Genomic DNA, 72,089 nt, shown 5'->3' on the forward strand with positions numbered 1-72,089 from the left:
AACTATGTAAATATATATATATATATATATATATATATATATATATATTATCTACTCTGTTTCTTTGTATTACAGGTAGTGGCGCCAGAGGATAAGTTCGATGACTTGTCAAGTTATTTTTGGATTATAGACATGTTGTTGTAAATAACTGTTGTAAGGTCTGTATTGAAATGTTTATGCTTTTGGTCTGTTTATCAGAACATGACATCCCGAGTATTGTAATATAATGAAAAATACATTTCTTTAAAGATATGCTTTGGTAAATCTTATTTTATCATATTTTGTTTTGGGAACAAATTCCGCAACTCTTTTAATCAAAGGATTACTCTGAAGTCATTTTAAAAGCATAAAATAAACCGGTATTTTATGGCCGTGATTTTGGGGATGTCACATAAACCCTAATAGCCTACATGTATATAAAGGCCCTCTATGCACCAAAAACGTGGCTAACACTTGGATTAGGGTTTCCAGCCGTTTTTGGTGCCTCCCCTCACTTCTCTTCTTCATCTAGTTGCTTAGTGGTGTTTGTGACACCATTGGAGGTGCAACACTTGAGGCACTAAGCTTTCTGAAGCTAAGTATTGATTTTTATTGCTATATAGCAATCAAAGGTCATATCTAAACCCTACTTTATGTTAATATGATTAATTTTATGCTAGATCTAGGGGTTATAGCTTTGGATATTTAATTGCGTGTTCATTAGACAAACTAGATCCAAAAGCTATTAGGGTTTGCATGTACACCATAGGATTGATGTATTGCTCAAAACCCTTCAAAAACTTCATATGCTTGGAAGAATTGACTTCTTAAAAGCACTAACAATAGAAATCAGAGGTTAAGAACCCATTTCATTAAACATTTGAAGAACTTGTTCATTTATAGGAACTTCAAACAATCCTTCTAATGGTAATTGAAAGAATTTGGGTAAACTTCTTCTTATTCAATCTCTTGTTGCCTTTCGATTCCACCTGAAAATTATGATATCCATTGTATTGTTGTATATGACCGTAGAACCAATGAGTGATAACCACTTCATTGGAATGGAAAAAGAAGTCGCCAAAGCATGGGCTAGAATAGAAGCATTTATACAGTGAAGCAACATCTTTAACTCTTTGGGATAATCTTCAATCGACGAATTAAACCAAATATTGTTGGATTGAATCTTCATATTAGGCACATAAACTTTGTCTTCAATGGTGTTGAAGTGATCAACAACAATGTTTGCAGTAAACATGTTTATCGAGAGAGAGAAAGAGAGAGTGTGTGTTTTGATTATGATCGGAGAGTATGGTTAAGGTTCTTGCATAATTGCTTGGAATCAGAAAGATTGAATTGTATCACCAATTCCTCTTTTATAACAGTGTCAAATTCAAATTCAAACCACGATCCAATGAATAATTGTCAAGTGTAAAGTGAGTAACTGAAGCGTCATTAACCCCATCCTCCACGTGTACATGTAATGAGCACTTTTCTTGATCCACAATAAAGCAAATGGAACGTCACATCCCAATGGTTACTATGTTATCACCAATAGAATCGAACACTCAGCATGCTTCGATATTTTCCACGGACCAGAATTCGACTATGAAGGTTGGGCCTCACTTATTTATGGGAATAATAATCATAAGCCAAATTTTGTGAAATCTTGGAATGGGTTGGTAATACCCAAAAGCTTGAGGATTTCAGTGTCAGTGTGTTCCAAAAGAAAAGAAAGAATCAAAATAAGAAAATTTTGGATAGTGTGATATCAAAGAAACTTTTATATAAAGGCAGTAAGATCTCAGGCAAAGATATGCTTCTTTCGATATCAAGAAAGAAATTGAAGTGCTTGTGTGGTTTCCCTTGAATTACAATCGAATACTTATAGAGAAGTATCGAAGGGGATCTTTTAACAAGCTTCGTAGGTAAGCTTACTTTCAAACAAGTTCGCAACTTAACATAAATGTCATACATTGTAAGAAAATACTTGTGTGATTAGTGTAATCAACAACAAGTAAGCTCTGGAAAAATTTAAGTGACTAAAGTTCGATGTAAATGTTCATACAAAAATCTCATTTCATAAAGAAAATTAAAGAACTGGATCTATTGGGAAGAAATGACTTGGGATAAGTTCATTTCATTAAGATCACGCATAAGAAATGAAAGTGAGATTTTGAACATTTGAAAAAGGGTACATTGAAACATGAGGTTTCATTCGTCAATGTTTTGTAAAAATCTTGAATAATGAATTGTTCACTGTCACTTCCTTAAGGTATATAGTTTGTTGGGATATGTAAAAATCTTGAATAATGGAAAAGTGATTTAGGATCATAAACATGGATTTTTGGCACACTTACATCCTAGTTGTTTTTTTTACTAGATATGTCTTGGGATATGTGTCATTGTGTGTACAAGTGTAAGAACTTTAGGGTGAAAAGGATTGGTTAAGAAAGTTCATTGTAACTTTGCGAAAACGTGTGACCAAGCAGTCATCTCTTAACTCAGATTGAGAAGAAAAATGTAGCTCGAGGACTATTATTAATACAACCTATTAGTAAGAAATTTTTAGAATAAACATTTCATTAAGGATTCAAAAACAATGAGTCAATGAAGCTTTGGACAACATGTTGCAGCATGATTATAGGGACACTTAACTAGTGAATGAGTTGCAAATGTTACTTGATCCCTATTGAGCTTTGCTTGTACATGTTTAGAAATAAGAGACAAAAACAAAGATTTTTTTTTGGATTTTTGAATTTTAGAAATACAAGACAAACATATAGAAAATCTTTTTGATATTTTTGAATTTTCTTTAACAACAAGGAGAATATTACCTTTGCTAGTCCTTCGATAATGATAGCGAATAATTCTGCAAGGAATCCGTGATTAGACCTTCTCTACTCAGTTACTAAAAACCCAAGTAGACCTTTCCTACTCCTTCGATGATGATAGCGAATAGTTCTCAATGAGACCTTCGTTATCACCTCACTGAAGCCTTCTCTACACCTTCGCTTGTTGGGAAGCCTTCTCTACACCTTCGCTTTTTGGCAACTATCATTGCACGAGTCAGAGAAAATGTCGAAAATGAAGTGTATCGAAGCTCTGAATGTGAACAATAACTTTTGAATGAAGTTGTATCAATAGCGAAGTTTATTCCAAACCTTCATTATTTAAAGACAAGAAAAATTTAATAGAGGTTGGAACATAACAAGCTTCCATCATTCCTAATCCATTGAATATTCTTAGAAAATATTGTTTATCAAGTGGTGTTGTGAAAATATCCGCCAATTGTTATGTGGTTTTAACAAAATGAACTTCGATATTGCCATCCTCAACATGATTTTTGATGAAATGGTATTGAAGTGCAATATGTTTCGTTTTAGAATGTTGAACTAGATTATGACAAATTCGAATTGCACTTTGAGAATCTCAATACAAAGGAATTTTCTTCATGCTAATCGCATAGTCAAACAATTGACTTTGAATCCAGATCACCTGTGAAGTACAAGCAGCAACAACAATATACTTAGCCTCCGGTATAGATATAGATACACTCGTATGCTTCTTCGACTGCCAACTCACAAGATTCCCATCAAGAAATTAACATCCTCCAGTAGTACTCTTTTTATCCAATTGACAACCCCTTAGATCCTCGTCAAAAAAATGCTTGAATGAAGAATCCTATATTTTTTGGGTATCAGAATCCCAGTGTCGGAGTTCGTTGTAAATATCGAAAGATATTCTTAATAGCTGTAAGATGTGGTTCTCTAGGATTCGCTTGGTACCTGGAACGATTAAAAACCGAAAACCAAATATTAGGTCGACTTGCAGTTGAATACAATAACAAACCAATCTTGCTTCGATATGTCTTCAAATCAACAACTGGCTTATCCAATGCAGGACTTAAGCAAGTACCGACTGCCATGGGAACTTCCGTGTCTGAACAATTGGTTATTCCAAAGCGCTCAAGAAAGTTTCATGTATAAGTTTCTTGATTAATAAATATTCCTTCTTTGCTTTGGCGAATGTTCAGTCCCAAGAAGTGATTAATTTTTACCCATCACACTCATCTCGAATTGACTCTTCATTAATTCTTCAACTTCATTTAACAACGGAGGTGTAGAACCAAAAATTATACCATCGACATAAATTTGAACAAGCATTAGATGACCCCCAACTTTCTTAAGAAATAATGTGGGATCAACTAATCCTTTCTTAAATTTAGAGATTTTCAAAAAATTGGTTAAAGTGGCATACCAAGCACGTGGTGACTGTTTTAACCCATAAACAACTTTGTCAAGGATATAACATTGATTAGGAAACTTATCATTAACAAATCTAGGTGGTTGCTCAACATAAACAGTTTCTTCGAGTACACCATTGAGGAATACATACTTCACATCCATTTGGTAAACATCGAAGTTCTTGTGAGTTGCGTAAGCAAGAAAAATTCGTATAGCTTTGCGTCTTACGACATGAGCGAAAGTTTCATCGTAAGCAATTCCTTCTTGTTGAGAATAAACTTTTAAAATTAATATTTCCTTATTGTGAACCACATTACCTTCTTTATCAATTTTATTTTTGAAAACCCATTTTAAATCAACCACAGAAACATTTTCTGGTTTAGGATTTAACCTCCAAACTTCGTTTCTTTCAAATTCAGCCAATTCAGATTACATTGCAACAACCAAATCAGGATGTTCTAATGCAATCTTGACTTTTTTTGGTTTAAATTTTGAAATAAAAACATTTAACATGCAAAATTCTTGGTGAACATTAAGAACTTCATTCCTAGCTCTAACCTATGCATGTGTTAACACATCATAATCAAGATTACCAAGAATTTGTTCTTTGGGATGATCATGAGTCCATTTGTCCACATGAGGAAATGATGGATCAAAATCCAAATAAGCATCTTCAAATATTTCTTCAGCTTCTGAAACTTTTTCTGCAACATAAAGATTATCATTAATCTCATCATTTTCATTACCTGGGGCTTCTCTATCACCTTCGATATGTGTTCAATATTGCTCCCCTTGAACACATGGATCTGCTATGTGTGGCTCTATAACACCTGATTTTGGGATCATTCATTTTTAGCCCCTTCGTAACTAAGTGTTGCATTTTGGTCCTTAGATTAGTACATGTGGCGTACCACATGGTACGCTTAGCGTACTAGCTAAGAAGCTAGTATGCGAGGTGTACCACATGGTACTCTTAGCGTACTAAGGTGATGTTGGTCGTGGATACGAGGCATCATACGTTGGGTGTACGAGGGTTACGCTTAGCGTACTCAGAGATTAAGAAACCCTAATGTTAGGGTGTTTCACCCTCTATAAAGTCCTTAAGTCCCTAGCGTTGGTCTCTTTATCTGCCTCAGTTGCCCCAAAAACCTAAATCTCGACCCTTAACCTCCATTGTTGTGTCTTTGAGCTCTTGAGAAGAATTTGGTGGTTATTTTGCTCTTTTTGAATAAAATAAAGAATATTGAAGGTGCTTTGCTTGGTGTGAAGTTTATAGATCCAGAATCATCACCCTTTCTACAAGTCTTTTAAGGTATTAAGATCATACCTTGTCTTCTCCTTGCTTAAATCTCTTCATATTATGATTTGATATGCTTTTGGTTCCTTTTGGGTTGGTTTGAGGGGTTAAGTTCTTTGAGGGGCTTATTCTTTTAGATCTGGGTATATTATGAGATTCTTAAGCCTAAAGGTGAAAACTTTATGATGTTTATGGTTTCATGCATGCATTAAGTCATCTATTAAGTCCTTTTTGAGCTTAAGAGCTCCATTAAGCCATGCATCCACGTAAAGTTAGCAACTTTATGAGATAATCCATCCCAAGGAAGTCAGATCTAAGTTTTGGCACAAAGTCTTATTATATTAGGAGCAGAAAATTGGAAGTTGGCTGAATGGAGGAGTACGTTGGGCATACAAGCCTGTACGCGCAATGTACAAGCCCTAATGCGTGTACGCTTAGCGTATAGATGAGTACGCCCCACGTACTCAGCAAGTTGAGCTTCAGAAATTAGGCTTTGGTTTGGGTCATTCTTTTGGGCTTAGATGTTTAGGGCTTTGTTGGCTCATCTGATTTCAAGTGTTTTAGGTCTAGGAATATTATTGGGCCTTGGGTTAAGACCATGGAAGGGATTTGGGCACAATTTGGAAAATTGGTCCATGTTTGGGCCTTATATGATTATTTGGTAATTGGCCCTTTATGGATTATAGGTTTAGGACTAAGTCTTGGTCCAAACTAAGTAAGGGGGTAAAATGGTCGTTTACCCTAATTATGGTATGATAGTTATGGATTGGAATCTAATTATTAATTGGATTTTATTTGATATTGATAGCTCGTGGATTTTTCGGACCAACAGCCAGGGATTTATCAATGTGATTCAGCAGCTCGAGGTGAGTTTCCTCACTGTGTATATCGGATCGAAGACATCAATGCCGACCCATGATTATGCTATGTTAGTATGCTAGTTGTCTGCGTGACTCTTGCATGTGTTATGTACTTGTATGCTTTCTGATAGGGGCCTGATGACCATTTTGTATGCTATGTATCTTTGTGATTATTTCATGTGTATGTGTTTATTTGATATATTTCATATGTATGATGGACGGGGCCTGATCTGTATACCGAGCGGGGCTCGATGCCAGGCGGGGCTTGATGACAGGGTGGGGACCACTATGTGTTTATTTATGTATGTATGGTATGTGGTATTTTGGGGAACTCACTAAGCTTTGTTCTTATAGTTTTCATTTTATGTTTCAGGTACTTCTGTTTTCAAAGGGAAGAGCTCGGGATGATTGCAGAGCACACACCACATGTTTCCACATTTTGTGAATTACTCTAATAATGATGATGTATTGATAAATTTTGATTACCTTGGCTTTATGAAAATGATATGAATTAAAGGTTTATTAATTTAAAAATGAAAATTTTAAGGTCTTTGTTTTGGGACATTACAAGTTTGTATCAGAGTCCTTGTTTGAGGGACTCGAACATACCCTTGGGTGTGTCTGAACTCAAATTGAGGATTTTGTAAAATTTCCAAAAAGAAAAGTATTTTTAAGAAATATTTTTCTAAGATAAGAAAGGGTGTGGTGCGTGCAATCAACCTAGCTCAAGTAAGTTTTTTTTCCAAAATACCCATACATGTTATCTGATATGATTTGATTTATGAATTAGTGAACCGCATGCTAGTTAGGTTTAAGGATCTGATCACTGTTTGTATGATAGAATGCTAGGAGATATGCCTTATATGCCTATTATTTGAGCTTGTAGATTTGCATGTTAGTTCTGATTAGTCAGTGATAGCTTGGCCTGATATGTGATGCCTTGTAGCCTAGGAAGCATGGGATGATAGTTTGGGTATAAATTGTATGCGTAAGGCAATTGGCAGTGAGAGTGGAAGTTCCTAGCATGTGTTATGGTATGTGAGATTGGATGTTCTTGGTTATTCTATGGATTGGAATGTTACTGCACGAATGCTGCTTTCTTTGTGATTTGTGGAAATCTTAAGTGATGTGAGTTAGCTACTAATTGAATATGTTAAGTCACATGTGACAAAGGTTGAATAATCTCGGAGTGATGGATGTGACCCTATTACGCAACTCTCGTCTGAGTCTAACCGTTGTGGGGATGATTTTGTTAATAGAAGGATTATCTAAGCTTTGTTGCATGTGATTGTAATCATGAAATAGTTAACTAACATTATTGGGAGTTCTTCAGCAGCTGATGGCAGGGTGAGGTCGGGAACCTAGGAAAGCCTAGGAAATGCTTCAGTGGGTTTTGTTACACTATTTAGCGAGTGCTTTGAGTATTAGTTTGAGAAAGTGACTTGGAGGATTCGGGACGATTTTTGAGGAAAGTATGGATAGGTGTAGCAGGTAGTAATGGGCCCATACTACTAAAAGCACAAGATCCATACTTGAATCGGGAGAGTCTTGGAAAATTTAGGAAGCCTGTGGGATGAGGATTCTTGGGTATGTTCTGATCTTTTTCATATTTTTTATTTTTATATGGCGATGAGCACTTCGGAAGGAGGTACGGATTTGGATTTAGGCTCAGGTGCAGGTGTTGATCCAATCGATGAGTGCATGCGGGATTTCATCTCATCGGAGATTACCCGCAGTATTTTGGAGTGGACTCATGTGATCTTTGGTTCAGTCGAATGGATATTTGGAGCTCTTGGATGTTCGTATCAGGGCCTTTTGGGCCGAGATTGTAGCGGGGCAGTTGGGGACTCATATGGAGCCTAAAGCTTGTGGATCCCTAAAATCCTTCAAGAAGGAGGATCCTATTGCTAGTTCTCGTCATTTAGGATCGGAGGGGGTTATGCACCATGTTTCATGAGGGTCAATCCCATGATTTCATTGTCATGGAGGTTTCGCTAGCCTGACAGGAGTTACCCAACATCATTGGGTGTGTCACTGATAGATTGGTTGCCAGGTTCAAAGGTCGGACCTCGGCTGTTCAGGCGGTTGACGGGATGGTCGGGGTAACCCAAGAGCAGCACGTTGGTTCAGATCGGGTACTGTGAAGGAAGAAGGGGACTCATGGTCTGGCTCGGTGATCAGAGCAGTTGAACATTGTCATAGCTAGTGTTAGAGACTCGAGGTACTGTGGTGGTTGCACGAAGGATGTAGCGGCACATGATGTGACATCCCCAAAATCACGGCCAGAAAAGACCGGTTTGTTTATGCTTTGTTTAAAAATCAGAGTAACATTTTTAAATGAAAGTGTTGCGGAATTTGTCCCAATACAAAATATGATAAAGATTTATCAAAAGCATTTCCATAGAAATGTATTTCATTAAAAGACTCGGGATGTCATGTTCTTACAGATCAAAAGCATAAACAGTACAATATAAGCCTTACTACATTATTTCATATCTACAGGCCTATATCCGTAATCCCTCATCCAAACATCATATCTATGCTCAAGCGCCACTACCTGTAATACATAAAACTGAGTGGGGCAGGCTTGGGAGCCTGGTGAGCACATAGGGTTTTCAACCTACAATAAATAAGTTTATTAATTTTATCAACCAACAATAACCCGATTACCCGTTCCCGTTATCCTCACTTTACGTCCCTAAACACCTATCATAAGGGACCTAGCCTAGGGATCATCATCGGGACGGACACTACTGCTAAGGGGATTCCTCGGCAATAAATGTCCTAAAGGCAACCATGTGGGGGATGGAGTACACCGGTGAACACATCGTTCACAACCACCTACAGGTTGCGAGCCTGCTAGTGTTCCACTGGACTGTCTAGAAGAGTCTGTGATCGTCATCCATACTCCGCTAGATGACAGAATCAACAACATCAACATCGAGGCCTCTCATCATTTTATCACACATCACCTATTACATCTACCCATGTTTTACCCCAACATTTTCGTAGATATAAAATACATATACAGTTTAAATCATTGAAAACATGTATAACAATGTTCATCCGGCATAGATAGCAAGTATTCAGATAATATGCACACATACCATGTAATTTATATAAAATACTTCATATCTATGTCTAAGTTGAAAGTAACTATGCACTCACCTGATTCGGTGGTGACTCAGCACTCGGACAGCGCTTCGATACTCTCAAAACGATATTCCTTCGATAAAACCTAGTATCGATACCACTAGGGTTTAGTTTAACGATAACCGCGACAATTTAATTAGTCCGAGTATTATTAAGCGTTAATAATACTCGATATAACTCATAATAATAGCCCAAATAATTATTTTAAGGACCTAATAACATTCCTATAATTATTTGAAAGCTATATTAAAAATTGCGTAAGCGTAGCATACTTACAGCGAATTTTATCGAAAACCGGGACTTAATTGGAGCAGCGTTTCGAAACCGAAAAACTCTTTTTTCTCGGGACTCCGGGAGCCTTGGGGCTTCCCTAGGGTGCTAAGGGGCTTAACTAGGGCTTAGGGGGGTTTATAGCACTTAGAGAGAGAAAAAATTAAGAGAGAGAAGTGAAAAAGGTGTAAAAAATGAAGAACCATCGGCCCCCTTTTATAGCCCTGCGAGGCCTCGGTACGCTGGGCGTACCTCGGACCTACGTGGGGCGTAGCCATCGGATAAGAGCGCCTGATCGACTCCAGCTGTTAGCCACTTCGGACCGGATAAGACCGAGGTTACGTGGGGCGTTCCGGATCTCATACGCGGGGCGTAGGGCGAGGCTTCGTGGCATGATCCGAAGCGAGATCTAAGACCTTCATCGGACGGCCCACAACGCGCCACGTCATCAGTCTCGCACCAGGTTTCGTATTTTCATACTTCAACTTTAAAAATTCGTAACTTTCGCGTACGAACTCCGATTTCGAGGTTCTTTATATCCACGCGAAGGTGGGAACGTACTCTACAACTTTCGTTTAGACTTCGTCGGCTAATTTTGGCTCGATTTTAAATTCTATATTATTAACGGGCCGGGACACGATTGGTCCGTTAAATCCTCATAACTTCTTCATCCGACATCCGTTTTCGCCCATCTTTTTCTCGTTACGCTACTCTCAATGAGATCTTCGATTCTCGTTTAGGTCGTATCGGCTAAAAACCGCTCGATCTAATATTCGAATTTTCGGGTTGTACACTGCTATTCCGAAACTTCGAAAAATCATAACTTCTTCATACGAAGTCAGATTTAGGCGTTCTTTTAATCGATGTTCTTAGTTTAACATATTCTACGACTTTCGTTTAGATCACTAAGGCTAAATCTCGCTCTATCGTAAATTCACTATTTACGCTCTCCGGTATCGTGTCGGTTCTATCGCGAAACTTCGACGGGTCATAACTTCTTCGTTATAACTCGGATTTCAGCGTTCCTTATATGCACGGAAACCTTGAGACATATTCTACAACTTTACGTAGAGATATCGGGCTTATTTCACAATTTAATTTTGACGCTCATTTTTATTCTTTATTAATTATACATTTATAATTAAATTATAAGCACATAAATACACATAATTCACATAATACTCAAATATTTCATCTTTATTACTTCAAAAAGAGTTACAAGAGTTGACCTAGACTATTACATTGACAAAAATGCTTAGCCCCGAAACCCGGGCGTTACAATTCTCTCCCCCTTAGGATGATTCCGTCCCGGAATCATGCATTAGCAAACAGATGTGAATAGCGATTCATCATATCATCCTCTGTTTCCCAAGTGAGATTCGGCCCATTCGAATGTTTCCATCGGACTAGCACTAAGTCGACCATCTTGCGTCGTAACTTCTTAGTCTTATGGTCAACAATTGCGTCAGGCTCTTCGATCAGCCTTTTATTTTCATCCATCCTTAACTCTGAGATTGGAATTATGTCGGGAACATCTCCCGTGAATTTCCTCAAATAACACACATGGAAGGTGTTATGAATACCATCGAGTTCTTCGGGCAATTCCAGTTTGTAAGCTTGGTTCCCAATCCTCTGAAGAACTTTGAACGGTCCAATAAACCTTGGACTCAACTTTCCTCGTTTCCCAAATCGTATAAGTCCCTTCCACGGTGAGACTTTAAGCAAAACGGAATCCCCAACTTCGAAGGTTATCGGTCGTCTTTTCTTGTCAGCATAGCTCTTCTGACGATCCTGAGCTGCTAACATTCTTTCCCTAATCACCTTCAACTTCTCAGCAGTCTCATGGACTATCTCGGGGCCCATAAACTGCTTCTCTCCGGCTTCAAGCCAACAAGACGGCATACGACACTTCTGTCCATATAAGGCTTGATAAGGTGCCATCTTGATGCTCGAGTGAAAACTATTGTTGTAGGAAAATTCTACCAGAGGTAAGTGCTCATCCCGATTCCCTTGGAATTCGAGGGTACATGCTCTCAGCATATCTTCCAACGTCTGAATCGTTCTTTCGCTCTGACCATCGGTTTGCGGATGGTAAGCAGTACTCAAACACAACTTTGTACCCAACTCCTCTTGTAGACTCCTCCAAAGCCTCGATGTGAAACGACTATCACGATCTGATACAATCGTAAGAGGGACACCGTGAAGTCTTACAATTTCCTTCACGTAAGCATTTGCGAGCTTATCCATAGACCACTTCTCGTTGGCTGCTATGAAGTGTGCACTCTTGGTGAAACGATCCACGACTACCCAAATCATGTCGTGACCGTTCTTCGTCCTGGGCAGTTTGGTCACAAAATCCATGGTGATGTCTTCCCATTTACCCATGGGTACAGGTAAAGGTTCTAAACACCCATACGGTTTCTGATGTTGTGCCTTAACCCTCGCACATGTTACGCACTCGGCCACATACTTCGCAACATCGAGCTTCATCGTTGTCCACCAGTAGTAGGGTTTTAGGTCCCTATACATTTTAGTGCTACCGGGATGAATTGAGTACATGGTCTTATGTGCTTCTTCCATCAGAAGATCTCTTATTCCTCCCGTCTTAGGTACCCAAATTCGATCTTGGAATACCTTCAGTCCTCGACTGTTTGTTCTGAATACTAACGTTTTGCCCAAACATTCTTCCTTTCGGCCATTCTTCTCTAAAGCTTCTTCTTGAGCTTTCCTAATACTTTCCACAATCGTTGAGACGACTTCAATTCTCAACGCTCTTGGCCTTTTCCTTTCAAGGTTGACTTTCCGACTGAGAGCATCAGCAACAATATTTTCTTTACCTGGGTGGTAAAGTATCTCACAGTCATAGTCCTTGAGTAGTTCTAGCCAGCGTCGTTGCCTCATGTTCAACTCTTTCGGATTAAAGAGATATTGGAGACTCTTATGATCAGTGAAGAGCTTGCACTTCGTGCCGTAGAGGTAATGCCTCCATATCTTTAAGGCAAATACTACTGCTACCAACTCCAGATCATGAGTGGGGTTGTTCTTTTCGTGCTCTTTCAATTGTCGAGATGCGTATGCTATCACCTTTTCTCTTTGGGTCAGAACACAACCCAACCCGACTCCAGAAACGTCACTATAAACCGAGAAGTCTTCAACTCCATCGGGTAGAGAAAGTATCGGTGCTTCACATAACTTCTTCTTTAGCTTCTCGAATGCTTCATCGTGCTTCTCACTCCATGTATACGTAGCTCCTTTATGAGTCAAAGCTGTTAATGGAGCCGCTATCGAAGAAAAGCCTTGGATAAATCGTCGATAATATCCAGCTAATCCTAGATAACTTCGAATCTTCGTGGGACTTTTCGGACGTTCCCACTTCATCACAGCCTCGATCTTTGCGGGGTCAACCATTATTCCCTCCTGGTTAACAACATGACCCAAGAATTGGACTTCCCGTATCCAAAAGTCGCATTTGGAGAACTTTGCGTAAAGCTTCTCCTTCTTTAATACTTCCAACACTTCTCGTAGATGCTTGCCATGCTTCTCCTGGATTTTCGAGTAGATGAGAATGTCGTCGATGAACACTATCACAGATTTATCGAGGAATGGTTTACAAACCCTATTCATCAAATCCATGAATGCTGTTGGAGCATTGGTTAGTCCAAACGACATAACCAAGAACTCATAGTGTCCATATCTCGTTCTGAATGCAGTCTTCTCGATATCCTGATCTCTTACTTTCAGCTGATGATATCCTGACCTAAGATCGATCTTTGAGAAGTAGCTCGAACCTTGCAGCTGATCGAATAGGTCATCAATCCTCGGCAATGGATACTTGTTCTTCACCGTTGCCTTATTCAGCTCTCGGTAGTCTATACAAATTCTCATACTTCCGTCCTTCTTCTTCACAAATAACACCGGAGCTCCCCAGGGTGATGAACTAGGTCGAATAAAACCGTTGTCCAACAGCTCCTGAAGTTGCGTCATGAGTTCCTTCATCTCCGTTGGTGCTAATCGGTAAGGTGCTTTTGCTATCGGTGTCGTTCCTGGTAACAAGTCGATACGAAACTCCACTTGTCTATCAGGTGGTAATCCGGGAAGATCTTCGGGAAAGACTTCAGGATAATCACACACAACCGGTATATTCTACACCTCTTTCTTTTCCTTCTTAACATCGATTACGAATGCCAAGTATGATGCACATCCTTTGGACAAACATTTCCTGGCTTTCATCAGGGAGATGATTCCAGAATTCACTCTGTGTTTGTCCCCGTACACCATAAATGATTCCTTTCCGGGTGGGTTCACCCTTACTATCTTCTTTCAGCATTGAATCTCAGCATCGTTGGCGCTAAGCCAATCCATACCCAAAACGATGTCGAAACCGTTTAACTCTATGGGTAATAGCTCTTCGTGGAATTCGTTTCCGTTTAGGTTAATGACGATATTCCTAATATGATTACTAACAGGTACGAATTTGCCACTGGCAACTTCTACAATCAGGGCATTATCAAGTTTTTCTACAGGCAATGCTAATTTCCCACCAAATTTATGCGACACAAAGGAGTAGTTGGCTCCGGAATCAAATAGTATATTTGCAGGCAAACCATTTACAAGAAAGGTACCTGAAGCGACGTCTGCTGCCTCCTTTGCAGCCTCGAGCGTCATCTAGAAGGCTCTCGCCTTCGGCTTCGGTGGTATGTTAGGTCTTCCTGCCTCCTTCTTCTTCGGGCAGTCCTTCAAAATGTGCCCTTCTTCATTACACCCATAACATGCCTTCTGGTTGAGGGTGCATTCATTGGCATAGTGCCCAGACTGTCCGCATTTGTAACATGTGACCCCTCCGTCACACTTCCCAGAGTGCTTTTTCTTGCACTTGTCACACCACTTCGCTTCTGATCCTCCTCCTCTCGAACCAGACTTCGAGAATCTACTCTTCTTGTTGGACTTCGAGGATCCATCGAATTTCCGTTTCTCACCAACCTCAGCCCTTTCCATACTTCTTTCCTTTTGTTGGGTCTCCACGTTCTTAGCTGCTCGAACAGCTGATTTCAGAGTGGTTGCCATCTTGACTGTTGGGCCAAAGTCAGCCGGCAGTCCGTTTGCGAATTTCTCAATTTTGGAAAGTTCAGTTGGCACTAGGTATGGAAACAACTTCATCTTTTCCGTAAATGCAGCAGCATAGTCATCGATGCTCATTCTCCCCTTCTTCAAATTTTGGAACTCATTGTTCAGATCAATCAGGTCTATCTCTGAACAGTACTGCGCCTTCAGTTGTTCCAAGAACTCATCCCATGACATTTTCAGAGCTTCTCCTCGTGGCATTGTATCTGCCAATAGCTTCCACCAGCTCAAGACTCTAGTTTTCAATTGTCTCACAACGAAGACAGTCTTATGCTTCTCGCTGCAGTCGCAGCTCTCAAACACCATCTCCATCTCGGAGATCCAGTCCATAATCTCAACAGGCTTTGGGCATCCTGAGAGACTTGGTGGTTTCGCACCCAAGAAATTTTTGTACATCCTCCCATCCTTGTTGTTTCTCCCTTCTGGGCCATCTCTTTGCTCACCTTGAGTCCCTACTTGACTCACTTGGCGGCTATAGTTCCCTTCCTCAGATGGCTCGGGAACTGGCTCCGTCGGTTCAACATGTATGGTAGGTTCGTCCCTATTTTCGTGGAGCATCCGTCTCATTTCTTCCCTTTGTTCAGCTAGCATAGCCTGAAACATGGCTTGAACTCCAGCCATGGTGACTGGCTCAGGTGCAACTTCTTCTACAACAGGTATTTGCTGAACCACTGGGGGTTGGTTCCTATCTCCATTTGCGTTCACGTTTCCGCTACGGGTCCTTGCCATCTTGATCTATACACCGAATAAGGTGAATTTAGATCTTTATTTAGGATAGACGTTTAAATCGTCCTTATCACTCTGAAACGTTTACATGTTAGTTCTAATATCGTAGTCGTACGTTTAGAATCCTAAACACATAAGGTTTCCAGATCCGGTCGGCAACAGACCATAGATCCGAACAATTAACAGCATATCATGCGCAAAGCATTTAGCACATAAAAGCATTTTAGGCAGAACTCCTAAAATAAGCTAGTGCTCACACCTCACAATCATCGCTTAGCATTCTAAGTTTAAGTCTAGAAATCCTACAAATTCCTAGTTCGCTTAAACTAATGCTCTAATACCAACTGTGACATCCCCAAAATCACGGCCAGAAAAGACCGGTTTGTTTATGCTTTGTTTAAAAATCAGAGTAACATTTTTAAATGAAAGTGTTGCGGAATTTGTCCCAATACAAAATATGATAAAGATTTATCAAAAGCATTTCCATAGAAATGTATTTCATTAAAAGACTCGGGGTGTCATGTTCGTACAGATCAAAAGCATAAACAGTACAATATAAGCCTTACTACATTATTTCATATCTACAGGCCTATATCCGTAATCCCTCGTCCAAACATCATATCTATGCTCAAGCGCCACTACCTGTAATACATAAAACTGAGTGGGTCAGGCTTGGGAGCCTGGTGAGCACATAGGGTTTTCAACCCATAATAAATAAGTTAATTAATTTCATCAACCAACAATAACCCGATTACCCGTTCTCGTTATCCTCACTTTACGTCCCTAAACACCTATCATAAGGGACCTAGCCTAAGGATCATCATCGGGACAGACACTACTGCTAAGGGGATTCCTCGGCAATAAATGTCCTAAAGGCAACCATGTGGGGGATGGAGTACACCGGTGAACACATCGTTCACAAACACCTACAGGTTGCGAGCCTCCTAGTGTTCCACTAGACTGTCTAGAAGAGTCCGTGGTCGTCATCCATACTCCGCTAGATGACAGAATCAACAACATCAACATCGAGGCCTCTCATCATTTTATCACACATCACCTATTACATCTACCCATGTTTTACCCCAACATTTTCGTAGATATAAAATACATATACAGTTTAAATCATTGAAAACATGTATAACAATGTTCATCCGGCATAGATAGCAAGTATTCAGAAATATGCACACATAGCACGTAATTTATATAAAATACTTCATATCTATGTCTAAGTTGAAAGTAACTATGCACTCACCTGATTCGGTGGTGACTCAGCACTCGGACAGCACTTCGATACTCTCAAAACGATATTCCTTCGATAAAACCTAGTATCGATACCACTAGGGTTTAGTTTAACGATAACCGCGACAATTTAATTAGTCTGAGTATTATTAAGCGTTAATAATACTCGATATAACTCATAATAATAGCCCAAATAATTATTTTAAGGACCTAATAACATTCCTATAATTATTTGAAAGCTATATTAAAAATTGCGTAAGCGTAGCATACTTACAACGAATTTTATCGAAAACCGGGACTTAATTGGAGCAGCGTTTCGAAACCGAAAAACTCTTTTTTCTCAGGACTCCGGGAGCCTTGGGGCTTCCCTAGGGTGCTAAGGTGCTTAACTAGGGCTTAGGGGGGTTTATAGCACTTAGAGAGAGAAAGAAGTTAGAGAGAGAAGTGAAAAAGGTGTGAAAAATGAAGAACCATCGGCCCCCTTTTATAGCCCTGCGAGGCCTCGGTACGCTGGGCGTACCTCGGACCTACGCGGGGCGTAGCCATCGGATAAGAGCGCCTGATCGACTCCATCTGTTAGCCACTTCGGACCGGATAAGACCGAGGTTACGCGGGGCGTTCCGGATCTCGTACGCGGGGCATCAGGCAAGGCTTCGTGGCATGATCCCAAGCGAGATCTGAGACCTTCATCGGACGGCCCACAACGCGCCACGTCATCAGTCTCGCACCAGGTTTCGCATTTTCATACTTCAACTTTAAAAATTTGTAAGTTTCGCGTACAACCTCCGATTTCGACGTTCTTTATATCCAAGCGAAGGTGGGAACGTACTCTACAACTTTCGCTTAGACTTCGTCGGCTAATTTTGGCTCGATTTTAAATTTTATATTATTAACGGACCGGGACACGATTGGTCCGTTAAATCCTCATAACTTCTTCATCCGGCATCCGTTTTCGCCCATCTTTTTCTCGTTACGCTACTCTCAATGAGATCTTAGATTCTCGTTTAGGTCGTGTCGGCTAAAAACCGCTCGATCTAATATTCAAATTTTCGGGTTGTACACTGCTATTCTGAAACTTCGAAAAATCATAACTTCTTCATACGAAGTCAGATTTGGGCGTTCTTTTTATCGATGTTCTTAGTTTAACATATTCTATGACTTTCGTTTAGATCACTAAGGCTAAATCTCGCTTTATCGTAAATTCACTATTTACGCTCTCCGGTATCGTGTCGGTTCTGTCGCGAAACTTCGACGGGTCATAACTTCTTCGTTATAACTCGGATTTCGGCGTTCCTTATATACACGGAAACCTTGAGACATATTCTACAACTTTACGTAGAGATATCGGGCTTATTTCACACTTTAATTTTGACGCTCATTTTTATTCTTTATTAATTATACATTTATAATTAAATTATAAGCACATAAATACACATAATTCACATAATACTCAAATATTTCATATTTATTACTTCAAAAAGAGTTACAAGAGTTGACCTAGACTATTACATTGACAAAAATGCTTAGCCCCGAAACCCGGGCGTTACACATGAGGATGTGCCCAGCAGGTCTAAGTACGGCAGGTGCAGATGGAAGGGCCACTTCCACCAAGAATTCACACTAGAGGTAGAATTGTGCCATTGTTGTCATCAGTCGGGTCATATAAGGGAAAATTTACCACGCTTAGTGGTTGGGGCGGCTCAGGTTCCATCACGGGGGTCTCAGAAGGAAGAGAAGGCCAGGATTCCAGCAGGTGCTATTGCGGGGATGTTATCTTTTGCTTTCTTCTTGGTTACTATCAGAATTTATATTGCTTGGGAATTTTGTATTGGTTTGGGGTAAGCATTATCTCTGGTTTGGTTCTCTGATATTGTATGGTTTATATCATCTAAAAATGTTATATGCCATTTTGCATGTCATGAATCATTAGCGGGTCGTATCTTATTGAGCGAGTTTCAGTGTGTTCGGTTGTTGTTCCAGTTCTTTAATGGGATCAATTCAGGGGTATTGTTTAAAGGATATATGGTCAGGATTAGCGGGTTAGTTCTATAGTGAAGTCATGGTTCATTTGTTTTATCTTTTGATCTAGTGGGATCGACAGTCGTCTATGGAAGAACTTTTGGGTTTAAACACTATCGTTGCCAGGGGAGGAGAGGTAGTAAGAAGATGGTGGCGATAGTTGCATGAGTTGTTTGGTCATGGGAAGTTTCAGGGGAATTTTATATTCACATGATTTGTAGATGGTTAGAATTCAATAATTCTTTGAGGATGGAAGTTGGGGTGAAGATTTGCCAGTTCAGAGCAAGGGTTATGGTTTTTAGTCACTAACATAAGAACTTAAGGATTTGTAATAGTATCATGGTAGGTGATTAGGATTATCGGACTTGCTAAGATTTCGGGTAGTATTCTTCTAGATTTTTCAGAAGTTAGGCGATCATCGAGATTGGCTAGTAATTGAACGCTAGTATTGGTAAGCGAAGGTCATAGTCGGTTCATTCCATGTGAAGTTTTATGGGTTGGGAATCCATCGGATTTTATGAGATGGGAGAACTTCGACGAATCCAAGTAAGGGAGAATCGATCTGGATTTCTGGGAGTTGGATTGAGTGTGGAGCTAGGGCAAGTATCACATCTTGGTCAGGAGGAGAAACGACCCAAGTGGTCGTTTGAATTGAAGTTGTGTAAGTGGGGGTTCAAGAAACTTCCTATAGCTGGTCGACCTCTTCTTTATAGCAGGCTTGTGGATGGATCTAGGTTAAGGGTGGTGTTAGAGCCTTGCTGCCTGTTCTTGTATGATGAAGGCTTTGGGGTTCAAAGCATGACCCGAACACCTTATTGGATGTAGTTGGATGCAGGTTTCGACTCAGGATGAGTGGGTTTGTGATGGTTTGGGTGTGGTAAGACCATGGGTGGTACCAATGGTTGGTCAGAAGTGTTGTAAGATTGCGATGGGACCATAGCATTCACCAGATTGAGGTAGAATATTGTTTGAGATGGTCATGAGTATAAAGGGGGATCAGTTCGTGCCTTGGGCACAACGGTCGACGGACATGATTTTCGGAGAGCATTTCTCTGTTTTAGGTTAAGGACCATTGGGGTCCGAGGTGGAGTCGAGCATGTGTAGATCTAGATGGGTGGGACCCGTGGGCAAGGCCCGCTCCATGGTATAGTTTAGGTGGAACCTGAGGGCGAGGCCCGAGTGTTTATGTAAATGCGGGTGGAACTTGATTGAGACCGTTGGGTTGAGGTATTGAATTTTGATTCGCATGATTGAGTATGTGGTCAGTGAGTGGTGTAGATGGATGCTTAGGCTAGGAAATTCTTATTGTTTGGAATCTTGGGAACCTGGTGGTTGGACCTGGTGTGAGTCTGGTAGTCTCAACAATGGTTTGGGAATCTTTATATCCCGGTTTAATGAAGGGTTGCCATGAATAAGAAGGTTTCGGGTGAAATGCAAGTGTAGATCCTTGGATCTCGGATTATGAGTTAGGTACCGAGTTGGTTCTTGGTGGGAACTCGCATGGGGAATCACGGGTGTTTATGTGTAAGGTCTTCATTTCAGTAGATAAAGATTTAAGTTGAAGGGTCCAGGGTTAAAGGATGGTTTCAGTTTTGATGGTGGAATAGGATCCTTTGATTGTGTTTTGGATATGTTCTATTTGTGTGGGGGTCAGGTAAGTATGGGGTTTTGGAATTTCAGTAGTGGTATGTTGGTTCGGCAGTTAAAGGAAGCAGTGTTTTGTTCAACATTAGAAGGTTATCCCAGTTTGTCTCGCGTTGATCATTAGGTTCATGGCATTTTTAAAATCAGGATGAGCTTTTCTCGAGGGAATATCTAATCCCGTTGGTCATGTGAAAGGTTGTCGGCAGTAGTGTATGGTCAGTGATTTTGTTTCTAGGGGGAACCTAAGGTAATCAGAAGTTAGGGAGTCAGTGGGGAGATAAGTGGAATGGATTTAGCAATGGTTCAGTGTGGGCAGTTTGTTAGGAAGTCAGACAAATTTGAGACTTCAGATTTCATGTTGAGTAGATGCGGCTATTCTGCATGGGTCTGTTTGAGGCTAGGAAATGATTCGTTCATCTTCGGGTTTATGAGCCTTGCTAGGGATGGTTTAGGTTTATTTTAGGAATGTTATTGTATGCTTGCGGTTGCAGCCGTGTTGCTCAGGATGTCTTGCATGATGAAATTGGTAAGGAATGATTTTGAGGACGAAATCTAATTTAAGTAGGGGAGAGTTGTAACACATAATTTTAGGATTGTTCCTTTTTATCCCCTTTGTAACTAAGTGTTGCATTTTGGTCCTTGGAGTAGTACACAGGGCGTCCCATATGGTATGCTTAGTGTACTAGCTGAGAAGCTAGTACGTAGGGCATACCACATGGTACACTTAGTGTACTAAGGTGATGTTGGTTGTGGATGCAAGGCCTCGTATGTTGCATGTACGAGGGTTGCACTTAGCGTACTTGGAGATTAAGAAACCCTAATTTTAGGGTGTTGCATCCTATATAAAGTCCTTAAGTTCCTAGGGATGGTCTCTTTATCAGCCTCCATTGCTCCAAAACCCTAAATCTCGACCCTTAACCTCCATTGTTATGTCTTTGAGCTCTTGAGAAGAATTTGATGGTTATTTTGATCTTTTGAAGGAAGTAAAGAAGATTGAAGGTGTTTTGCTTGGTTTGAAGTTTATGCATCCATAACCATCATCCTTTCTGCAAGTCTTTTGAGGTATCAAGATCATAGCTTGTCTTCTCCTTTCTTAGATCTCTTCATATTATGATTTGATATGCTTTTGGTCCCTTTTGGGTTGGTTTGATGATTGAAGTTGTTTGAGGGGCTTATTCTTTTAGAATTGGGTATATTATAAGATTCTTAAGCCTAAAGGTGCAAGCTTTATGATATTTATGGTCTCATGCATGCATTAAATCATCTGTTAAGTCATTTTTGAACTTAAGAGCTCCATTAAGCCATGCATGCACATAAATTTAGCAACCTTACGAGATAATCCATCCCAAGGAAGTCATATCTAGGTTTTGGAGTGAAGTCTTAATGGATTAGGAGCTGAAAATTGGAAGGTGGCTCAATGGAGGAGTACGTTGGGCGTACGAGCCTGTACACACAACGTACAAGCCCTAATGCGTGTACACTTAGCATACAGCTGAGTATGCCCCGCGTACTCAGTAGGTTGGGCTTCGGACGTTTGGCTTCAGTTTGGGCCATTATTTTAGGCTTAGATGCTTAGGGATTTTTTGCGCCATTTGATTTCAAGTGTTTTGGGTCTAGGAATATTATTGGACCTTGGGTTAAGGCCATGGAAGGGATTTGGGCCCAATTTGGAAAATTAGGCCTTGTATGATTATTTGGTAATTGGGCCTTTTTGGATTATAGGTTTAGGCCTAAGTCTTGGTCTAAACTAGGTATGGGGTAAAATGGTCATTTACCCTAATTATGGTCTGATAGTTATGGATTGGAATCCAATTACTAATTGGATGTTATTTGATATTGATAACTTGTGGATTTGTCAGACCAACAACTAAGGATTTATCAGTGTGATTCACCAGCTCGATGTGAGTTTCATCACTATGTATAGCGGGTCGAAGGCACCAATTTTGGCCCATGATTATGCTATGTTAGTATGCTAGTTGTCTTCATGTGTTATGTATCGTATGCTTACTGGGTGGGGCCCGATGACCATTTTGTATTTTATGTATCTTCGTGATTACTGCATGTGTATGTGTTTATTTGACATATGTCATATGTATGATGGGCGGGGTCTGATCTATATACCGAGCGGGCCCCAATGTCGGGCGGGGCCCATGATGTGTTTATTTATATATGTATGTTATGTGTTATTTTGGAGAACTCACTAAGCATTGTGCTTACGCTTTTCAGTTTATGTTTCAGGTACTTTTGTTTTCAAAGGGAAGAGCTTGGGATGATTGCAGAGCACACACCACATGTTTTCGCATTCTGTGACTTACTATGATAATGATGATGTATTGATAAATCTTGATTACCTGGGTTTTATGAAAATGATATGAATTAACGATTTATTAGTTTAAAAACCAAAATTTTATGGTCTTAGTTTTGGGACGTTACAGGCTCCCCCTCAACACCGACATTCGAAGGTAACAGCTCGCCCTCGAATTGAGGTTGTGTAGTCAAGTGCACCCCCTCAACTTGACCAGATGTCAAAGTTTGACCCTCTTCAACATTAACTCTTGGTGTCAATGAAGACTATTCATCAAAATGCTTCGATTCTTCAGGAACTTGATTGTCTTCAATGTTGACCTCAACATCAATTTGTTTGTCAGGAATACCAAAAAGCAAATCAAAATCAACATCGAAAGTAAGCATTTTCTCAGAATCCTCATTAGAATCAGAAAGATTTGGTTTCTTTGAAAACTCATGACCGACTCTTTTAACATAGTAATCATCGAATGTTAGGTTGAAAGTTTCTTCAACTCTTCACGTTCGTTTGTTCATCACCCTATATGCCACAGAATTATGAGAATATCCAAGAAAAATTCCTTCATCAGCCTTCGTCTGAAACTTTGAGAGATTATCTTTTAGATTCATAATAAAGCATCTACAACCAAAAACATGGAAAATTTAACATTAGATTTCCTTTTGTTAATGATTTCATAAGGTGTGATGTTAAATCTACGATTAATAAAAGAGCTATTTTGAGCGAAACAAGTTGTAGAAACTGCTTTTGCCCAAATATATTGAGGTAGAGTCGTGTAAGTGAGCATAGTTCTAGCAGCTTCACACAAGGATCGATTCCTCCTTTTGACAACACCATTTTGTTGTGGTGTGTAAGGAGACGAAAACTTATGAGAAAGTCCCATATTTTTCAAAAATGAGTTGATAACATATTTTTGAATTTTGTTCCATTATCACTTTTGATACGACGAACTTTCTTCTTTAGACTCAATTCAATGTTTTCGATGAAATCGATCATCACTTGAGTAGTCTCACATTTATGTCTAAGAAAATAAAACCAAGTAAAGCGTGAAAAATCATCTACTATAACAGGTATGTACTTCTTCCTATTGGGAGACTCAATAGTCGAAGGACCACACAAGTCAACGTGTATAAGTTTCAATGGTTCAACAATTTTTCAGTTGATGACTATAGGATGGCGTTGTCAATGTTGTTTGCCTTGTTCACAAGCTGCATACAAAGAATCATTATCAAGTTTTAGAACAGGTAAACCTCGAAGAAGATCATTTAAAATAAGTTTATTCAAAATTTTGAAATTAAGATGAGAAAGCCTTCGGTGCCAAAGCCAACTGAGGTCAGAAGAAGCCTTCAATAGTAAGCAAATAGAGGGTATGGAAACTATAGGTTTTATGTCCAGAATGAACATATCACCCTTCCTCTTCGACTTTAACACGACTTCCTTCGTTTCTTTGTTCGAAATCATACTTCCTTCTTTATCAAAGAGAACTTCATTCCCAGTACCAACAACAAGTTGAGATACACTTATAAGGTTGTATTTCAAACCTTCAATATAAGTAACTCTATTCATTATGAACTTCCTGTTCGTCACCTTCCTATATCCTTTCACTTTGCACTTTTGGTTATTTCCAAACTTCACAAGTCCAACATTCTCTAACTTCCTAAAATCTCTAAGGTTCTCTTTCTGAACAGTCATGTGACGCGAGCATCCACTATCAATGTACCAGGTTTTGTCACATTGCTCGTTACATATAACCTGCAATCATTTAGAGAGATTTAGGTCCCAAGACTTTTTGAGTCCTTGGGCATTAGTGTAAAAAGTTGTGTGTAGTGTCGAATTAAAAATCCAACTACAAACTTTTTTTTTGATTTTTTCAATTAAATCAACTTCACCAGATTTTGGTATATAAATATAATCATTCAATGTTGAAGCCTCAACTTCGATGTTTTCTTTTTCAACCTTTCTTTTAGAAAAAGAAACTTTCTTGTTTGTTTTAATTTCTTGCCATTTTAAAGTCTTTGAGAATGATTCTTGGGATGTAGTACTTCCACTCATCGATTCATTCAAGTAATTCTCAAAAGCCTGTTTGACTTGTTCTTGGTAGTACTCTTTCAGTTGAAATTTCTTTCCTTTTCCTTCAAACAAATGATTATTTTTTTTTCATTTCATTCTTTCCTTTGACAAATGAAACATTTGATTTGTGCCTTGAAACATGATTTAGGAAACATGGACCATTAGGTTTGAATGGTACATTTTTTATCATAGCATTTGTTGATTTTGAAGAAATTGTTAGCGAAAAAGATTTTTGTAATTTTTGCTGAAAACGATTTTGATATCCATAACGAGAATCTTTTTGAAAACCTTTATGATTTTGTGAAAAATTCTTTTTAACACTTCTTAGAACATGATTTTGTGGAGAATTCTTTTGAACACATCTCTGATCAAATTTGGACCTTTATGATTTTGTTCCTTCTTTGAATTTTGAACAACATTAGACTTTTGTGGAAAACCATTTTGATTTTTGTTCTCAACATTTTTATTGACGCCTTTTTGAACAACTTTTGAAGAGTTTTTTTTTTTTGAAAAACGAGTTTTAGATGGTTGAGAAAACTTCTTTTCTTGAGTTTGTGGTGATTTTTGTTGTAATTTCCTTTCTTTCTATAAATCTCTTCTTTTCTTCTAATAAGCTTTGTTTTGAGCTTTCTTTTTGGAAATTTCTTCTTTTGAAATAGATTTTTCATCATCATTTTTGAAAGTTTGAGTCTTCACCTTTAGATTCTTCAAATCATCTTGTGAAGACTTATCACAACTTTTCTTTGATTCACCTTTGCCATCAGACTTGGTAGTTTTCACATCCCAAACACCATTTTTGTTTTTTTTATTATCTTTGGAAAATGATTTTTGACTCTTTTGATGTTGAAAAGTTTTTGATTTCTAATTCAACCTATTTTCTTCAACATTTTGATTTGAATAAAAACCTTTATCAGTTACTTTTGAATTATCTTCTTTCAGCAATTCATTCAAATTTGGGTCAACTTTATCCCCATTTCCTTTTTGTATATAAAACTAGGTTTGGAAATTCATTATTAAATTGTGGGTATAGAACTAAGTTTTGTTCATGAAATGTTTTCCTTTTTCTTTCAATTTTTTGTAAATTCCTCTAACTCCTCAAACACTTGAGCTTCAACAACTTGTGGAATTTCTTTTTCACATGAATCATCATCATTGTCACTTCCATTGTTCGTTATGTCTTCGACAATAACAGACTCTTGAGAATCATCAGTTTTGGTTGTTGATGATGAATCATTGTTTTGCTTCGATTTTGAATCATCATTTTCTTTGCTTTTAGCTAACGAAGTGATTTTAATGACAAACAATTTTGAGAAATCAACACATTCCTCTTCCTCAATTTCACTGATATTATCAAAATCATCTTCGATATCAGCAAAATTTTGTTGAGTACTTTGTGTCGAATTCTCAATTTTGTTCGAAATTTTCATTTGTTCATTTTTAGATAAAGTATCATTCATAATACCAACCAAATCATTAGCATCCAAACAATCATCAATATTAACAATACCATAAGCATAATAATCTAGGAACTTGATCATACTTAACTACTTTACTCTCGCAATCATAAGTGATTTCATCAACTAATTCACGCTCAAAGTTAATGAAAGGAAGTAATTTCTTGTGTTGTTCCTTACAAATCTCATATGAATGATAGAGATGAGTTAGTTTATCCTACAACCTTTTGGTAGTATTACATTATGTGTTCCTTTGTTTCACTAGTAAACTATTATCGATTCCCAATGAGTTTCTATCTACCATGACATTCGTAAGTATCAAATATAGGTTCTCTATCCTAGTTTTCTTCTCCTCCAACTTATTTCTTGCTTTATAAATCAAAGTTTTATTTTTCTCCACGTCGCTACTCATAGAAATAAACATATCATTCAAGTAAGAACATGTATCATCCAAATCAAATAAAATGGCATTATAAGAATTTAATAGAACATTAAGAGAGATAAGCAAATCACGTACCTTCTCGGTCACGGGAGACTTCAAAGTAGTTGTCACAAAACATATTCCTTCTATCATCTCTTCCTCCTATCCACTCTCCTCCACAAACTCACCAAACATGCTCTTAGCACCTGAATGACAACAAGGTGCTTCGTATACATGACACCATGAGTAGGATGACACATCTCCTTGTCGTCAGAGCTAGAAGACAAATCTGATAACTTCCATCATTATCATTTTCATCCTTCACAAACAAGGAGAGATTATTATACTTTGCATGAATTTCCTCAATCTTCATTGCACAGTAGGCTTCGTCTTTTACTTTCTCCTTCTTCTTTTCTTGCTTTCTCAACATGAAATCACGAGCAAGATGATTTTGTCTGTTACAATAACTACAATTGTAACCATAATCTCCTTTCATATTCTTCTCAACTTTCTTCTCTTCTTTCTTTTCTTCCACCTTTTCAACATTCTTTTGACTAACAACGAAATTCGACACTGACTTCTTGACAGAGCTGTTATTGAAGTTTCCACTAATTAGCTTCTTATAAAACTTCTTGACCCTATTATTTGTGTAATAGGCCACAACTTCGTCATCTGAATTCAGCAAGAAACCTTCTTTGTTCTCATCAGCTTCACCATTAGGACCAAACTCCTTCCTAGTGGTTTTCAAGACAAGTGTCATAGGACCTCCAAAGTTCATTTTGTTATTTTCCTCTACTATCACTTTCACCTTTGACTCGTGATATTTCATAATGTTGTAGAGGTTCGACAATGAGTAAGTATCGAAGTTCTCCTGAGCCTTGATCATCAGATAGAGATTCTTCCATTCATTCTTCAACCCTAGAATGAAAGTTATGTTGAACTCGAGAGTGGTGCGAACAACACCATACCTAGTACACTTGTAGATAACCTCATTGAATCGATCGTAATAGGCTTCGATAGACTCATTCTCCTTTTGTTTGAAGTCTGCTAACTCCGATAGGCATTGAGTCACCAAGCTTTTCTTAATTTGCTCATTCCCTTAGAATTTTTCCTTAAGCATGTTCTAGATTTCTTGTGTAGTAGTGCAACCTCAAATGTAGTATACGACTGGTGGTAAATCTCCACGTAACTCACGAAGACATCTCTTATCATTATCCTTATACTTGTTTGCTAGAACAATCATATATTCTGCTTCACCTGTTGTTCCAACTGCTTGAAGATGATCTACACGATATGGACCTTTGTCAATCAATTTCCATAATTCCTCATCAATTCCATTAAGGTAATCTTCCATACAATCCGCCTACCGGTTGTAATATTCCGAAAGCAACATCAGAATCTTAGTGTCAGATCTAAGTAGATTGACATAGTTCATTACAGTGTTAACATTTAAATTCTCCATTTAATCGGGTAAAAATATGATAAACTTGAAAAGAAAGAAATCAGATACAACACAATTGATCAACGATCACAAAATCGTTAAATCACAATAATTGAACAAAAAATTACATTTTCACTTGCCAAATGATTGAATCGGAACAATTGATTCAATAAGATGAAAATATGAACAATATTCTTCAAACGATATGTTGATTCCTACTCTAATACCAATTGAAAAGATGTTTAATCAATTGTAAATGTAAATCAGAGTACAAATTGAACACACGATGTAAATAAGATCTTTGATTCATCTCAATATCCAGAATAATACAATATAGGAGTAGAGAGAGAGAGAGAGTGGGAGAGAGAATACAAGCACACAATGGCGAAAAAGCTACATATGACTTATGTACCTACTCTTTTTATAAAGTACTCAACGGATGAAAAATGTATACTAGGACTTCGACATTAATAGTGAATCTACAAAAGTCCTTAGTAAAATACATACATAACGAAGTCATGAAGACCTTCGTTATTGAAAAAACATTCGCTACCAAGACCATTACCTAAGTTTCAATATATCACAACAAATAAGACTCTGTACTTAACTTATCTACAAAGCCTGTTTATACTTCTCGTCATGCTCATTTTGACGAAAACCACTTTGCATTTCACGGTCATCAATCTACAACTCCATCAACCACACTTCTGTTGTCCACCTATTGTAATGACAACTGCAACATCTACTTCTCACACAACTTCGCCACCAACTAGCACTCCTCCATGTGAGTTATGCACTAATCCGCCTCCCCATGTATCTTCTGATGTTGACGAGACACCTCTTGTTATCGAGACACACAATGAAAAACTTGTTGCTGGTGAGATAACTGATGTTGTCAAGACACACAATGATTACTCGCTCAAAGGCAGGAATTTTCAAACCTCGTCACTTTGCAGATCTTTCTTATGTGTCTACTTCACCTCTACATCATGCTTTATTTACTACCAAAAAGCCCAAGGGTTTTAAAACTGCTGCCAAGGACCCAAAGTGATTTGCTACAATGTGTGATGAAAAGAAAGCCTTGAAACATAATGCTACTTGGGATTTGGTGACACGTCCTCACAACTCAAATATTGTTGGTTCAAACTGGCTTTTTCATACCAAGTTTCTTGATGATGGTAGCATTGACAAATTTAAATCTCTTCTTGTTGCTTAAGTGTTTACTCAAGTTTTGGGTCTTGATTATTCTGCTACTTTCAGTCCGGTAGTCAAGGCTTCTACAGTTAGAATTATTCTTTCTATTGCGGTACTAATGTGTTTATATATATATATATATATATATATATATATATATATATATATATATATAAATTGTTCAAGTTTTAAATTTATAAAATTGATTTTATCACAACTGCACTAATAAACACACTAGGCGGTGTACCTAATCGTGCAATAATATAGTTGTGGTAAGACCAGGTGTCGAACACAAAGGGAACTATGGTGAATTAATTTTGAGTTTTTGATTATAGGTTCACTAAGCACACAAAAACAGTAAAGATGGGTTTTATGGAATTAAATCTCAACTAAACAGCTACACAACAAATCTCGATAAACTGACTGAAGACAAATCTCTTTAGGTACTTTGGTTTAGACTGGATTTCATCTCAAAATACTGGCTAACTACTAAGTACAAAAGATATCTATTCATTATTCACCGATTTCTAATATGACTGGGATCATAATAAGATTACTAGCTAATCTTTTGATTTTAACACAGCTATTAATTCAACGATTAAGTAAACAAACAATCATGTAAATCAGTGTTTAGTTCGTATTAAGAAAGATTTGATCTTTATTAATCCTAATAATCATAAGAATTAAATCATCCATAGAATGATCATCTACTTATGCACACACATTAAAGTTCATCACTTTATTTCCTAACCTTAGGTTATGATCTAACTCTAGTCATAATTACCAATGATCATGGGCAATTATGATTCAAATTAACACAGTCGGAATGATCATCTAAACTCTATTAATTCAATAATTGGTAATAAAGTAACAATCTTTAACACATATGGATCTTGGAATCAAACTTGACAAAATAATTTAAACAAGAATAAACAATCCAAATAGCAATTAATCCATAATCTTAAAGAGTCATCTAATTATAAACACAAAGCAAAGGGCTTTAACAGTCAAATCAGAAAATAAACGTATTTGGAATCACATTGGAATGCTAATCATAATTAGAACAACAAATCAAATGATTTCAGACATGAATCCACTCTCTATCCTTCAGATCTTTGCTCCTATCAGCTTAACAGCCTTCCGGTCGCCTTTTAGACCCTCAAAATGGTTGAAGACGTGTTTCTTGTCGACCAAGGATGGATAAAAATCGTAATCTCCCTTTAGGTTAACTAAAAATCATAATATATAATATTTTCTGCCGACTAAGTACTTTGGGTGTACATGGACTTACTCTGGGAGTTAGGTGTAAAATTCACGTTAGGACCCAACCCAGTATGTTGGGCATACTCCCATTACGCTGGGCGTACTGAGCTTCTTCAACCGTTTCTTCACTTTTGCAATCCAACTCCAATTTACAACCTTTTCTCTTCCTTTTCACTCTAGCAACAATTATACTTGTAAAATATAAATTAAAACATTATATGTACCTTTTAGTTCTAAATGGAATAAAAACATAATATAAAATAATAAGAAAACGCTATAAATATATGTATAAAAATGACGTTATCAAACTACCTCACACTAGTCTTTTGCTTGCCCCCAAGCAAAACTGATTTAATTATCATATTATCACATTAAAACCCTAGTCACCAACATCATACAAGACAATCCATTTTGAGCCCATCAATACATCAAGACCGCAATGCATGTATTTGTGTCTAAATTTCTCAAGAACTTCTCAGTCCTAAATACTTACGATCCTCATAAATACTCCCCCACTTATTTTGAACAATATTCATTTTATGCATCCCTCCGAATCCATCCTCATAAAACTTTCTTAACCTTAAGTTATTTTTGGTTAAGCTCTCAAACATATATATGAAAAAATAACTTAGAAAGAAAAATTACTATAAATAACTTGACAAAATGTCTTATTATTGAGTCTTCGATTTTTAGATTTCTCGAGCTTTTCTTCATATTTTTTGATCTTCATAACTTTATAGACTCTTAGTCTCTCAAACTTTTCTGTTTCGGACTTGTTATTTTATAACTTTTTTCACTTAAACTAATTTGGTTAGTTTAGTTAATAAACCAACATTAAATGTTGTAATTCGAATGGAAAAATAGATAAATTAAAACTTCACTTAAAAATGTTAAACTTGATGAACAAGTTAAAGTACAAACATTATGAATGTTTGATTTCTAAGAAACATTATAAAGTATAAACTATAAAGAATAAATTAAATAATCAAAATTTTATTTGTGTAAATACAAATTAAATATTATAATTTAAAGGGTAAACGGACAGAGTAGACTCCCATAGTTTTTGTTTTGTTGCAACATTTAAAAGATAATTTAATTTGTTTAGCGTAAGGTTTCTCCAAGATTCACAGATACCAAAACACCCCCTTCCCCCACCCCACTCACCATAACAACTGTTCTTCTTTCTATCCCCACTTTTTTTTTTCCAAATCTCACCACCACTCCCTCTTCTCTCTCCCTCACTGTAACACAGCCAAAAAGCTTCTGCCTTCCCTCTGAATCTTCAATTCCATCACTGTACTATCAATACTACTGTGTGTCTGGTGTTGCAGAACCATCGCCATTGTTGGAAATTTCAAAGAACCATTCGCGGATTTCATGAGTTTATGGTAGTTGTTGATCTTTGTCTTTGCAGGGGTTTGGATTTCTTGAGGATAAATGGGAGTTTGGTGATCTTTTGTTTGGTGTAAATCGACAATGTGAGGTGAGTTTTGAAGATTTTCCATTTGGGTTTTTCATTTTGTGATGATGGTGGCTGCGATTTCTGAAACAACAAACCAATCAAGACCACCGTTGTTACCTTCCGAGAAAGATAATGGAATCATCGGCCCTAATAAACCAACAAGACCTAAATCCAGACAAGTTTCTTCAAGGTACTTATCCCCTTCCCCTTCTCCTTCCCCTTCAACTTCTTCGAATTCCTCGTCGTTACCGACACCCACGCCTTCACGACGCTTCCCATCTCCTCTCGTTTCGAGAAATTCGACTACTCCGGCAGCAAAACGGTCTGTTTCCGCCGACCGGAGGCGATCCACTCGACCGGATCTTAACTTGAAATCCAACAATGCCGGCGGTGCCGGCGAGGTGTCGGCGGCCACTAAACTTTTAGTAACATCCACACGAAGTTTATCCGTTTCCTTTCAAGGCGAAGCGTTTTCATTACCGATTAGCAAAACTAAAGCAACCCCCACTTCCCCTAACTCAACTACTTTCCGAAAGGGTACCCCTGAAAGAAAAAGAACCGGTACCCCTTTAAGAGTCGGAGATCACGCCGAGAATACAAAACCCGGAGATCAACACCGGTGGCCGGCGAGAACTCGTCAATCAAATCAAACCGTTTTATCAAAAAGTTTGAGTTTAGATTGTGGGGTTGAAAAGAGTAACATAATCGGATCTGGGAATGTAATCAGAGCTTTACATCAATCCATGAACATGGATTCCAGAAGGGCATCAGTCGATGGTGTTCATGGTGGGAGATTATCACTGGATTTAGGTAATTCCATACTTTCAAACCCAATTCAACAAAACCCAAATGGGAATTCCTCCGATACCGATAGCGTCTCATCTGGTAGCACATCTGGAATCCAAGAAACAAACCGGAATGGAACCAGAGGGGTAGTTATGTCCGCTAAATTTTGGCAAGAAACAAGTAGTCGAATGAGAAGATTACAAGATTCAAGTAGTGGAACTAGTCCAGGATCAAAACTAGTGACCCCATCAAAATTAGCAAAGAAATTTTCAAACGATGGGCCATTATTATCACCAAGAACAATGGCTTCTTCACCAAATAGAATGAGACCTTCATCACCGAGTAAGTTGATGACATCATCAGTGTCATCATCGCCATGTAGGGGTATGATTAGTCCAAGAAGGAATTCGGTTTCTGGGATTGTTAGTAGTGGATTTGGTGAAACCCCTTCTGTTCTAAGTTTTGCAGTTGATGTTAGAAGAGGGAAAGTTGGTGAAAATCGAATTGTGGATGCACATTTGTTGAGGCTTTTTTATAATCGACAGTTACAATGGCGATTTGTTAATGCTAGGAATGAAGATACATTATTAAAACAAAGATGTGGATCAGAGGTATGATTAAATCTTTGTATTTAAATTTTTGTTTATGTTAAATGTTATGATTCAAAGCAAATATTTGAATCTTTGCTTTGTGTTCAGAAAAATCTATGGAATGCATGGATTACAATCTCTGATTTACGCGATTCAGTCACCAAAAAAAGACATAGATTGCAGTTACTGAAGCAAAAACTTAAGTTAGCCTCCATTCTCAAGGAACAAGTAAGTTTTTTATTTATTTTTATTTAATAAATAATATGGTTTATTTGATAAAACGAAAAACCTTAAAAGTCTTGTTATTTGTAAACATAGATAGCTTTTTTGGAAGATTGGGCTTCTTTAGATAAAGATCATTCAATAGCATTACTTGGAGCAATTGAAGCTTTAAAGGCCAGCACTCTTCGCCTCCCTGTTGGTGGAGCAATAGTACGTGATTTTACCATTTTACCCTTCTCATTTCAAAGTTTGACATTGGTGTTGATTTTTTTCAGGCTGATCTTCAGAGCATGAAAGATGTTATAAGCTCAGCACTTGAAGTGATGCAGACGTTGTGTTTGTCGATATGCTCGCTTTGTGTGAAGGTGATTAAATCTATAAATAGGTTCAAAATATAAGGGCTTTTATGTCATTTTAAAAAATAAAAGATTTCTAAAAAAGGTATTTGAAAATTGTTAGGTGGAGGAAGCGAATTCAATGGTCACTGAGCTTGCAAATGTGTGTGCAAAAGAGCAAGCTTTGCTTAGGATTTGCAAAGGCTTATTGTCGATGTTAGCAGCCCTCAAGGTAAATTACATTTCTGGTCCTTATTTTGACGTTTTGTAGTTATTGTGGTTCATATCTTGTCTAATTTAACAGCCTAGAGATTAAAATTGAAAAAATCAGCATACCACATGGACCAAAGTTGTTCTTTTCGTTTATTTTGGTCCAAGGGCAAAATGGTCTTTTGTAAAAGTTTTAAGAGCTAAGCTGAGGAAACTTGAAAATAATGACCAAATTTGCAAGAGAATTTTTTGTAACAAAAAATAGCAAAAAACAGCTTATACTTAAGGACTAAAATTGTAATGTAGTTACTCTTCTTATTACATTATTGTATCTTCTCTTTTTTCTTTTTAAGAAAATATACTTCTATAACTCTATCAATTATAGCATTGTTCTAATTTTTTTTTATTATTAAGACAGTATACTTATAAATATACTTATTTTAGCATTGTACTTTTTATTGCATTATTGTATTTCCACTTTTTTTCTTCTTAAAACAATCTCCTTTGATAACTCTCCCAATTATGCAATTATGGAAAATTAAACTTATAATCTTTTTCAAAGTACAATTATAAAATTTAACCCTCTTTTTCTTTTATAATAATACTAATAATTTTGTTAACGAATCCAACAGGTGAAAGATTGTAGTTTGAGAACGCATATGTTACAAACAAAGTGTGTGAAGAAATCACATTTGTAGAATTGATCTTTTAATTCAAGAAATTGCTAACATTACATCAAGTGAAGAATGGAGTTTCCGAAGGTAATAAAGTAAAGTAGATGACTTTTTGGCTTGTGGCTTTCGGGTTTTCTTTTTTTCTTTTTTTGTTTGGGGAATTTGATGTGTATTTTCTTGAGATTTGCAAGTGAAAGAAAATGTAGTTTGTTTCTAACTAATGTAGTTTTTTTTTTACACTCTAATGTATATATATAGGGATATGTAATTTCACTTATTTAATTCTCTCATGTAATATGGTAAAGTTTGAACATTGAGCATTAAGAGCCTTTAGTGCTTTTTGGGTTGTGCTTTGCTGCAATTTAATGGTACCATTTTTGAAGCTACCACCATTAATGAAACACAGACTACTTATCTAAGAGAATTTTGATTTCAGTCGAATTCATCAATTTCTAGGTTCTTATCCAATTCGTCTAAATTGATTACATAATTTGATAATACACCAAAAGACTATTACATGCTTTGTATCTTTCTTTTTGCTCACAAATGTAAAGATGTCCGCTAAGTGTTTGATGAAATGCTTAATCCTCCTAAGATAGAATATGGTCACGAGGGTTTTTAACCCCATTTGTCTAAATTGATTACATAATTTGATAATAAACCCCCCCAAAGCCCAAAAGACTACTACATTTTGATTTTCCTGTATTTAATACTACATACATGCTTGAAGTTCTTGTTGCTCAAAAGTATAAAAGATGCCCACCATGTGTTTGATAAAATGCCAAATCCATCTTAAGACACTAAATATCTCCCTTTTCTTGAAGGGGTTGACTTAGAATCATCAGGATTAGCAGAACCAAGACTCTCAGATGAATCAGACCCACTATTCTCCTTAATTCCACCTTTACTTGACCAAATCTTTGAGAGTAATTTCTTAGTTGAAAGCAGCCCTTTGACTCTAGGAACCGAAGCTTTATCCGATACAGTATTCTTATGGCCATGGTGGCTCATTCTTAAGGCTGCAAGTTCCTCCTTCAACGCCTTGAGTTCTTCAGCTGTTGCAACACCATCCCAATCATCTTCTTGATTTGTTGCAGGTCTTCCATGGGAGGAAACATTGAGAGCTTTTATTGATTTAGGAAGATCCGGAGTGCTGCTGCCTGATGAGGTGGCGGCTCGAGCTTGCTCGAAGAAAAGGACTTGAACTGTGACACGTAACGGAAGCCGCTCGTTTTGAACCGCGTGCATACATGCATCTACCGAAAGCTTCTTGCAATCCATTAATTTGCATATTCTCTTTCTTTCACTCTTAGTGATCCCTTGATGTGTCTGCATAACATGACACTATTAGTACTCAGTAGCATCATGTGAGACGTAAATCTAAGTATACTTCTGGCATAACAATGCCTAAAAAGAGCTTAATCCACATTAGAATTAAAATTTCTAACGGATTAAGTTCCTTTTATAGCCAATGGGCCCTTATGTAAGGACCCACTGGCCAAGAGGAGCCCTAATTCATAGTGGAATTAAATCTCCAACACTAAGATACACTAAGATGTAAATCAAGTATACAACTAGGTGGCTGAGGCCTATTCCACATTGGAATTAGAATTCCAACATTGAGGTGCTAAGACTTTTGTGCAAGTAAAATATATCCTAGAACAAATTGTACAAATTCTAATGCATAGATTACAAATTGAAAGAAGAGGGATCAATTTTTTTACCTTGAGATACATATCAATGGCGCGATACAACCCATCGTGAGAAGGTCTAGAGAAACCATTCACCATCTCTGCAAGATCAACAAACATCCCTAAAGGCAAATTCGGATCTTTTGATATTTCAGTCAAATAAGAGTCAACCAATTTAACCACCATCAACTTTGAAGCTTCCGATAAAATCCCTCCCATTTCTTGACCTTCATCTTCAAATTCACCATTATGATCTTGAACAATAAACTCTTTAACTATTTCTTGAACTATATTCACATCATAAATCATACTTTCGGATTCGCCTTCTTTCATTTTAATCAAAAGATCTTCAACACTCGCCTCCTCTAGTTGTTGACCAATCCGTTTGACCAATTCCCTTTTCGCCATTTCACCCGAATCAACCACAATCGCCATTTTCAACAATTTTACCAAAAAACCACACGAAACACTCCCTTTTTCGGATGGCAATAACCAAGAAATAATCTCAATAACAGACCGAGCTTTTATAACATCATTTTCATGTACAACACCATGATTAAAACCCGGTAATCTTCTTAAAGCAAACGCTTTTAACCCTTCACCAATCACTTCATTACATATCAAACCCTTATTTTTTATACTCACAAGAACCCGTTTATATAAACCGATTTCCAACTCAGCCAAATCCTCAACCCACCAATCTTTCGGAACCATTCGCGTTCTAACCCCGAATTCGTTCGCGTTTTCTTCCGGAAGCTTCTTACGGTTATAAGTATACGACCAGTCAACCTTTGACAGATCAACCAAAGCCTTGGAGGCTATGGAGTTGATGCAAAGGTTGACTAGTTTTGGTTCTTCTGACAATGATGTCATGTTTTTAGTGGTTTGAAGTACTATGATTGAATCTTTCCAACTTCTAAAGATACTTGTGTTGAGGAAAACACTTAGTTTGTATACGAGGTTTCCTTTTTCAATTGTTTCGTGCATTTCGAGGTAATCGGCTGCACAATATGTGGAGATAACATTGTACGCGTTTAAGGTAACCGTCATACCATAACAGAATTTGGCGCATATTTCAAATGCAGTGGGCCCCCCTGGAATTTCATTAATGTCGATTTCCCCCCCTTCACCTTCGGTTGTGCCTCTGATTAGTTTTTGTAAGCGACCACTTTTTGATAAAAGGGGGAACTGAAAATGAAAATGGAAATCAATGTTATGGAATGTACAAAAAAATGTGATTTTGTAATCTTTTTCTTGATAGCAATGAATTTTGATTCTGTTGCGAAAATATTCATGTAGTTGTAAATTTTTGAAAAATGTAAAATTACATAAAAGGACATAAAACTTAAAACTGAAGCATTGAAGCAAAAAGCTGAATCTCTTAAAACTTGCTTGAAATAACTTTTGGATTATGATATTTTTGTTTTAAAATAGAAGATTTAAGTTTCTAATCCCAAACAAAGTTCTTTTCTTTAATTTTAAATTTTTTTAAAGTTAAAAGTTAAAATCTTCTAAAAGCTCTTAAAAACCAAACACAAGTACCAATTTCTTGTACCAAAAAATTAATACGTTGATACAAGATTGTTATATGATATTAAATGTAAAACCATCACCAACTAATTACCCAATTTCCAGCACCAAAATTAGTGTGATTTTTTGTGCAAAACAATTGAAACCGTTATATACTATTTTTAGCATAAAAAATAATAATATTTTTTTTCTGACTAAAATAGATTAAAAAAAGCCCTTATGTTTATTGGATTTTTACAAATTTGAATTTTTTTATTATTATAAAATCTCACATCTTCTTAGTTGCGTTTTATCATTAGATTACAAGTATTATAATACGGGAAAATATCATGAATAGCCACCAATAACATTATATATGCTTTTTAAGTCACTAAAAAACAAATAATGTTATTGGTAGTCATCTTATGACCTTTTCCTATAATATATGGTTTATTAAGATAAGCTTTGTTTTTCTTTAATGTTAGAAAGCATTAAATTTTAATGAGTTTGATACATGAAAATAAAATTTAATATATATCATAAATTAATAGCATTTAACATTATTATATAACTTTATAAATAATAAATATTACATATAAACTATAATTACATGTATAATAAAATCTGAATATATAAAACTCAAAAGTTATAACATGATATAACTATATAATATAACATCATGCTTAGGGTTTTCAGTTCCCAACAAAACGGCATCGTATTGAAGATGCCCAGAGGACTATAGCTAGTAGCTACAGATTCATGTTCTAAGCTAAAGATAGATTCATTAATTCTAGATAAAAGTTGATATTACTTTCGTACATTAAAATATGTTTTCATTTAATATTAATATCTTTGTAGATCAGCATAGCATACCTTATGTAGATAGAACTTTGAATCTCCTACGTTGATGATGACGTCAGTTTCCAACTCCGAAGTCACATACCTAACAAACCATAGGTATTCAATTCGTTACTCATAAGTCATAATCAATCACATAAACATAAAGAAAAGGGCCCATTTGTACTTTGTAGTTTGAATCAATTATCAAACAATTAATATGAAATACATCTGAAATGCAATGAAAATTTACCAGACATTATCGCCATCTTTCTGAAACAAATCAGGTTTTGATCCAAGTTTCATGAACTTCATCTTCAACACCTTCTATAATCCACTTGTGTTCATCTAGCTTGTGAGTAAGTTGTTTTGATGAATATATTTTGTGGCTTTTGTTCAAAGAGAAAGAAATGAGATCTCAGAAATGGGTATTTGAATATATACTTCTTGATATAAGAATCTTTGACACTGTGTCAAAAATAAAAGATCTAGAGAGAGAGAGAGAGAGAGAGAGAGAGAGAGAGAGAGAGAGAAAAGAAAATGGTGATACCTTTTAAATTGTTGTTAATAAGTTGAAGATGAAGAAGAAGAAGAAAGAGAGAGATACAATGTGTCGTAGTTCAGCGGCAAACCCCACGGAGTCCGGGCAACCCGGTCAGCGTAGGAGACATGCCCAACAGTAACACACACTCTTCCACACTAAATTATTCTTTCTCTCTCTAGAAATATCAGTAGAGAGAGAAACAAGGACACCCAACAAGCACAAATCTGACTCAACCTCTTTATTTTCTTTGATTAATTAAAAATATGATGAAATAAAAATAAAATCTTGAAGGTTCGGTTTGAGATTAAAGAAATAAAGTAGTAAAATGTTTTCAAGTGAAGATGGGGAAAACCTGCAAAATGGAAAGAACAGATATCAAATAACGATCAAAACTGTAGACAAACAGCATCTTTTCCTCTGTTATTTTTTTTTTCTTGCAAAAAGATAACATAAAATAAGAGAAAAACATAATTAGTTAGCAAGAAAATCCATTTGAAATCTTGAAACTTCGTAAACAGAATCAAATTCCAAATCTTGCATGTAACCCACTTGAAATTGCGACTCGAGAAACAAAACCCATCATTTTTTTTACCTTTTTTTAGTTGCATGAATTTGTATTGAGTGTGTTTAGAGAGAGAGAGATGTGTATATATAATCGCACACAGAAACACATGTAAATAGGTGTGGATATCGGTGAAAAAGGGTAAAAATGACAAAACTGATACGAAAATGGACCCATCGAGAAATGAAACCAGATAACACAGGGAACAACAAAAGGATGCAAGAAAGACAACCCCCTAACGAAAAGACGAAAACACCCCTTGATAAAAGACAAGTTGTTTTCGAATATTAAGAACACAAATCCAATATTACACCGATAACCAATTTCTCTACCTGCTTTAGTGTTTGTCCAATTTCGTAAAGATCACCCCAAACACACAAGATCACAAGAACCATCTTTCAAGTAGGAAAAAAGATAGAATCTTTCCCTTTTAAATGGGTGTTTACATCAATTAAAGATTAATTTTTTTTATATATATATAAAGCTTAAAAAGAAATGGAAATGAAAGCTTTTACCTTTGAGTTGTTCATTGAATGAAGTTTTGGTGGTATTTTTGCAGAGTTCGAGAAGAGGGAAATGTAGTTATTTAGATGAAGATTGCACGCCAGTGCTGACAATCAGCTTTTTTGCTCATTCTTTAAGGTTAAACATCATAACTTGTAAAATGAAAGTAACAGTACTATATCGTATGGTTGGAATTGTATTTTAATTCGGATTATAAATGTGAAGAAGCAAAACCTTGGGGTAAAACCTTAATTTAATTGCTTGAACTTTGAAGTTGATATAGGGTCCTCAATATCATAACCTAATTTCATTTTCATGTTAATTACTTTTCTTTAACATTATTTATCGGTGAATTTGTTTTTTATGTTCAAAAAATATCATTATAACCGATTATTAGGCTAGCATGAACGATACTACACTTGTGCACAACCACCTTAGCATTTTGTCTCACATCACTTCCACATAAGTTTTGCCATACACCATCTTCATTGTCATTTAGGTGGGGTGGGTTGACCTACTATCTTCTACTTGGAGAAAACTACGTAACTAATATTATTTGATTGATTCGTGAATTAAGTTACTAATATAAGTGAATGACAAGCCACGTGAACACCTCATTAATGATTGGTCTACGTAGGATGACATGAGCAAAACCTGAATAAACCAATCATAAGGACAAATGTGTACAAAAAATATTAAAGATTAAATGTATACAAACTGAAAATTATATTACTCTATAGAATTATATTACTCTACGTAGGATGTTGTAAGCAAAAACCTACAGAAACCGTGATGGGTTTTGGTCATAAGAACATCCTATGTGCTCATACAAACCCTAATGCTTGGATCTAGGTTTCTCTATTGTACATGCAAGTTATCCAAGACTATAAACCCTAGATCTAGCATATGATAATCAATATAACATATAATTAGGGTTTATATCATACCTTGATTGTTATGTAGCAATAACAATCCCAAATCCTTCTTGTATTGACTTTAGAAAGCTTAGAGTCACAAATGTCACTCCTCTAATGGTTCACAAACACCAAGAGCAAGAGGATGAAGAGGAGAGAGGAAGGAGGCTGCCCAAAACGTGTACTAACCCTAGAAGAGAAGTTCCCCATGTTTTTGAGCCTTAAGGGTTCTATATATAGTGAGGCTATTAGGGTTATCTAACAAGGAAACCCTAATTTGGATGCTTAAGCCCTAAGCAACCCATGTACCCCTTTCCTTAAGGCCTTGGACGATTTCTTATGGGTTTTCCCATAGAATTCGTCCACTCCTTAATATAAGGCAATCCATAGCCCAAATTGCAATTATCTTTTAATTACAATTCCAGTCCCTTAAGTTTAATTAATCTCTTTTAGTCACAAAACTAATTACCAATTAATTATTGACTAATATTAATTAAACAATATGATTTCTCCTTTAATATATTATTCTCATAATATATTAATAAATCATATTTAATCCTTTCTCTCCATAATTCATCCTATCAAGTTGCTTTGGTGAAGGCAACCCAAAAGAACCATGCACCATCGGGTCAAGTACATACCAAAATAGTTATGAACTTAGACACTAATCCAACAGTCTCCCACTTGGATAAGTCTAATAACTATTATGCGTATAACTTCAGATCTTGATCTGCAATCGTAGCTTTCCAAAGCCGCTGTCGACTCTGATCCTATCAGATACGCGTGTCCTTTAGATAAGGGATCATATATTCATCCATTCTAGATATCGTATAAGACATGATTTCTAATCATTCTCTTTGTACTATTTCTCGACTTCCGATTTATGACGACTGACTAATTGAACAAATCAAATTAGCCCTAGCCCGGCCGAGCATTTACGTTTGTCATCATTAAATCATCGAGGGGCCCAAAGATATCGCTTTTATCCTACTTCGGATAAAAGGAACGGATAAACTTTGATACAATGCTTGCTTGCACTCACTCACCGAATTACACACAACAATATGTTTTATAACACCAAGTTACTAGTGCGTTTACATATTATCAATGTGCAACCTATTTGCAAGATACAACTCACACATCTCGGTTTCAAGAATATAAGATGTTATCGTCTCACCAATCACTCGTGATACAATCAATGGAGTGATCCAAGTGAGCGTGGGTTTAATCCAATGCTCAAATCATATTCATAAGCACTCGTCAACGTCGCAACAAACATTTGCTTATGTCTAATACCTTTTAGACAATCCACACACCAATTCACGACAGTCTTCATTCATACCTACTTCCAACATATGAACGACTGTGGCCCGTTCGAATAATTTGACTGTTCTAAACCAATTAAATTATTCAGGAAGTCAAAACATGCAAAGTAAAACACAAGAATAATACTAATCCCATATGGCCTCAAACCTCTGAGCATAAAAAAAACACCTTTTATTTATCACCATATCGATTACTCATTATTTGTTGTTTCGGGTAATCAACTTCTTACTTGAATTATTACACTTGTCCCATGCTCCGAGCATGCACACAATGTTTACCTATGGTTTTTACTTTGTGAAATAGATCAAATGAACACATTTCCAATCATACTCATTTCCCAACTCCAAATCCTTTTTCATAAATGAAAAGAATATCAAATTCTTGCCACTTATGGAATATGCTAGATTCTAACTTTTTATGCAATGATCCTTTCGTAATGTCATAGCACAAAAGTCACAAAGACTATTGCCAATGAAATTACAAAGTCCTCTATCGGAAATTGTTACAATACAATTCCTTAGATATGATGTCTCTCACTCAAAGTACATTCCTTTGAACATCCTTTTGCATAAAAGTTTCTAATCTAGACATAGATTTTCAATATTCAATTCCCAATATGGACACGTTTCCATATTTTCCATATGACAACTCATTTTTAATAGAATCTTATCTATTCATAATAATGTCGATATGGTCCATTCAATACTATACTCACAAGCGACCAATCCTCGGCGAACTTTAGATTGTCCTTTGATAGTTGTTTAATTATCTTAGTCAAAACCGATTCTTGTTCTTTTTCCCTCTAAATGCGCTAGACATTTGGAAATTTTTAGAATGGTCTAATATTACAGCATTTGCAATTAATCCTATACCCGAAGCATATGGGACACGATGCATAATGTCTTACATAAATATTTGATACTTTATCAATCTTTTGCCACAATATTTTAATGTGCTATGTTCTCAAAATTCGAATTGTGAAGAGGAATGCCGTAATCATAATCGAAATTTGAGAACAAACTATGTTTCCTTGACTAAATTATTAACATTCCACAACATAAGCCTTTAGATTTGAAATGAAGCATAATATTCTCTCCCTTAATTATAGCAAAACAACTTTACAACTCTTGCGACTTTGCAAAGTATAACTCTTGTTTTCTACAATTAATATTGCTAACTTGCAATACTTGCCATAATCATACAATCATAACATTTATGCTCCCACTATCATGATGATTATTATAAACATAACGCTTATGCTCCCACTAGCTTTGACATGCATTCAGAAACCAGCTTAACTTCTAGAAAATCAATACTTATTGAATTTCTTAAGTTCATGTTTCTAATACTTAATGCTTTGATAATCCTTTATCTAAGCTCATACACCTTTCCTTTAGATAGCTCATATGTGTGTCTAAACAATTCAGACTAATTGCCAAGCCTCATAATTCGAATCATGGAAAGGGATACCGTAAACATAATCGAATTTGAGGATACAATTTTCACAATCACTATCTTCTTAAAATCTATCTTAGTGAAAGCATTTCCTCACAGTCATTTTCATGAAGGAGGGAATCTTATGACACTTAGATTTTAATGGTGTATACGTTCCTATCCATGTGAATTTGTTAAAACCAAAGTTAACGACAAATTCAAACTCATATGGACCGAACTTTCTTAATCTTGATTTCTTGCCTTATGGTAGCACAGCTGCCCACCATGTCTTCCAAGTAGTCAAGCAGCTCACCCTTTCCTATCAATGTACTTTTCATTGATCAAGGTCCTTGCCTTTTATGCATTCAAATGAGAACTCATGGAACTCACATGCATAATTAACTCAATTGGAGTGGCTCAGAAACAAAATAGAGTCAACACGATAGGTTGCAAACCTAAACTCGTGTGCTAGTGTTGATGATAAGGTTTATTTTGATTTGTTTTTTGAAACTTTTCAAGACCATTAAGACTCCCACTGACTCCTTGACATATAAGATTCTCTTGTCAATAAACATTTCTTGACAAACAAATATTTAAGAGTTAGTGTAGTTTTTATCAAAACACTTCATAAATTGGTCCTAGTTGGTCTTTGTCTTATCCAAGACATCACAACTTTCCACATTTGATGAATGTTATAAACCTTCTTAATACTTTTTCACTCAATGTCACAATCTTAACTCTAAGACTTGTTTTGGAACGAAGTATGATTGACTTCTTGATTTAACCATTTCTTCAATTCTTGATTCCTCTTCTTAGCATACAATTGCACTAAGACTCACTTAGAGGATCAATTAAGATATGGTTCTTAATCATTAAGACCTATCATAAAACATAAAGGGTGCTCTCCTTCTTCTTAGAATGGAGAAACTTTTATCTTTCTGCCTACTTGATTCTTCTTATTCGTTTTGCTATTGATTTAAACTTTTTCAATCAATTCAGGACTACACTTAATCTTATAAGTATAATCATATTTACTAAACCTTTAGTAAATTGTGACGAATATCTTTGTTACTCTTATGGTGGACTTGATCAACACACAACTTGTGTACTTGATCTCCTAGTCCTTCACTTGACTCTTTGTCAATGAATTAGTCTAATTTCCAAATATGAAATTTCTCATTCATCGTGCAACCAAGTTGCATGATTCCAAATTTCTGTCCAATTGAAACTTGGGCGATGAGAAACTTTCCCTATTTGGTAAATTCTCGACATTTTCATAAATAAGAATCATATCCATTCGTTGTAGAAATATGCAAACATCAATTTTCATAACGATTTCATTGCAAGGAAATAAACAAATAAATAAATAAGTCAAACCAAAATTTATTTTATTTATAAAAGCAGCGGAAAACATTTGTCCTTACAATACAAAATCCATTGAAAACTATGTAGTCAAATATTCCTAACAATTCTATCATAACTATCTAAGCTCAAAATCTAATCTTCAAGTCCATGCGATCGAGCTCCATTTCTTTGTGATTAGACTCGTCTTGCTCTTTCCTCAAGCTTCCTTTCTTTTCACCGATCCTGCAAAACATGCAAATGCAATCTTATCACATCATGTATTAAGAATCAACGAATAGGAACTTAATGGAGTTAGATAGTGGATTTTACCTGATGCACAACCATACTCTTTGACTCTCCCATCTTCTGGAATCTTCAGGCTCTTAGGGCAGACTTCTATCCAACGCCCTTTCTCTTGGCAGCAAACGCAGGTCGGTTCTCCTAGAACGTCCTCGGAAGCATGGTTGGTTGACTTTCCCAACAAATACACTCCATTGCTTTGCCAAATCATTTCTGATTCAGCAGCAATGAGCATGTAAGTTAGGTCAATGAGGTTATCGTCATGATCCATCATATAATACTTTCTTTTGAACTCATTATATGATTCAGGAAGTGACTGCAGAACCCAGTTCACAGCCAACTTATCGGGGAATGACACACCCAACATAATCAACTTATCGATGTATGATTTCATTCCTAGAACGTGGGCACACACGGATTTACCATCTTCATGTTTCATTTCCAATAGGGCTTTAGTGACATTGAACCTTTCAATTCTTCAATCTTGTGGGTTAGGGAGAACAATTGGAGGAGGAGGAGGAAGTGAAGCATGATTTCTTGTTCCTCGATCGAATCGTGGAATATCATCTTCATGTGGAATGCTTGTTCCACGGGATTTGGGAAGACCATAGTTGTCGAACTTTGACATCTACAAAATGGGAGAAACAAATTCAAGTTAGTTGATTGGTTGAGTCCTTAGTAAATCACCCAAAGGAGATACTAAGGCTAGGACCCAACACAATATTCTACAACTCGGGAGAGGGATGACGTAACTCAAATTGAAGAACATTTGAAGGTAAGTGAATGACGATTCACTAATTTCCACCATGAAAAACGAAAAAGAAATTTAAGTTTTAAATCTATGAAAACTCCTAGATCCTATGAGATTCATTGAACATTTCAATGGCATGTTTAAATCTCGATATGCCCCTCTTGTTTGTGACTGGGATGCCGAGGATCACAAAGCGGGTGTGAATAACCATGCAAACTACATGGTGCCCCCACATGTTACAGTCACCTATTCGATGTGCCGGTAAACCACACACGCTCCACCGAACTATGACAAACATTGAGTCACCCTTTGCTACCTTTGCTTAGAACCATTTAGTGTGCCGGTAAACCACACACGCTCCGCTAACGTCTTCGCAAGGGCACAAAGTGTAATTTCATGGAATTGCATCAATTCAGTTTTGCCTAAGTAACTAAGATTGGGAATTTGAAAACATTTATTTACTTTTGTACTTCAATATACTTATAATGGAAGGTTTCGTCCTATCCTACCCGTTCGACTAATGACCCTCCACTAGTCAAGAGTGCGGTGGGTAAGAGTGGATACCCATTCAATCGCTATTTTATAGGCAATTTCCTTAAACACCCCTTATAGACCAGCTTCGTGAATGAGGCCTACTAACGGTAAGACTGACTTTTACTCATACATATATATAATGTTAGACTTTTAATGTTATATATAGTATAGGGTGTATTTTACACTTTTAAAATACTAGGTGGTCAAATTTAATAATTATACATTTAATTCAATTAAATTGTAAGCCAAAACTTTTATGGATTTATTAAACCTCTTTTAATTATACATAATTAATTAATAAAACCATAAGGGTGTGATTTGAACTTTTCAAAACAATACTAGGGTTTTAGAATTTAACATTCCTAATTAAACCTTTAATCAACTTTTAAATTCCAAAACTTGAGGACAAGTTTTGAAACATTTCAAAACATTAGGGTTTAGAATTTAAATATACATCAAAATTAAACTTTTAATCAAAATTTAAATTCCAAAACTTGAGGGCAAGTTTTGAAACCTTTTCAAAACATTAGGGTTTCAACTATTTAAATTTCAAAACTAAACTTTTGAGTTCAAATTTAGACTATAAAACCTAAGGGGGAAATATGAAATTTTTCATAACACAAGGATCAAATAACAAATAATCTTAATTAACATTTAATCACATAATTATCCATATTTGATTTATTTAATGATTTCTTGCAGAACAATTTACCAATTTAATCAAAATAATTAATCAATTATCACATAAGAAAACAAATATTTTATAATTGATAAATATCGTCAATTAGATCAAGAATATAGTCATATATATCGTAAAATCGGATTTATATTGATCTAATATGAGAAAGGCAAATATCTCAAAGATAAACAGCAAGAAATCCCGAAAATAGCTCCATCTGACGCTCGAACTCACCGAGTACCCCCATGGACTCGCCGCGTAGGGGCAACTCGCCGAGTCCACAGTGGGACTCGCCGAGTCTATCATGCAGAACCACAAAAATCGAATTTTTTCAACATACAAGGCATCAATACAATAGAAACCAATCTAGTCTCTGATACCACTGATGGGTTTTGGTCATATGAACATCCTATGTGCTCATACAAACCCTAATGCTTGGATCTAGGTTTCTCTATTGTACATGCAAGTTATCCAAGACTATAAACCCTAGATCCAACATATGATAATCAATATAACATATAATTAGGGTTTATATCATACCTTGATTGTTATGTAGCAATAACAATCCCAAATCCTTCTTGTATTGACTTTAGAAAGCTTAGAGTCACAAATGTCACTCCTCTAATGGTTCACAAACACCAAGAGCAAGAGGATGAAGATGAGAGAGGAAGGAGGCTGCCCAAAACGTTTACTAACCCTAGAAGAGAAGTTCCCCATGTTTTTGAGCCTTAAGGGTTCTATATATAGTGAGGCTATTAGGGTTATCTAACAAGGAAACCCTAATTTGGATGCTTAAGCCCTAAGCAACCCATGGACCCCTTTCCTTAAGGCCTTGGACGATTTCTTATGGGTTTTCCCATATAATTCATCCACTCCTTAATATAAGGCAATCCATAGCCCAAATTGCAATTATCTTATAATTACAATTCCAGTCCCTTAAGTTTAATTAATCTCTTTTAGTCACAAAACTAACTACCAATTAATTATTGACTAATATTAATTAAACAATATGATTTCTCCTTTAATATATTATTCTCATAATATATTAATAAATCATATTTAATCATTTCTCTCCATAATTCATCCTATCAAGTTGCTTTGGTGAAGGCAACCCAAAAGGACCATGCACCATCGGGTCAAGTACATACCGAAATTGTTATGGACTTAGACACTAATCCAACAAACCGGTCATAAGGACAAAATGTGTACAAAAATATTAAGGAGTAAATGTATACAAAAAATATTTGACCGATTCGTGAATTAAGTTACTGATATAAGTGAATGACGAACTACGTATGAAGACACCTCGTTAATGATTGTCATACGTAGGATGTCATGAGCAAAACCTGAATAAACCGATCATAATGACAAAATGTGTACAAAAATATTAAAGACTAAATATATACAAACTGGAAATTATATTACTCTATTAAGTCATTTTTCCGATTTAAACTGTAATACCGGTTATAAAGACTAAATATAGATAAAATAACAAGTTAAATGGTCAAATGTGGATAAAAAAAATTCAATGACTAAATATATACAAAATGAAAAATACATTACCATATTAAGTCATTTTCCTTTTTTTACTTAGACATCTAAATTTTATAAAAATTAATATTTCATTAATTGAATGAAAATTACACCACTTAAAACAAAGGAAAAACATAATGAAATATTTAAAACATGACTTAAAACCTACATATCTTAGAGATTATATTTCTTCGTAATTTCCGCATTCACCTTCTCTGCAATTCGATGTTCATTCTTGGACAAATAAGAAACATCTTTCAATAAGAGTTAAAATCGGAAGTCATTTCTTTTTCTTGTGCAATCTTCAACAATTTTTTAAATATTTCTATTTAACTCGTTGAACCCCAATTTCATATCATCACTTTGCTTGAACCACCTTTGACGCCTTTTTTCTTGATCTCTTCCTAGGACGTATAATGTAACACCTATTTTTCAAAACAAGTATTACTATGCAAAAATAGACAGATATTAATGGAAGAAAGTGATAGTTCACTCGGATACGATTCTGTGGATATAAAATTTATTGAAATCGAAGTTTGCATAAGAAAATTATGGTCGTTTGAAATTGAGATACAAGTACGTTACTATTCTAAAGAAGTCAACAAAAGTCAAAGTCAAACAGTCAATAGCGACTCTTGGCAATGCAACCCAGTCATCATTGCAACGAGGAGATGAAGTGAGTCATCAAGGTATGTGGTGACCGTACGAGACATGTGGTAATATCCAAGATACACATCAAATTCTCAGAGTAACGTATAATTGCGACGTGACCACATGCTTGTCGTGACACGGTGGCCATACATATAAATAGATGTTATGTGTGTACGTTGTTTGGTTTTTTGGCACATGTAGTCGGGGGGGGGGGGGGGGGTTCTCGAGAGGTGTTTCTAGAGACTTATAACCGAAGATTTATACTAGTGTACAAAGGTATGATGGTTAAGCCACAAGATGAGTCAGTGTACTTTTATCTTGTTATTACATAATTATATTTGCGTAGTATTTTGTAATAGATTGTTAGACCCCGAGTGTGCTACATGATCTCTTAATATTGTACTATTATGAACCCGATGATTAGTTAAATGTTAATCTGATTGATATGGGTTATATATCCTAGTTTATCGATATTTTTGATTGGGTTAACGACTTATGGGGGTTAACTTATTAAATGATTGTATTTGGAAACTTAACTAGTTTTGTGACAAATGGTTACCGAGTCTAGATAGTGATTATGTAATTGATCACGATGGTCGATATATTGATGAGTTAGAAAAGTTCTAATGAACTTGATATATTGTCCAAATAGGTCTGGACAGTGATGAAATGGGAAAGCAACGTAAGGCTGGAGGCCATAATGAAAGTTAGTCTTCACTAACTAACTAGGTGGGTAAACACATTTATTTTCTGAATATATGTTTATAATTGTATTCCGTTAATCTCGTGATAAATATAGTATTATGATTATTGGATTAGAACCTATAAGCTTGGGAATGGTTGGGAGTTGTGGCGAATTGGTATGATTAACATTATAATAGGTTATTGTTATGTGAAATAATGAGATGGATGATTTGCAATATAAATAAGTTATATAGATTAAATAATTGATCTAGTTGTGTTTGTTGGATTAGGTGTCTAAGCCAATAACTAAATTAGTATAATCTTAAATTATTAACAAAGTCCTTTTGGGTTGCCCTCAAACCTAGTAATAGACTGGAATGCTTTTTGGAGAGAGAGAGAGAGAGAGAGAGATACTAATTTATTAGTTTATTATGTGATTAATAATTTAATTAGAAATCAAATAAATAATTTATTAATATATTATGAGAATAATATATTACTTAGAAATAATATAATTTAATTAAGAATTAATCAGAAATTAATTGGATTAATTATAAGTGGAAGGACTAAAGGTGATAATGTTTAAATGTTGAAAAGTTACCAATTCTATAACCTCCCTAGGAGAGAGGACGAAATTCTAGATGGTTATAGGGTTTCTATAGCTTTTCTTAGGCTCTAAGGAAACTTGGATGCCTTAGGGGTAAATCAAAATGGATAAAGTTTATCCAAGGAAACTTGTCTTATCCTTGCTCCTCTAGTCACCTACATAAATCCTCCTAAGGGTTCATATTTTCGGCCATCCTTATTCCTAAGAGAAAACCGAAAATCCTTCCTCTCCTCCTTTCTTCACTTTAGCCTCTAATTTGCTAGGGTTTGGGTGTGAACCGTTAGAGACACGAGATTTCTGGTGCTTGCTTTCTAAAGCTAAATCAAGAAGGGATCGTTATTTATTTACTATAATAAACAAAAGGTATGTAATTTCTATAACCCTTTGTTATTTTCGAAAATAGCATTATAGTTCTAGGGTTCTCGATATTCAATAATTGTTTGCAAATAATAGTGAGAACATAGATCCTTTAGGGTGCATGTGAACTTAGGGTCTAGGTTTTTCCACCAAAAATAGATTTTTTGTAACATATAAAACCCATCAGTGTTGGTTATGACTAGTAGAATATTGGTAAGGCCATTTATGGCTACGAGAAATGAAGAATTTATATAGTGGAATACTATGGTGGAATGTATACAAATATTTTGGTTAACAAAATTATATATCTGTTGTATAGTAAGATGTTGGTGTACCGTTAATGTACAAATATATGCTAAAGTAATGTAGTCTTGTTAGTCATTAGGCAGTGTGGTGAGGTTGTATATCTTTGACAGAATCATGACAAGAGAGGTATTGTACTATGAGTCTATAGGCCTGGAACTAATGGCAGTCTAGGTGATTATAATACCATTATTTGAATAATACAATTCAGCGATGGACCTGGTATCTGTAACACTATACTTGTTGATAATTATTAGAAAGAGATGGTAGTTTGGGTGACTGTAATACCACTATTTGGAGAATACGAGGTAATGGCGGACTTGGTGTTTGTAATGCTATACTCATAGGTTGTTAAGAAAGAATAAGTGGTATGCTTGGTGATGTAACATCATTGTCTTAGAATCAGTTATTAGTGGTATGCTTAGTGTTGTAAATACCATTGCGTCATCTAGGGTACATGTAATGGTTGTAGTGGTATGCTCAGTGTTGTAATACGACTATATTGGGACCAATTATTAATGGTGGTATTGGTGACCATATTATCGTTGTATTGGGGTTAGTTATTAGTGGTGTCTTAGTGACTGTAACACCACAATATTGAGATCGGTTATTGATATGTGTATTTTTATATATATTTTTATACATTATAGCTTAATATTTTAGCCTTTATTATTCTCTTTTAGAACTAAAAGATAATTATAATGCTTTGAATTATGATTTGCAGCTATTAGTTGTCGATAGAGCGGAAAAGAAAAGACTGGAGCGGAAATTGGACTTAGAAGCTAAAAGAACAAAAATTGATGAAAACTGCTATTATGCCCAGTGTAGATAAGGTTACACCCAGCGTACTGGGTGTTTATCCAGACTTCCCAATCGCGATGGACTTCTAGCTACGCCCAACGTAAACCGACTTACGCCCAGCGTACGTAAGTCGGTCCCAAAGGTTATAAATAGCGATTATTGGCCAGCCAGGAGGGGGATTCGACTTCTAACCAAATTTAGTTGATAATTAACTTTTGTTAAGCCGTTTTAAGGGTCTAGAAGGTGGCCGGAAGGCCGTTAAGCTAACGGGAGCGGAGATCGGAAGGATTAGAGAGCGGATACGTGTCGGTAATCATGTGGGTTGTTAACGTGACCATGTTTAGCATCCCACTGTGATACTATTATGTGTTTACTTTCTTATTTAGGTGTAACAACCTTTTACTTTGTGTTTATGATTGAATGAAACTTTGATTTATAGATTAATTACTAGATTAAATTGTTTGTTTATGTTTAATTTATCTTGGCAAGCTTGTTAAAAGATCCTTACTTGTTAATGATAATTATTTGCTGTTAATTGTCAAGTAAATTAAGTTGTATGAACATCTGCTTGATTGCTTGTCTCTTATGATTTTGATGACCATCAAGATTATATGACTAGGAATAGCGAATGTGAAACTATGATTAACTCGGAAATAAGTAAGTTAATGTGTGAGCCTTGTGTGATAAACCATCAACAAGAGGGTAAATTGAATTAGTAATTTGATTAACTATTATTACAAGTCTTGCTTGATACGAACTGAACACTAGGAAACATGTTAGTTTAATCAACTGATCACTGTTTGAATTGACTTGTTTGCTAAAGGATTAGTAATAGTGAACGCAAATCGAATCATTTTAGGAATCCGTGAACATGAATAAATGAATTTGTGTATGCAATTGTCTAGATCTTAAGGTGTAATTCATCTAAACCAAAGTACCTGAAGAGATTTGTTTTCCTGTTAGTTTATTGAGATTTGTTAATTAGTTATTCGTTGAGATTTAATAAACATTCCTTTATTCCTTTCGTGTGTTTTGTAACCTATAATCAAATATTCTGAATTAATTCACCACCGTTCCCCTTGTGTTCGACACCCTTGCTTATCAAAGCTGTACTATACTCGATCGGGTTCACTGCCTGTAAGGTGTGGTTTAGATGCGATAAATTAGGACTTATAAATAAAAAACTAGTGCATTAAATATACACATCAAGTTTTTGGCGCCGTTGCCGGGGAACGACTTTTAATTAATTTAGTTTATTTGATTATTCGTTATTTATTTTTAGTTAGTTTTTATTTTATTTTTAGTTTTATTTTCGTTGATATCATTTCACTTGTCAGGAAGGTTCTTGTTGTTAATTGCAGGAATTTGGGATCGTACACATTGATTGGCTTTACCTTTTGCATGGGTTTCGAGAATGCAAGCGATTAGGGAATTCTTGACCTGCTTAGCCTACTACTTTGTTGATTTGTCCAACTCAATCCATGGGGCGTAGTATAGCAAGGCGTATTGTGGTGGTTAAGTAGAAGACCAATCTCTTGCTGTTCTTGACTAGTTAGGTCACCTCTTGTTCTACTTTTAGTTAAAGGTGCGAAGAAAACAAAGGAAATATTCTAACGGGCCCTGAAAGTTGTTGTTTTCACAAACCATTTCTTGCGTGCAATGGTTTTAATCAACCATTGTAGTTTGATCTCGACAAAGGCAAATGATCATGATGTCTCATTTTTTTTAATATGTCACTCATCGGAAAGTCATGGCTGTTGTTGAAGCAATTAAAAAAAAATATTGAGAAGTTCCCAAATATATTAGACGGAAAGTCATGGCGGCTGTTGTGTATGCAATTGTCTATGCTTTTAAGGTGCCTCCCTGGAGTAACAATCGCCCATAAGAAATACAGGTCTGTAGAAGGCACTCTCTCACTATTCTTATGGTGCGTGAGAGACATGGAAATCAGACGGTGCAACAATCTATATGTGGTAGACCGAATCATCCTCCCCCGAGCAGTAGATGGTGTGTACACTCCCCCAGTAATCTTTGCTCAGAAAGTGTTTTCATTATAGTCATCCGGCCGGCCCGTGAGACAATCAGCAAGGAATACCGGGAAGTGGACACTCCTCGTCTCGTCTACTGTATATATATTGTTGGATTAGTGTCTAAGTCCATAACTATTTTGGTATGTACTTGACCCGATTATGAGCATGGTCCTTTTGGGTTGCCTTCACCATAGCAATATGTAGGATGATTTAAGGAGAGAAAGGTTTAAATTGTGAGAACCTGACACATAAAATATTATGGCAAAAGATTGGTAAAGTATCATATCTTTATGTAAGACATTATGCATCGTGTCCCATACGCTTCGGGTATAAGATCGATTGCAAATGTTATAATATTTTACCATCCTAAAATTTTCCAAATGTCTAGCGCATTAAGAGGGAAAAAGGACTAGAATTGGTTTTGACTAAAATAATTAAACAACTATCAAAGGATGATCCAAAGTTCGTTGAGGATTGGTCGCTTGTGAGTAGTTGGAAGTATGGTATTGGATGGACCATATCGACATTATTATGAATAGATAAGATTCTATTAAGAATGAGTTGTCATATGGCAAATGTGGAAATGTTTCCATATTGGGAGTTGGATATTGAGATTCTATGCCTAGATTAGAAACTTTTATGCAGGAAGGATGTTCAAATGAATGTACTTTGAATGTGAGACTTCACGTCTATGGAATTGTCTTGTAACAATGTACGATAGAGTACTTCATAATTTCATTAGCCAAGTCTTGGTGACTTTTGTGCTATGACTTTACGAAAGGATCGTTGCATAAGATGTTAGAATCTAGCATATTTTAATAGTAGCAAAGAACCTTGTGTTCTTACACTAATGATAAGGATTGGGAATTGTGAAATGAGCATCATTGAAAAGGTTTTTCAATTAATCTATTTCACAAAGTAAGGACCATAGGAAACATAATGTGCATGCTTTATGCATGGGATAGCTATTGTTGTAATTTGAGTAATAAGTTGATTTTCTGAAACAGTAAACAATATGGTGGTTAAATAGAAGTGTTTTATTTACTCTCACAAGTTTGAGGCCATATAGGATTAAGTATTATTGTTATGTTTCAATTTGCATGTTTTGACTTCCAGAATAACTAGGTTATTCAAACATCCACAGTCGGTCATACGTTGGAAGTAAGTATGAAGGAAGACTGTCATGAAGAGTCTGTAGATTGTCTGAAAGGTTTAGACATAACACAAGTTTGCTGCAGAGTTCATGAGTGCTTTGATAAGATTAAAGTATTGGACTAAACCCACGCTCACTTGGATCACCTCATAGATTTATCACGAGTGATTAGTGAAAGGATAATATTGCATATTCTTGAAACCGAGACATGTGAGTTGTTATTTGTTTATCGGTTGCACATTGATAATAAGTAAACGCACCAGTAACTTGGTGTTATAAAACTTATTGTTGTGTGTGATTCGATCAGTAGATGCAAGCGAGCATTTGAGTCGAAGTTTATCCATTCCTTTTACCCAAAGTGGGATAAAAGCGATATCTGTGGGCCTCTCGATGATTTAGTGATGACACCTAAGCGCTTGGCCAAGCCGGGACTAAGTTGATGTGTTCAATTGTAGTCTGTTGTCAGTCGTCATAAATCGGAAGTCGGGAAACAGTATAGAGAGAATGATTGAAATTCATGTCTTTTGTCTATACGATATCTTGAGAATGGAGGAATATACGATCTCTTATTTAGAGGACACGCTATCTGATAAGATCAGAGTTGACAGCGGCTTTTGAAAGCTACGATTGCTGATCAGGTTCTGAAGTCATACGGAAAATAGTTATTAGACTTATCCAAGTGGGAGACTGTTGGATTAGTGTCTAAGTCCATAACTATTTTGGTATGTACTTGACCCGATTATGAGCATGGTCCTTTTGGGTTGCCTTCACCATAGCAATATGTAGGATGATTTAAGGAGAGAAAGGTTTAAATATGATTTATTAATATATTATAAGAATAATATATTAAAGGAGAAATCATATTGTTTAATTAGTATTAGTCAAGAATTAATTGATAATTAATTTTGTGGCTAAAAGAGATTAATTAAATTTAGGGGACTGGACTGTAATTATTGGATAATTGAGTTATTGGGCTAAGGAATGCTAAAGGAATAAGGGGTGAATGAAATTATGATGGAAGCCCATCATATTTTCGTCCATGGTCTTTATCCAGAAGGTTCCATGGGCTGCTTAGAGTTTAAGCTGTCCATTAGGGTTTTGACTGAAACCCTAGCAGCCCACACAAGTATATAAAGGACCCCTTAGGCCCCCAAAACGTGTACAACTGATTCTCTAGGGTTTCTAGTTGTTTTTTGGCAGCCTCCTTTCTTCTCCTCTTCATCCAAGTTGTATATGGTGTTTGTGACTCCATTAGAGGTGCAGCACTTGAGGCACTAAGCTTTTGAAGCCAATCCAAGCAAGGAATTGATTGTTATTGCTATATAACAATCAAAGGTAATTCTCTAAAGCCTAATTTAGTTTATAATATGTTAGATCTAAGTTTATTAGTCTTGGATTTAAAGCATGTACAATAGAGAAACCTAGATCCAAGCATTAGGGTTTGTATGAGCACATAGGATTGTTCTTATGCATAAAACCCATCATATATATCCCAAATCGAGTGGCAAGCTCAATCGCACTGCACTCCCGACTCACACCACCCAGTCTAAAGGAGAAGGTTGTCCTATCATCGGGTGTCTTCCTAGGTTCATAGGAAAATGTCGTATAAAACTCCAGCAAAAATTCCCGATACATAGGCTCCTGGATCCTGAAAAATCTTGCCCAACCCTGACATATGAACAAAGGCACGCCACTTGCGTCCGAGTGGGTGTACTGCAAAAAATTCTGGATCAGCCCATCAAGTCCAGTCTGGGCTGCCAACTCCCAATCAAATGAAGGTGCGATGTCAATCTCTTTAGTAAGCAGCAGACTCAAAATTTTCACATATTTGGCCCGGGTTTCATTGTTTAGAGTTTGCGGGAATTGCAAGAAACGGTGATCGGTCACGTCCTCGGGTGGGTTGGTTCTTTGAGTTCTACGAGCCATAATCTGCAAAAATAAAAACAACACAAAACCAAAACAAAATACCCATAGCATTAACAGATTTAAATGAAAAATATAGGCGATGGTCATGGACTGTATGCTGGGCGTACATCCAGCATACGCTGGGCGTACGTCCAGAGCATCGAATATGTCCCCTGTTTGGTCATTGTTTAGCCATAATCAACATTCAACCAATATTCACAGATATTCAGAGGAGAATCATGAAGGGCAGTCTCAATATGGGTAAACTACTTAGGTATACTCCCAACGAAGTCGTATCAGTTCCCTAGTTATTCACAGGTCTTAAGCTAACAAATATTCGTTCATAGTTCGTATTCGCAAGGCATTACTCGAGGCAAAATACGGGACCATACACTGGGCTAATGTCTAGAACGCTATGCGTTCGTTCAAATTCTCAAATCGAAGGTTAATACACGAGTTTAAGGACAAATTAAGTCCCAAGGTTTAGTCAAATGATCGAAATCGGCCTTATTAAGACATAAACAAACTCAGATTCATGTGAAATTGACCCTAATTCAAGAAGCGTATAAACCCTAGATTTCAATTTAAGCTTAATACAACAATTATTACTAATTTAAATACAAATCAAGGAGACATGGCATCCGAATAACATACCTTTTGGACGAGTTTTACAAGAAACGAAGAAAATCGGAGTTTCCTTGGAAGGATTCGGCCGTCACAGCGTAGACTTGAAGTAACAAAATGGTGCAAGAACAAAAAGTCAAAGGGTTTAAAAGATTACCTGAAGCCGACTTACGATGGGCGTAGTTTCCATTGTACGCGGGGCGTACGTCCAATTCTCTGACTAGTATGGTCGCGACCATCCGCTTATTACGCTAGGCGTAATTATAGTTACACTGGGCGTAATTTTACTGTATTTATTGCCTTTTATTTTTATTTTCTTTTTCCTTATTTGAAATCCCTTTTTCCATCTAATATATTTGGGAGCTTCTCAATATTATTTTTTTAATTGCTTCAACAACAGCCATGACTTTCCGATGAGTGACATATTAAAAAAAATGAGACATCATGATCATTTGCCTTTGTCGAGATCAAACTACAATGGTTGATTAAAACCATTGCACGCAAGAAATGGTTTGTGAAAACAACTTTCGGGGCCCGTTAGAATATTTCCTTTGTTTTCTTCGCACCTTTAACTAAAAGTAGAACAAGAGGTGACCTAACTAGTCAAGAACAGCAAGAGATCGGTCTTCTACTTAACCACCACAATACGCCTTGCTATACTACGCCCCATGGATTGAGTTGGACAAATCAACAAAGTAGTAGGCTAAGCAGGTCAAGAATTCTCTAATCGCTTGCATTCTCGAAACCCATGCAAAAGGTAAAGCCAATCAATGTGTACGATCTCAAATTCCTGCAATTAACAACAAGAACCTTCCCGACAAGTGAAATGATATCAACGAAAATAAAACTAAAAATAAAATAAAAACTAACTAAAAACAAATAACGAATAATCAAATAAACTAAATTAATTAAAAGTCGTTCCCCGGCAACGGCGCCAAAAACTTGATGTGTATATTTAATGCACTAGTTTTTTATTTATAAGTCCTAATTTATCGCATCTAAACCACACCTTACAGGCAGTGAACCCGATCGAGTATAGTACAACTTTGATAAGCAAGGGTGTCAAACACAAGGGGAACGGTGGTGAATTAATTCAAAATATTTGATTATAGGTTACAAAACACATGAAAGGAATAAAGGAATGTTTATTAAATCTCAACGAATAACTAATTAACAAATCTCAATAAACTAACAGGAAAACAAATCTCTTCAGGTACTTTGGTTTAGATGAATTACACCTAAAAAGAATAGACAATTGCATACACAAATTCATTTATTCATGTTCACAGATTCCTAAAATGATTAGATTCGTGTTCACTATTACTAATCCTTTAGCAAACAAGTCAATTCAAACAGTGATCAGTTAATTAAACTAACATGTTTCCTAGTGTTCAGTTCGTATCAAGCAACACTTGTAATAATAGTTAATCAAATTACTAATTCAATTTAACCTCTTGCTGATGGTTTATCACACAAGGCTCACACATTAACTTACTTATTTTCGAGTTAATCCTAGTTTCACATTCGCTATTCCTAGTCATATAATCTTGATGGTCATCAAAATCATAAGAGACAAGCAATCAAGCAGATGTTCATACAACTTAATTTACTTGACAATTAACAGCAAATAATTATCATTAACACGTAAGGATCTTTTAACAAGCTTGGCAAGATAAATTAAACATAAACAAACAATTTAATCTAGCAATTAATCTATAAATCAAGGTTTCATTCAATCATAAACACAAAGTAAAAGGTTTTTACACCTAAATCAGAAAGTAAACACATAATAATATCACAGTGGGATGCTAAACATGGTCACGTTAGCAACCCACATGATTACCAACACGTATCCGCTCTCTAATCCTTCCGATCTCCGCTCCCGTTAGCTTAACGGCCTTACGGCCGCCTTCTAGACCCTCAAAACGGCTTAACAGAAGTTAATTATCGACTAAATTAGGTTAGAAGTCGAATCCCCCTCCTGGCTGGCCAATAATCGCTATTTATAACCTTTGGGACCGACTTACGTACGCTGGGCATAAGTTGGTTTATGCTAGGCGTAGCTAGAAGTCCATCGAGATTGGGAAGTCTGGATAAACACCCAGTATGCTGGGCGTAATAGCGGTTTTCAGCAATTTTTATTCTTTTAGCTTCTAAGTCCAATTTCTGCTCCAGTCTTTTCTTTTCCGCTCTATTGACAACTAATAGCTACAAATCATAATTCAAAGCGTTATAAGTACCTTTTAGTTCTAAAAGAGAATAATAAAGGCTAAAATATTAAGATATAATGTATAAATATATATATATATATATATATATATATATATATATATATATATATATATAAATACACATATTAGTGTAACATCCCAAAATTTTCATGTAAAATTTTCATTTTAAGTAAGTAAAAACCATTCATTATCCTAAAGGACGATCATAACGAAAGTATTCTCAAAACATCAAAGTAAAATCATAAATAGTCAATGCAGAATAAATCTCTAGGAGATGCAATGCGAGCAAGTCAGTCCCTTCCTTTTGAAACCAGTAGAACCCAAAAATATTTAAAACATAAATTGTAGGCACAAAGCTTAGCAAGTTCTCCAAAATACACATACCAAACATACATAACAACTAGAAACTAAACCGGGTCTATTTCACCCACTGAGTCTATTTCAACTCCTTTGGTATCTTTCAACCAGTATTGGGTATATTTTACCCCCTGAGTCTGTTTCAACTCTTTCGGTATATTTCAACCGATACTGGGTCTATTTCACCTCCTGAGTATATTTCAACTCCTTCGGTATCTTTCAACCGGTATTTGGTCTATTTCACCCCCTGAGTCTTTGTAACAGCCTGAAAATAAGACCCAAAAAATTTATTTTTCAATTAATAAAAAAAATATCCCAAAACATCACCATATGTGACAACCCGAAATTTCTAGCTTACATTCTTCATTTTTATTAAAGTTAGCTTCGTATTGCTATTTTATAATGAAGTTTTGGGTCTAAAAGAGTGCTTAAAGCTTAGTATAATTGAGATACGTGTCGGAGGATGTGTTAGATTGAGTGTAGCATTGGAAAAACGGGCCAAACACACCAAATCAGGTGTGTGCGGCCGCACACAGCCCAACCACACACACCTCCAGCCGCACTAACCCTCCTATATATACTATCATTCGTCATTTTGATCATTTCTTACACTTCTTCAAAGCAAGGACCCGAAAATCCTCTCAAGTATCATCCGGAAAGGTAACATCTTTCACCAAGAACACCAAGAACACCATGTTTTCTGGCAGCACACGCCTTCTGGCTGCACACATGGCCGCACACACGTGCTGGAAGCTCACCTGGCCACACACACACATATAGTGTGTATTTTGGCCATACACTCTCTTGTATAGCCTTATAACCCTTCATACAATCATATATGGTTGTAACACTTCAATATAAGTGTTTACTAGTCCCTAAGGTAGTCCCAATTCAATAATTAGTTGTTCATAACACTAATTATATTCATATATGTATCAATATATGCTATATAGGATTCACGTGTGTACTCAAGTCACCACTTGGCACTTAGCAACTGATCCAACATTGTCATCAGAACCACTCACTACAGGTGAGTTCATAACCCTTAATCAATGGTTTAAATGTTTTAAATGCTTTTATAGGGGGTGGGGGGAATACAAGTTAAATACTTATAGTCATTACATTAATCACATGTGATTAATAACTACAAAACTAGTGGTTTTCCTACTGTTCAAACTGTTTATCAAACTGTTTTGCTTCAAACTGTTTAACAAACTCTTCTACTTATCAAATACTTTTACTTAAACTCTTTCATACTTATATATTGTCAAATGCATGTCTATGTATGTATAGTTATATAAGCAATGTTTAAAAGACTTAGGAAGGCCAGCTCGCTTTAGTTCCTTTTCCTTCTTTGGATGTGGCTTTAGGGCATCGGTTATCCGTCCGAAGGTTGTTAAATATTAGTTGTATATCATGTATACATATATAGTCATAAAAGTTCCTTCAATCAGTTCTATACCTTTGGGTAGCAAGGGTACACAAACATGATCATGCATTGCTAGTAAACTACTATAGGAGTAGTTAGGAAGATACTAATACTATTACTAGAACAATGAAACCTACAATGAGTCAGTTCATACATGAGTCAAGAGATACAATGCCCTTGGGTAGAAAGGGTATACAAACATGTTAACACTATGATGAGAAACAAACAATAGACACTATAACGAGAAACAAACATACAGGCTAGACAGAGAAAGAACACACAGTACAACTAGCACACATATACATTACATATACATTAACACAACTATGCGAGCCATTAAGCAGGGCATGGCACTACCTGGCATGACTGTTTTTGTATCAGAATCTCCTTCATTGGGGAGCATATGAGTTTGCGTATAGATCTATACTGGATTGACTATCCTACACCTTGCTGCTCGCTACAGTGGGACTTGCAAGTCTACGGGTGCCAAACGTCATTTTTACGGCATCTTACATTGTCGTTTTACTATTGAGTCGGTAGCAAGATACAGGCCGATCACATGTTACCTTAAAAATTATAATTGCTTAAGGTAGTTAGTACATCAGTAGTTACTTAATACAACACTACAATACTATAATATTTCCCCATTACATTCACTTCGTGAACATGCACACGATGCTCGGTAATGTAAAAACTATATTTTTGGTTAATGATAGTCGAAGTTGGGAAAATACACACTCTTACATGAGACACACACAGATACTAGATGCCTTGGTAGAAGACTACGTTTAGTAGAAAACACAGGGTTTTCTAGGAGAGTTCAAACAAATACAAACTACACAAAACTTATACAAAACATCTTACAAACATCTTACAAATACTTTCATACAAATACAGACACTAATATACTTATGATCTCACCAGCTTTAAAGCTGATACTCGCTTTCAAAATAACTTGTATTCTCAGGTCGCCAGTAGATAGGTACAGGTGCCAGGTTTTTAAGAAGAAGGAGCTCGTTCAAGACTCCTCTTTTATTTTGATGTATAGAAGTTTTGGTGTCTATATAACTTGACAGAACACACTTGTATGAAATTATATTATTAATGCAATAGATGATGTTGTTGTTTGTTTACTACTTTGCATTGTTGTGATACTGTACATGACGTCCTCCACCCCAGAACGTTTCCGCCGTTCATCGGTTTTGGGGGTGTGACAGATTGGTATCAGAGCATTGTTTATAGTGAATCGAGTGTATCAACCCATAAAAGATATACGAAATATAAACACAAGCGGGATTTAAAACACTCTGATAAAGAGTCTATACTTTTAAATAATAAAATATTTAACCAAGTATACATACCTGCATTCATACTAAAATCAGTGTCACTAGGACAGAACAAAAGTATTTCGATTGTTGGACATCACAAGTAGACTTAGAGACATATGGTCAACCCTAGGAAGATATAGCCTGATCAACTACATTATCCGAGGAGTGATTAGCATGTGCCTAAGTGTGGTTGTGAGGTTGCAACAAGTCTAAAAACTTACCAACACTCCTACAACAAGAACAATAGAACATAACACTAAACTTAAAAATACTATAGGAGTATTTTGTGTTACTGTAATCAATTATCTGAGAATTAAAGGTCTTTATTAGTATGTCAATAGTTGCTTAGTGGATACATTACGGGTATATTGGCCTAGGATGTCATAGCCTTAGAATCTGTAAATCTTTTCTTTACTTCCTGTTCTTGTTTGATTGTGGGCTTAAGGTTAGGATTCACTTATTCAAAGGGCTATCCTGTCGTGAGTACATATAGCTGGTATGCACTAAACAAGTATTGAAGTAACTAGTAAAGGTCATCTTATAACTATCTAGTTAGTTTATCTATTACTTATTTCCTTATCCCTATTCTCGCATAGATTAAAATGGTTGGATTCCATATCCCTGGAGACCCGTACTTCCCCAACCACGACAATGCAAGATGGCTAGAAGATGAACCAGAAGATGATCACCCAATTCCTTTGGATGATCATGAAGCTGAAGGCTTTTCTGATGCTTCTGACTCAGAGCCTGAAGTCAACAACCTACCTCAAGTAGGTCAGGCTCCGAATAACAACCCCCCGACCCGCATTTCAAGGACCCACACCTCTGTGGGCAACAAACTTGAATACCTGGAGCCATGAACAAGGTCAACCCATTCCCTACAATGGAGACATAAGTTTCTATAACCTCACTGATGGAGGTTCTGCTGACAGAGTCCTACCCATCATAGTTAGTAGGATGTCTCAGAACACGACACTGGTTCAATCATCTATCAATCGAATCTTGGAGATTGATGCCAACACTGGTGTTAACACTGTCCATATTCGCCAACTAGAGTCTGCTCAGGAAAGGGCTCAGGTCAACAATGTAATGCTTCAAAGGGAGCTTGCTGAAACCCGAGCTGAAGTCAGGGAACTTCAAACTCAACAAGCAAGATCGGATAGGCGTATAAGGGACATCGAGCGTCTTCTGTCGGATTCGAGAAATCACTCTGGTAGTTCTCGTTGCCGATAGATTCTCATCAACTTCTCTTTTGGATATAACTTAGTTATGCTAACAACCCTAGTTTAATTTCCTATCCTTGTAAATCTTAGACCTGTTAGGTCTTGATTAGGTCGTAGTTCTGTCAAAATTTTCCATCTTGGTTGATGTAAGACCTACTTCTAGGTCATTTTTTTCCCGAACTCATTACATCTGTAATTCCAGTATCTTTGACAGATGTCTAAACTAATGGAAATTATTATCAAATTGCTTTCGTCTTCATTCAAGTATATTATTCAATCGTATTGTTGGGCTATGAAGAGTTGGTCCATGAGTCTTTCACATCAATTCTCCCATTAAATTCTTATCAATGTTTTCATCTTCATAAACTTTTAGATCAAAGATGCCGCCTCGCAGAAACCCAAGGAGAAACCTTGATAACGAAACACTGATACCACCTCCTCAACCACCTACTCCTCAGTTCGACACGACAGCCTTAAATGTTGCTGTAGCTGCAGCTGTGGCTACAGCTATGGCTCAATATCATGCATCAGGTTCTACTGGAGGAGGAGGAACCTCTGTTAATTCCATTCGAGTCGAAGCTCCTGTGCGCTCGAGAGAGTGCTCCTATAAGGACTTCATGAACTGCAAGCCATTGTCCTTCAAGGGGACTGGCGGAGTCATTGCCCTCTCGCAATGGTTCGAGAAAACCGAATCGGTTTTCGAAATCTGCTCCTGTCCAGAGGAGAGTAAGGTCAAGTTTGCTGCTTGCACCCTTGAAACGAAGGCCCTAACATGGTGGAATAGCCATGTTAAGTCACTATCTCTAGTAGTGGCTAATGTAATGGGCTGGGATACTTTGAAACAAGACCTCATAATTGAGGAGTACTGCCCGAGGGGCGAGATCCAGAAGCTGGAATAAGAACTGTGGAGCCTAACCATGAAGGGCTCCAACTTAGTCGCCTACACCGCCAGGTTCTGTGAACTGGTGGCCCTCTGTCCCAACATGGTACATACCGAGGGGAAGAAGATCGAGAGATATATATGGGGACTGATGCCACCGTACCAGGGAAATGTATTGGCTTCCCATCCCACTACATTTGATAGTGCTAAGCGATTGGCACAACGACTAATTGACCATGGGGCTCGTACCCCGGCCGCAACAACAACCACCACCCTGGCCATCTCAGAACCTGTCAGAACCGCTGAGTCCAAGCGGAAGTTTTGGGATGAAAAAAAGAAGACAAAGGCTGCCAAAAAGCAGCAGGTCGTGGCAGTCCATGCTACGATAGCACCTGCCGCTGCTGCTCCGGTCAGGCAGTATTCTGGGAGGTTGCCCAATTGCAACAAATGCAACTTCCATCACGTGGGAGCCTTTCGGGAAATGCAGTGTGTAAACTGCAACATAAAAGGGCACACATCCCGTTTCTGCAAAGCTCCGGCGAGGCCAATCACCCAGGTCCCCGGCGCTGGAGTGGGCCAAACTTGCTATGGATGTGGCGAGGCAGACCACTTCAAAAGAAACTGCCCGAAGGAAGGGTTTGCCGGTGGAGCGGCAAGAGTTCTGGCCATAGGCCATGAGGAAGCGGTTGCCGACCCCACAGTGGTCACTGGTACGTTCCTCCTCGATAACTCTTATGCATGCATTCTATTTGATAGTGGAGCAGAGAGAAGCTTCGTGAATCAAAAATTTGCTCTTTTACTTAAGCAAAAATCACGAGCACTTATAGAACCGTTCACTGTAGAAATGGCTAATGGAAAGACAGAGAGCACTAGCAGCATATTCATAGGGTGTACCCTAACTTTAGATAGCCATTCATTTTTGATCGATCTCATGCCGGTCTTAATTAAAAGTTTCGACGTCATCATTGGCATGGATTGGTTGAGTCTTCAGCGTGCCGACATCATGTGTTATGAAAAGGCTGTCCACCTTAATCTTTCGTCTGGCGAAACCCTAGTAGTTTATGGCGACAAACCAGGCACGAACCTTCGTATCATATCGAGCATTCAAGCTCAGAAATTCTTGCGAAAGGAATGTCGCGCATTCCTTGCTCATGTTGTCGATGTGAGCCAGGAAATGAAATCTATTCAGAACATTCCAGTAGTACGCGACTTTCCCAACATTTTTCCAGAAGAACTCCCAGGATTACCTCCACAACATCAAGTCGAGTTCCGAATCGACTTAGTTCCAGGGGCTACCCCAGTAGCCAAATCGCCCTATCGTCTAGCACCTGCAGAGATGCAAGAACTGTCTGGTCAACTTAACGAACTGCTCAGCAAGGGCTTTATAAGACAAAGCTTCTCACCCTGGGGAGCTCCAGTCTTGTTCGTCAAGAAGAAAGATGGATCATTTCGTATGTGCATCGACTACAGGGAGCTCAACAAACTAACCGTTAAGAATTGTTATCCTTTGCCAAGGATAGACGATTTATTCGATCAACTTCAAGGGGCGAAATCCTTTTCAAAAATCGACTTAAGATCCGGATATCACCAACTACGAGTGCTAGGGGAGGATGCTCCAAAGACAGCCTTCCGAACTCGTTATGGGCACTATGAATTCGTAGTGATGCCGTTTGGATTAACAAACGAGCCCGCAGTATTCATGGATTTAATGAATAGGGTGTGTCGTCCTTACTTGGATCAGTTCGTTATTGTCTTCATCGATGACATACTTATCTACTCTCGAAGTAAGGAGGAACATAGCCAACATCTGCGATTAGTCTTAGAAACCCTGCGTGCGGAGAAGCTTTATGCGAAGTTCTCGAAATGCGAATTTTGGATCCGCCGAGTCGAATTCTTTGGGCACGTGGTTAGCGAAGAGGGAATTCACGTGGACCCTTCCAAAATCAAAGCCATTGAGAGCTGGTCAGCACCGAAGATGCCTACAGAAATTCGTCATTTTCTAGGCCTCGCTGGCTACTATCGCAGGTTTATTCAGAACTTCTCCCGCATAGCGAAGCCTCTTACAACACTTACCCAGAAGGGCGTATCCTTTGACTGGGAAGAAAAGCAGGAAAGAGTGTTCCAAACGCTCAAACGAGCCTTGTGTACCGCACCAATACTATCCCTCCCCGAAGGGATAGAAGACTTCGTTGTCTATTGCGATGCATCGGATCAACGACTCGAATGTGTTCTGATGCAGCGAGGTAAAGTCATCGCCTATGCCTCGAGACAGCTAAAGACACATGAGGTCAACTACACGACCCACGATCTTGAACTGGGAGCAGTTGTGTTTGCTCTAAAGATCTGGAGACATTACTTGTACGGTACGAAAAGCACTATCTTTACAGACCACAAAAGCTTACAATAGATATTCGACCAGAAGGAGCTTAACATGAGACAACGACGGTGGGTCTAGCTACTCAGTGACTACGAATGCGAAATTCGTTATCATCCCGGCAAGGCCAATGTAGTAGATGACGCCCTAAGTCGGAAAGAATATTCTGGCCGAGAACCGGTGAGTTGTGTGCGAGTGGACTCAGAGTTGTTGGACTCGGCGAGTCTCAGGGTAACTCGGCGAGTTGGGTCGCGGAATGAAGGAAATGTTGGGCATGGGGACTCGGCGAGTCATCGGGTTGACTCGGCGAGTAGAGTCAGTCAGGGGTTGACTTTGACTTTGACCAAGGGTTTACTAGTTGTCTTCCAGGGGTATTTTGGTAATTATTGAGTTCAGTGCCTTGGTTTTGTTTAGTGAAGGAGTTCGTGTCGGACTTTGGAGCAGCGGGATCTTATCTTTTCAGCCGGTAGTTTGGAGGTGAGTTATCCTCACTATATCATCAGGGTCTAAGGCACTAAGGCCGGCCCTTTATCGGATTGAGATCCGGGTATTTGTTGTATGTTATTGCTTTGATATGTTACATCCTGGTAGTTAGGATGGTATATGTTAGAGACCTGGTTAAGGTCGGTATCCTGAGATGTAGGTTGATGCTATGTTAGTGACCGGTTAGGTCGGTATCCTGGTTAGGATGATGATATGTTATGTGATCTATTTGATCGGTTTGTTGACTGTGAATTGTTATATAATTGTATGTTTATGTGCACATGGTTGTTTGGATTGGAGTTGGGTTGAGGCGGGTCCTGCTTTGTGCTGTAGGCCAAGATACCCAGGGCGGACCGGTTGTCCCGAAGGCCCAGTGAACGGTCCGGATAGGCTGTAGGCCCCAAGAGGGCGGACCAGACGTGCCGAGGCTCGGAGAGTGGACCAGGCCGACTAAAGGCCCGGCGCGGGCGGACCAGTCATACTGTAGACTCAGAGAGTGGACCGGGTGGATTGAAGGCCCGATGCGGGCGGACCAATCACACTGTAGACTCGATGTATATGGCTAGACTCGGAGGGTGGACCAGGTGGACTGTTGGCCGGTGCGGCGGACCAGTCACACAGTAGACCCGAAGTGCATGGCTGTTCTGTGATCGGATATGATATGACATGTTATGCGTGTATGGCATATGTGGTTGGTATTTTGGGGATATCTCACTAAGATTTCGGGCTTACAATTGTGGTTTTATGTTTTTCAGGTTCTTCAGGAGACCGTGGCAAGGCAAAGGCGCGATCGTACCGCTCCTCATGTTTATGTTGTGATGAGATTCTGGGAATACTTTAATTTAACTGTAATGAAAACCTTTTTGTAATAAATTAATGAAATCGGGGTGTTTTTGAAAAGTTTAAATTGGTTGGAATTTTTCGGTCGTTACATTGGGAAGGCATGGGATACTCATTTACCCCTTGTCGAATTTTCCTACAACAACATTTATCACACAAGCATAAAGGCTGCTCCATTTGAGGCCCTCTATGGCCGCAAGTGCAGATCCCCTCTGTGCTGGGCTAAGGTGGGTGATACCCAGTTAGCTAAAGGACAAGATCCTGAAAGCACTCTCACAGGTCCGGAGAGCATACGGGAAATGACGGAGAAGATCGTTCAGATCTGTGAACGATTGAAAGCCTCCAGAGACCGACAGAAAAGCTACACTGATAAACGTAGAAAACCTTTGGAATTTCAGGTGGGCGACCGTGTTTTATTGAAGGTCTCACCCTGGAAGGGCTTGATACGCTTCGGAAAGCGTGGAAATCTAAATCCAAGGTGCATTGGGCCTTTCGAGATTCTTGCCAGAATCGGCCCAGTAGCTTACAAACTCAATCTACCGAGCGAACTTAGTAACGTACATTCTACCTTCCACGTATCGAACTTGAAAAAGTGTCTGTCTGACGAGACTCTTGTAATCCCACTCGATGAGATCGAGATCAACGAGAGCCTCAACTTCGTGGAAGAACCAGTAGAGATCATAGACCGAGAGGTCAAGCAAACGAAACAAAGTCGTATCCCGATAGTGAAGGTTCGCTGGAACGCTAAGCGAGGACCTAAATTCACTTGGCAGCGAGTGGATCAGATGAAACTGAAATACCCTCATCTTTTTAATTAGTTACTTGTAATTACTTATTTGCTTAAATTCTAATTTCAGGACGAAATTCCTTCTAAGGAAGGGATGATGTGACAACCCGAAATTTCTAGCTTACATTCTTCATTGTTATTAAAGTTAGCTTCGTATTGCTATTTTATAATGAAGTTTTGGGTCTAAAACAGTGCTTAAAGCTTAGTATAATTGAGATACGTGTCGGAGGATGTGTTAGATTGAGTGTAGCATTGGAAAAACGGGCCAAACACACCAAAGCATGTATGTGCGGCCGCAAACTAGAGTGTGCGGCCAGCCAGCCGCATACAGCCCAACCACACACACCTCCAGCCGCACTCACCCTCCTATATATACTATCCTTGGTCATTTTGATCATTTCTTACCCTTCTTCAAAGCAAGGACCCGAAAATCCTCTCAAGTATCATCCGGAAAAGGTAACATCTTTCACAAAGAACACCATATTTTCTGGCAGCACACACCTTCTGGCCGCACACACGTGCTGGCAGCTCACCTGGCCGCACACACACATGTAGTGTGTATTTTGCCATACACTCTCTTGTATAGCCTTATAATCCTTCATACAATCATATATGGTTGTAACACTTCAATATAAGTGTTTACTAGTCCCTAAGGTGGTCCCAATTCAATAATTAGTTGTTTATAACACTAATTATATTCATATATGTATCAATATATGCTATATAGGATTTGTGTGTTTACTCAAGTCACCAGTTGGCACTTAGCAACTGATCCAACATTGTCATCAGAACCACTCACTACAGGTGAGTTCATACCCCTTAATCAATGGTTTAAATGTTTTAAATGCTTATATAGGGGGGATACATGTTAAATACTTATAGTTATTACATCAATCACATGTGATTAATAACTACAAAACTAGTGGTTTTCCTACTGTTCAAACTGCTAAACTCTTTCATACTTATATATTGTCAAATGCATGTCTATGTATGTATAGTTATATAAGCAATGTTTAAAAGACTTAGGAAGGCCAGATTGCTTTAATTCCTTCTCCTTGTTTGGATGTGGCTTTAGGGCATCGGTTATCCGTCTGAAGGTTGTTTAAATATTAGTTGTATATCATGTATACATATATAGTCATAAAAGTCCCTTCAATCAGTTATATACCTTTGGGTAGCAAGGGTACACAAACATGATCATGCATGGCTAGTAAACTACTATAAGAGTAGTTAGGAAGATACTAATACTATTACTAGAACAATGAAACCTACAATGAGTCAGTTCATACATGAGTCAAGAGATACAATGCCCTTGGGTAGCAAGGGTATGCAAACATGTTAACACTATGATGAGAAACAAACAATAGACACTATGATGAGAAACAAACAATAGACACTATAACGAGAAACAAACATACAGGCTAGACAAAGAAAGAACACACAGTACAGCTAGCACACATATACATTACATATACATTAACACAGCTATGTGAGCCATTAAGCAGGGCATGACACTACCTGCCATGACTGTTTTTGTATCCGAATCTCCTTCATTGGGGAGCGTATGATTTTGCGTATAGATCTATACTGGATTGACTATCCTA

General features: G+C 37.1%; 2 protein-coding genes across 3 annotated transcripts; one reads left to right on the forward strand and one right to left on the reverse strand.

Moving 5' to 3' along the window:
- Positions 1 to 31,815: 31,815 nt before the first annotated feature.
- LOC145074709 (QWRF motif-containing protein 2-like) lies at positions 31,816 to 35,377 on the forward strand. The gene is made up of 6 exons (XM_079021041.1): positions 31,816 to 33,556; positions 33,644 to 33,763; positions 33,854 to 33,967; positions 34,033 to 34,122; positions 34,217 to 34,324; positions 34,935 to 35,377. Exons 1-6 carry the CDS (start codon positions 32,222 to 32,224, stop codon positions 34,998 to 35,000), a joined length of 1,833 nt encoding a protein of 610 aa, XP_078877167.1. The 5' UTR covers positions 31,816 to 32,221; the 3' UTR covers positions 35,001 to 35,377.
- A 167-nt stretch (positions 35,378 to 35,544) lies between these two features.
- On the reverse strand, positions 35,545 to 40,301 carry LOC145074710 (phototropic-responsive NPH3 family protein NPY2-like). 2 transcript variants are annotated; one of them, XM_079021042.1, is made up of 6 exons: positions 40,150 to 40,301; positions 39,564 to 39,909; positions 39,267 to 39,402; positions 39,050 to 39,119; positions 36,701 to 37,855; positions 35,545 to 36,305 (listed from the first exon to the last, which is right to left on the reverse strand). In XM_079021042.1, exons 3-6 carry the CDS (start codon positions 39,326 to 39,328, stop codon positions 35,769 to 35,771), a joined length of 1,824 nt encoding a protein of 607 aa, XP_078877168.1. In that variant the 5' UTR covers positions 39,329 to 39,402; positions 39,564 to 39,909; positions 40,150 to 40,301; the 3' UTR covers positions 35,545 to 35,768. The 2 variants fall into 2 exon arrangements, with proteins under 2 accessions (XP_078877168.1, XP_078877169.1); XM_079021043.1 differs by lacking the exons at positions 39,564 to 39,909; positions 40,150 to 40,301 and having other exon boundaries at positions 39,267 to 39,538.
- Between the last annotated feature and the right edge of the window lie 31,788 nt (positions 40,302 to 72,089).

Source organism: Lactuca serriola, chromosome 9 (assembly GCF_051521515.1).
Source record: "Lactuca serriola cultivar US96UC23 chromosome 9, Lser_US96UC23_V15, whole genome shotgun sequence".
Lineage (NCBI taxonomy): Eukaryota > Viridiplantae > Streptophyta > Magnoliopsida > Asterales > Asteraceae > Lactuca > Lactuca serriola.

Coding starts and splice junctions, on each gene's coding strand:
- LOC145074709 (XM_079021041.1), top strand. CDS start 32,222: ATGATGGTGGCTGCGATTTCTGAAACAACAAACCAATCAAGACCACCG. Junction 33,557..33,643: donor AACAAAGATGTGGATCAGAG/GTATGATTAAAT, acceptor CTTTGTGTTCAG/AAAAATCTATGGAATGCATG. Junction 34,123..34,216: donor TATGCTCGCTTTGTGTGAAG/GTGATTAAATCT, acceptor GAAAATTGTTAG/GTGGAGGAAGCGAATTCAAT.
- LOC145074710 (XM_079021042.1), bottom strand. CDS start 39,328: ATGAAGTTCATGAAACTTGGATCAAAACCTGATTTGTTTCAGAAAGAT. Junction 37,856..39,049: donor CAAAGTTCTATCTACATAAG/GTATGCTATGCT, acceptor TTTCATTTTCAG/TTCCCCCTTTTATCAAAAAG. Junction 36,306..36,700: donor CCATTGATATGTATCTCAAG/GTAAAAAAATTG, acceptor CATGTTATGCAG/ACACATCAAGGGATCACTAA.